This window comes from Triplophysa dalaica, chromosome 17, assembly GCF_015846415.1.
Source record: "Triplophysa dalaica isolate WHDGS20190420 chromosome 17, ASM1584641v1, whole genome shotgun sequence".
Lineage (NCBI taxonomy): Eukaryota > Metazoa > Chordata > Actinopteri > Cypriniformes > Nemacheilidae > Triplophysa > Triplophysa dalaica.
Window position 1 is genome coordinate 13022833 of NC_079558.1, and position 72089 is coordinate 13094921.

General features: G+C 43.2%; 1 protein-coding gene and 1 long non-coding RNA gene across 8 annotated transcripts; one reads left to right on the plus strand and one right to left on the minus strand.

Annotated features, from left to right (window-relative positions):
* Window positions 1–2784: 2784 nt before the first annotated feature.
* vstm4b (V-set and transmembrane domain containing 4b) lies at window positions 2785–40994 on the minus strand. 4 transcript variants are annotated; one of them, XM_056770874.1, is made up of 8 exons: window positions 40863–40994; window positions 38845–39240; window positions 14772–14825; window positions 9587–9694; window positions 5270–5303; window positions 5022–5143; window positions 4509–4561; window positions 2785–4385 (listed from the first exon to the last, which is right to left on the minus strand). In XM_056770874.1, exons 1-8 carry the CDS (start codon window positions 40912–40914, stop codon window positions 4260–4262), a joined length of 945 nt encoding a protein of 314 aa, XP_056626852.1. In that variant the 5' UTR covers window positions 40915–40994; the 3' UTR covers window positions 2785–4259. The 4 variants fall into 4 exon arrangements, with proteins under 4 accessions (XP_056626852.1, XP_056626851.1, XP_056626853.1 ...); XM_056770873.1 differs by having other exon boundaries at window positions 4509–4573; XM_056770875.1 differs by lacking the exon at window positions 14772–14825 and having other exon boundaries at window positions 4509–4573.
* Window positions 40995–58737: 17743 nt separating this feature from the next.
* LOC130439214 (uncharacterized) lies at window positions 58738–62455 on the plus strand. Of its 4 annotated transcripts, none has more exons than XR_008909422.1 (4): window positions 58738–58875; window positions 59580–59663; window positions 59810–59871; window positions 60442–62455. It is a non-coding gene; the product is annotated as an uncharacterized LOC130439214 (long non-coding RNA). The 4 variants fall into 4 exon arrangements; XR_008909420.1 differs by lacking the exon at window positions 58738–58875 and having other exon boundaries at window positions 59455–59663; window positions 60442–60952; window positions 61188–62455; XR_008909421.1 differs by lacking the exon at window positions 58738–58875 and having other exon boundaries at window positions 59455–59663; window positions 60442–60550; window positions 61188–62455.
* Window positions 62456–72089: the final 9634 nt, after the last annotated feature.

A 72089-nucleotide genomic window follows, 5' to 3' on the forward strand; every position in this document is an offset into this window, starting at 1 on the left:
GCCTCATTGCACAGACACTGTGCATTGTCAGGGAAGAGGAGCACCAAGTGTTATTGGTTGCGCCGCTTGGCCCAACTGCACTTGGTTCTCAGAGGTGATGCTCTTGGCAACGACTCCCCACTGACCCATTCCCCTGACGGAGGACCTGCTCTCTCAGGAGAAGGACACGTTCTGGCATCCCAGACCAGACCTCTGGAACCTCCATGTCTGGTCTCTAGACGGGACAAGGAGATCCTGAGTTGGCTACCCCCCCTCTGTGGCGGAGACCATCACGCAGGCTATGGCCCCATCTACTAGGCGGTTATACGCTTTTTAATGGCGTCCTGGTGTCTCTCTCAACAAGAAGACCCATTGAGGTGCTCGTTCGGGATTGTGTTGTCCTTCATGCAAGAGACTGGAGACTAACATCTCCCCCTCCACACTGAAGGTGTATGTAGTCGCTACCGCCACTCGTCACGACTCAGTTGATGGAAACTCTTTAGGGCAGCATGACCTGGTCACCAGGTTTCCTAAGGGGAGTGAGAAGGTGGAATCTGCCTCGTCTCCGCTCCATACCCGAAGGAAGAACCAACCCCATCCGTGTTGTGTCCAGTACGCACACTCTCTATTTGGACCGCACGCAGAGCTTCAGCTCTGACCAGCTCTTTGTCCGTTTTGGAGGAGAGCAGTAGGGGAAAGCTGTCTCCAAACAGAGACTGGCGCACTGGATTGTGGATGCCGCCACGGCGGCATACCTATCACAAGCATACCCAATGGCAGTGTGGGCTCACTCCACACGGAGTATAGCCACCTCCTGGCCACTGGTCAGAGTCGCGACACTGGCAGACATTAGTAGAGCTGCGGGTTGGGCTACCCCCTAAGCGTAAACCCGGTGTCAGCCCACGTCCTGCGTGTCAACATGGAGGACTGGCATCCGCCACAACAGGTATCGTCCTCCGCTGTAGTCGTGAGAGGCTCTCAGGCTCTTCAGAACCAAAGGTAAATGAATGCTGCACGCCGTCATCCTTTTATACCGGATATGCGGAGGCGGAGACCGGCATGCAAATTTCATAAGCCAAATTTCATTGGCCTCTTCTATAGTAGTCAGAGTTGATTGGTTCTCAAGGGCGAACTCCATCTGTCGGCTCGATACAACGTGTAACCGAGACGTTTAAGTGTAGCATTTTGGAGATATTGACCCATAAAGTCGCCATATGTCACAAAACGGTATGATGGCCAATAAACCTTTGGGACATTTCAAGGTGCCATATCTCGACTTTCTTTGAGGGTGCGCTAGAAGTTCTACATTGGGGTTGTACCCAGTATTCGTGACTACCATCTAGCCAAAAAAATGATCTTTTTACTGTAGCATTTTGAAGTTATTGACCCATGAAGTTACCATATCTCACAGTACTGTTCACTGTGTCTTCGCACTTATGGGTCATTTTGAGGTGCTACATCTCAAAAAACCTTTAAGGCTGAGTTGGAAGTTCCACATAGGGGTTATACCCATTATCCTTGACTACCATCTAGCCAAAAAACAGACATTTTAACTGTAGCATTTGGGAGTTATTGACCCATGAAGTTCCCATATCTCACAGTACTGTTCAATGATCCTTCGCACTTATGGGACATTTTGAGGTGCTACATCTCGAAAACCTTCAAGGGTGCGTTGAAAGTTCCACATAGGGGTTATACCCAGTATCCTTGACTACAGTCTAGCCAAAAAACAGACATTTTTACTGTAGCATTTTGGAGTTATGGACCCATGAAGTTGCCATATCTTACAGCACTGTTCAATGGGCCTTCGCACTTATGGGTCATTTTGAGGTCTCAAAAAACCTTTAAGGGTGCAATTGAAAGTTCCACATATGGGTTTTACCCAGTATCATTGTCAGGTGGTCAACAGGTGTAAATTGTTATCGTTTTGTTTCTATTATTATCTAATAATTAATAATAATATACATATTATTATTAGTTTAGTTTAGATTTATATAGTAATGTCCTTCAGAACATTAAAAAATACACGACATGAAATTTTACACCAAAACCCTTTTAGTATTTCATATTTCAATTTTGAACAGAAAGCTTTTTTTACAGAATGTTGATCTTCCACAGTTAACAATTGTTTACACCAAATATTACAACTCAACTTCACTATTACTTAATGAATATTTCTTTGTTTTCCAAAATAATTTTTTTTTAAATAACAAGATTTATGCATAACTTGCATTCATGTTATGCAGCCTTGGTTGAGCACCTAAGAGTACACACGTATATGTGATTTATTTTTCTAGCAGAATATATAGTTAAAGACAAAATGGAAATTATCGTTGACCCACATTTTGTCACTGAAGTACGATGACTGTAGTATAAAATTGCAATTTTGGTCTATCTATCCATCCATTTTCTTCCACTTATCCTGGGCCAGGTCATGGGGGCAGCAGTCTAAGCAAGCCCTCTCCCTAGACACTTCCTCCAGCTCTTCTGGGGGGACACCGGAACACTACTGTGAACCCACAGGTTTCCTCTATTCTGAGAAAACTTAAAGACTTTGAATGGAACTTTGTTTAGACACTTCCACCATCCACTGTAATTGGAGTAAAAGGAAGTAAGGTTCCTGCATTATTAATGATGTGCTGTTATTTGTTAATTGCAATACAAAAATACAGCTGGCATTCCTACCAACATGTTAATATAATGCGTTAATTCGTTTAGAGCACTTGATTGTTAATTGTCACAGATTGCAAGGGGTTTGACAGGAAGAACCCAATTCCAGACAGACACAGGGATTTACGGGTTAAACAGATATTTATTATAACAAGACAAGACTCTACAAAAGGTAAAACAAAACCCACGAGGGGGAAAACAGACCAGATAAATAATAATGATAATGCGGACACGGACTAACTAGACTCAGAAAATAAACACTAAGGACAACACTAGACTATACTCGAGGTAACAAGAACTTGACAAGGTAGGTCACAATATAAACAAGGTACAGTTTACAGCTTACAGCATACAGCATACAGCGAACAATGAACGAGCACAGGACAATGGACACAAGGATGTTTTTAAAGGGGAACAAACACAGGATAATTAACAAGGGGCCGGTGTGGGTAATGAAACACAAATGGGAAGGCTAATGAGACAAAAAGGGCGGGAAACACAGACGCAGACACGAGATGCTTGCAACATATAACACGTTGTAATATTGTAAAATTGAGTGGCATAATAGTATAATACAGTAGTACAATAGTACATTTATAAGGATTACATACAGTACCAGGTGCCGTTCATAGTGAGCGCAAGGCCGATTTTTTGTGTTATTATAGTATAATGTTTTTTAATGACAAAGACAGCAGTTTTAAATGGAAACATACAGGCTATTCTAGTTATTATTAAATCCGGAACAACAGGTGTAAATACAACGAAGTGTTTCCTTTATGAAAAATAAACTGAAAAAAACACCTAGCCATCTTAAGTTAAATATACATTGTCATATACATACAAAGCGACTTCAGGGAGCATTTGGGCGATGTGTCATTCAAGACCAATAATAAAATAGGTGCTAATACCAAGTTAGTTTCCAAAAAAGCCAGACCATTACTTATTGAGAGAAAGAGACAATGACAACCTCATAAGGGAATGTTGGAAAAAGACATTCCCTTAAAGGAAAAAAAAAAAAAAAAGTTTACGTTTAACTCTGGCTAACCTTAATCCTTATAGCCAAACAGGAAGGATTTCTGCCGTTGGAAATATAGCCAATAAAATATTTCAACTTTTTTGCTTTACACATAAGCAATTAACTTAACTAATTTAAAATATCAGCACGTTTCAGAGAGGCAGAGCAAAGAGGAGATACAAACATGCATGGTATGTTGCTACTAATTTACCCGTGCTACTTGTGACTGCGGTCCAGGGTCACAAATGTTAGTTTACTAAGAGACATGAATGTGATTTCTTGTAAATATGAATGAGAAATATTTGTTGATGTTTTCCCATCTCTATGCACTAACCAAAGTTGAAGACATTTTGAGTAGGAGGCTCATATTTGTACTAGAGATGGGTTTCTGATTGTAGTTGTTTCCGATTGTAGTTCTATTCCCCATTTGTTGCCTATGTAAATATCGACATAGATAGAAAGAAATTCACATACAATGTTAACAATTTATGATAGGTAGTGTCTGAAAGTAAAAATGTTTATTAAAAAAAAAGAACAACATCAAAGCAGTATTGTATTATAAATAATAATTTTCTAACAAGTAAATGGTTTAATGCTACACTGGCTTATCCTCAAAGAGTATCTGAGCGTACACAGTTCCTGTCTTTGCAGTTTTAGCATCAGGTAGTGGCTTCATTAGTTCAAGTTCAGCATATGTCAGAATCTCCTCTGCAATTTGGGGCTATTGAGTCAGAAGGTGAAACAGTGGAGGATGAATACATTTCACATGCATATCTTTTTTAAATAGCAATCTCTGTAACATAATGAAAGTTTGTATTTAAAAAAAGGATTTATTATTTCTTACCAAAACCACTTTTCTGCATTGAGGTTTTAAAAGCTTTGGCACCCACATTGCATCTGAAATAGGGACTGAGATTGAGAATGAGATTTATTATGATTTTAAAGCAACAATACAATAATGTCATGTTTTCCTGACTTGAAGTCTTTATTTTAAGAGTAGGTAGCATGAGATCATGAAAATGACATTTTCTACTACACCATCTGACCAATCACATGACACAAGGTTAGCGGGTAGGCGGGGCCTAGACGGATGAATTGCGGAACGAATCATTTGAGAGTCAGTCAAGAAATAAGGTACGATTAACTGCCTATTATTACGACATTATAGTGTTTAAACACATTGTATGTACATAAACTTGTTGTCGGACACTCCATAAACCAAAGTAGGGCCTAAAAAACCATATGCTAGGTACTCTTCAACCTTTTATTATAGAGTTACTGTGGTGTAAACCATTTTAATTAACTGGTTAAAAGTTTGGCAGGAAGCTAAACTGGAGATTATTTTTGGGATTGTTACCTTTAGCCGGTATCTCTGGAGGCACATCTGGCTGCTCCACGCATTTCTTTTTCTTGTACTTTCTTTCTTTTTTGGGAAGAGCCGGAGACAGACCAACAACAATCGTGACTGTCTCACCTGAGCTGCACACACACACAAAACACTTTAATTTGTGAAGACAGCTGTTCCTCTCAATATATATTGTCAAAACCAAGGACCTTTCATGTGCTACCATGAACATGATAACCATATATAGAATGTGTTCTCACCTGTTTTGTGAACTCTTGACCAAATGATAATTTTCTAATAAAAAGAGCATATGGAAAAGTAATCATGTCAAATGTACTATGCTCAAAAAAATTAAGGGAACACTTAATCATCATAGCTTAACACCAAGTCAGTTAACCTTCAGGAATATCAATCAACCCGGTAAGGAAGCATAAGGGATTGTGAACCATTTTTACATGTTTTTGTGCAAATAAATGTGACAACAGGTACACTGGAGGTCCAACAGCGAGGGTGGTCTGGAGAGGACCATCCTCTGAGGGTCTCACAGACCTCCAAGTGCTATGACCTATCGAGATGAAATCCTCAGATCTATTGTCAGATCTTATGCGGGTGCAGTGCAGAGCCTCCTGGTGCCCTCATGTGACAAGAGTATGTATGCAGTTTCTGGATGATGAAGGCATTGATGACAATGACTGGCCCTCATGTTCCCCAGACCTAAATCTAGTTGAGAACCTCTGGAAACACATGTATCCGAAGCCATGAAATAGCACCATAGACTGTCAAGACTAGATTACTGTAACGCACTATTAGATGGCTGCCCTGCAGGCTTATTACAAAAACTCCAACTGGTCTAAAATTCTTTTTTTATATTTTAAAAAATAATTAGCTCATTAGCTGTAGAGCTTTAGCCTGGCCACATGTTGGATCAAAGGGGTCATGTAAAGTTCCTCTCTCTCTAAGAGCCACACTCCAGAGGCAGCAGGGGACACATTTTCCTAAACCCTAAAACCCTAAAAAAAGGGGAAAGGAAAGATTAACCATCGCTCCCAAATGGTTATCTCACCTCAACCCCAGCTGGACAGTTTATAATTCTCAACCCTGACTTTAAAGGGACTGCATGTGGAGAACTAAGCCCTTTCCCATGTTGAGAGACAGCAGATGGCTTGGATAACACAAACACACCTTAGAAGGGTATCCTCTAAAAGTGGCCACGATAAACTGTCCAAACTAATATAGATATATATATATATATGTATTCCTCTTGCATGCTATTCACCCCCCCCATTAACTAGTCTACCTGTAACCTAATACATGTTCAGGTTGTGACTGAGGACGATTAGACACCCAATAACTAGTTATATTTCTTAAATATAAGAAAAACACCCTTTACCCAACCAGCAAGCTAGTCGCCAGGGCATCTACCCCTAATCTGCAACTAACAGACGGATCATTTGCCGTAGCCACTGTGACGGTGTGGGAAGCTCGAGCCAAGCGCCCAGGGACCGTGACAGGGGAACTAGGGGTATGATCAGCTTCATCTCCCCTGCGGGAGGTGGTTTGAAAGCTAGCAGTGCGGAGCACTTGGCATGGGGAGGCCCCCGGGGAGGAGATAGCCTCTGCTGACTTACCTGCCTTGCGATGCAGCTCACAAACTGTCGATTTGAGAGTGCTGAGGGCTGCTGAGTATACTCAACGTTGCCTTTCGCCATGACATGCTTTGGACGGGAGTCTAGATTGAGGTGGCAGCCATCTGCGGTGCACCGAGACAGCACATTCCACCTGGGGGACATTGACGTATCCTCTAGCTGCCCCACCATCAAGGAAAAGAAAGGGTGGCAGAACTAGTTTGATGTGTACGCGCCGAAAAAAGGGGGCGTTTGCAGGTCTTACTGAATTTGTCATGCATTTCCGGGAAACACAGCACCAGGGGCGGGCGTGGTTTGGAGCCGCGCTCAACCCCGAGGCACCATGTATCTGGCCGCGAGCACTGGGAGAGGCAGTGCGGTGCACTGCAACCCAATGCTCGCGGCGGCCCTGGAAAACATGGCTGACATTTCGACATCCTCTTCTTCCTGAGCTCGTTCCCGGAGGAGGGAGCTGCAAGGAATCATGAGAGTCAAATGCCAGTAAGTCACCCCCCGATGCTGCAAGGGACATCTCATCATCATGCACCGTTTCCGATACGTGGTTGAGGAACGAGATGGTCAGACAAGACGAGGTGCGAACGGTCTACGAGCCAGTGGCTGATGGATTAGCGCTCACAGTAATCCTCACATCACCCTGGCTGCTCGCCGTAGCGGAAGGCAGGGTCTAGCCACTGCTGTCACGGAACGGGAAGCAGACAAGGTGGCGGCTGAGTCCCGTGGAATACAGCCGCCCGTGATGCAACGTCTGAATCGAGAACCGCCCGCAGTGCGGGCAGAACTGATCGACAACGGCTCCCCGAGCAGCCGGACATGCCACGCTGAAGAAATTTGCTCTTTACAGTCCGATGCATCACGTCGTAGAATACAGCAGTATTTTGCTTGAATATCTGTAGATCTGCTGTTCAGTCATAAGCGAAGGCTCCGAAGAACAAAAGGTGAATGAATGCAGCACGCCGTCTCCCTTTTATACCCGGATATCCGGGGGCGGAGTCCGACATGCAAATTTCCTTCGCCAATTTCATTGGCCTGTTTCAAAACCAGTCGAAGTGATAGGTTCTCAAGGGCGAACCCCATCTGTCGGTTCGACACAACGTCAAGAGACCGACAGAAAGGGAACTGATTTTTTGTTCAGGCTATTGTTCTTCTGAATATCAAATAGTGCCATAAATCCATGCTCTGTTCTTCTCTCTGTGTATGTTGTATTAGTATTTGTCCAGTCTAGGTAATAAAGTGCTGTTTTTTTTCACAAGTGATGTTTTTTGTAGTTCATGCTCATAATCCGGAGTCCCTTAACGTGCAGATTATTGCTACCTGCTCGTAATGCTAAGTGATTTCCCCAAATCATGAATTTGATCCAGATAAGTATAATTTATCATAATTAATTAAATTCATCCCAATTTAGGTTGATATTTTTATCCCTTTCAAAGGGTGGTGGAGAATATATTACTCATAATTATGATCAAAGGTCATGTTAATCCTTACACATTTGGTGAAGAATAGTGCTTAAATAACACTCTTCCTTATAGAATCCCCTACAACTAATTTTCTAGATTTAATGGCTGACTGATGAATTCTTGATGAATTCTTCCCCCTTGTGTGTTGACTTTCCGGCAATTTATTTAGGCAAAGTATATGTACTATATGTTATTAATTAAGTGCACCGTAGTTTTTAGATAATACATGTTCACCTGTATTCACATGTGTTTGATTCTGTGTAACTGCTCACGAACACGTCACTTCTACTGCTCATCTCGTTACCTGCTCTCAAGCATTACCGTGCATCGAGGGTTACTATCTGAGGACTGGATATTGTCCCTCTTAAGAGTTAGAATACGACTCCACTGATCATTTGATGGACGGATGTATTAGGGGGGCCATTATGGCTGATTCTGCTGCATTGGGTAAACCTTCTCGTTTGGCTCTTTGCGGAGGCGGTCACATTTTTTTTCACTCCCCGTCCTTGCCCTTATTTTTCCCTGCTTTTGTCTCTTGTCTCATCTCGTCTCATCTATTGAGAGACTCTCTCTGAACTGCCCTCCAAACTTGGAAAATTATGGATCTGATCAACTGGTCTCTCAACGCAATTGACACCATTTTCTTGACGAGAAAAACTGGGTTCAGGGAGACTACACGATGGACGCGTGGGAGAGATGGCGGATCGTGTGTCTGGCGGCTCTTTCCGTGGAGGACGTCGAAGATATCTACCTATTTGGAACCATGATAACAGGTCTTGTGGTGATTGGATTAGGCTTTGCCCTGGGTTATCGAAGAATTCATAAAACGGGAAAAGCTGTCCAAAGCCTCATAAGGCTGCCCGTATCGATTGAAGCTGTGGGAAGAGCAGTCAGCATTGAGACTAAGACTATTAATCGAGATATGGTTGTTATCAGGGAGATCTTAACAGCTATGGAAAGGAAAATTAATGGTATAGGAGATAGAATTGACAATTGACAATGAGGGTTGCCGTGACATCTTGGAATACGGTTTCCCGACTAAACAAATCGCAATCTTATCTTTTCGGCTCCCTGGATCCAGCAACGGCCTTGGTCAAGGCAGCTGGAAAATTAACCCTGTGAGAGCACTGCAGTGAGACGCTCTTGCGTCCCTCCCCCACTCTAAATTAAAACATAATTACGGAAATTAAAACATAATTAATTAGCCAGTCTTATCATATTTTAAAGTGATGATACTGTAATTTTAGCCCTGAATGTGTTTATGGTTTTGGCTTTCTTTAACCATTGTCGCATTATTTTGTTCTCGCAACGTTATGCAAAGTATAGAAGTATATTGGATATTCTGCTCATTGAGATCTAATAAAGTGTGATTTAGCTGTTCCCTTATATTTTTGAGCAGTGTAAAAACAAACCAGCATGCACTCCGTAACTTATGGGAAAATACATTTTATGAAATCAGGAAATTAAAGGTTCATACCTTTTAAATGTTCCTTCCTCTGCAGATACTGACAACTCACAGCTACTGTGAACATCCACATGCACAACAGTCCAACACAACAGACTAGCACGGTACACAAATACACATCTGAAATACACACACAAGGAAAACAACACGAGTTTGATATATTTTATTTTTCTGTGTTTTGTACATTTACCAATATCCAGGCAATAAGGGACTTAATGATTTTGGCCTACTGTGAAAACAACAGACTGATTTAAAGGAATACTTAACCCAATATTAAATGTAAACACTTTTATGTTTTTCCCAGTTTGAATGATTTGCTTTCTTCTTTTACATACAATTAAAGTGAATTAACCGTTCAATTAGATAATGTTTATTAATATAGTTTTTGTCCTTTTGTTCAGCCCCCGGTTCTCATTCACTTTAATAATAAAAAAGTAGTAGTATAGTAAATTAACTTTTTGTGTTCCATTAGCCTCCAGTACAAGTTAAAACCACAATATGGAATATTTGTACCGCTAGATGGTGCACTTTTGAAACAACAACAAAAGGGGAAGCTAAATAACGTTATGTAGGAGATTGGAATTATAGGACATGCCGTTTTCACCATCCATAGGCGCATGCAGATCGCCCATCATGTTCACGGACGAGGTCATTTTATTTTATGTCATCGTGACGAATTAGCTTGCAAGAAACGTGGAATGTAATACGTGTGCCCGCGAATGATATTAGACTTTGTCAATTGATTTGGTAGTGTAATGCTACACAGATTTACATGTTTAAAACAGTCATACAGTCGTCGTTTAAAAAGTAAACTTGAACGAACCGACAGTATTTACAAGTAAAGTTACATTTTTTTTTAACATATTTTTGTGCTACATATACTGTATTTCATAGGGTAAATACATTCATAACTATACAAATACTCTGTGCATGAGTATTTTGTGTACCATAACAAAATGTGCATTAATAACCTGTCAATTATGCTCCCCAGAAGTTGCATAACCACTTCCGCATTTGCGTGTTGCTTTAGTTTCTACAACCGGAAGCTGAGGGTAGTGGGGAGCGGCAGATTTAAGTCACTGATATGCGACAAATACAAGGGAGACAAGGGATGGCACATTATTTTCTATAGGAATTTCTCTGGATTTGCACATTCTTGGGAACATTTGAGATAATGTAAGTTCGCTTTCTGTCGGTCTCTCTACGTTGTGTCGAGCCAACAGATGGGGTTCTCCCTTGAGAACCTGTCAACTTTGACTACTATAGAAGAGGCCAATGAAATTTGACTAATGAAATTTGCATGCAGGTCTCCAACCTCGGGTATCCGGAATTAAAGGAAGACGGCGTGCAGCATTTATTTAACTTTTGTTCTTCAAAGCCATCCCTCATGACTACGGACAAATCAAAGAATTCTTCAACTACATTGCCGGATCTAGGACGTAGGAGCAGCGGATCATCCCAACCTGCAGCGACCTTCCCCTGGGCGTCTCGCCGGTTCCAGAGGTGTTAGAGAGATTTTCCAAAAGTCCTTTTCAGGACTGAGCATACTCCAGCGCGGCATGTCCCGCTGCTCTCTTGGGCGGCACCCTCATCGAGGTGGGGGACGGACACGATAGCTGCATCAGGTGTCTGGGCGTCCAGCACACTGAAGCAGCTTTCGTTGACACATCTTGCCCGCCCAGATGGTCATCCAGAAGTTGCGGTCATGGGGTGGCTTCCGGGAACCAGCCACCATTTCGTCTGCTACCTGGGCTGTGACTTCGGTGGCTAAGGCCAGCGTTAGTGATATGGGGACCTCTGCAAGCGTAAACCCGCCAGCCAAGTGGTCACGGGCCGCTCGCACCCCGCCTCGCTCTTCTGACCGTACCCCTACCGACGGTGGCAAACCATCCAAATCCTCAGGCATGCATTCGGAAACGATGCGTAACGACGATGAGATGTCGCTCGCAGCATCGGAGGGAGACTTGCTGGCATCCGACTCTGAAGACTCCGACCTCTCCCCCAAGGGGGGTCGAGTTCACGAGGAAGCAAACATGGATATGTCAGCCATGCTCACCTGGGCAGCCGCGAGTATTGGGTTGCAGTGCACACCACTGACTCCTCCCAAAAGCTCGCGGCTGGATACATGGTTCCTGGGGGCGGAGTGCGGTGCAAAGCCGCGCCCAACCCCAGCGCTATTATTCCCGGAGGTGCATTTGGAGCTGTGTAAGACTTGCAGTGCTCCACTCACGGCTCGCTCCAGTCAAACCAGCTCCGGCTCCCTTACTTCCCTCGATGGTGGGGCAGCCAAAGGCTACGTCAATATCCCCCAGGTGGAACGTGCGGTTGCGGTGCACCTGTGCCCGCAGACGGCTGGCACCTGGAGGAATCGTCCACACCTACCGTCCAAAGCGTGTAAAACTACGGCATCACCGTTGTTGAAGGCTTACACTGCTGGGGGCCAGGCTGCCTCCTCTCTTCACGCCATGGCCATCCTGCAGGTCCACCAGGCCAAGGCATTAAGAGAGCTCCACGAGGGTAAGGCCGACCCGGGTATAATGCAGGATCTCCGTGTCACAACTGACCTCGCACTATGGGCTACCAAGGTGATGGCACGGGCCCTGGGTCAGACGATGTCCAAACTAGTGGTTCATGAGAGACACCTCTGGCTGAACCTTGCGCAGATGAGTGACACCGAGAATGTCCCTTTCTCGATGCACCCATCTCGCAGGGTTGGCTGTTTGGTGACACCGTTGAGTGCTCAGCCTTTCAAGACGGTGAAGAAGCAGACAGAGGCGATTAGCCACATCCTACCGCGTCACGACTCGGCCGTCCAGAGGCCTCAGAGATCTCGCCTTCTCTGCTTCCCAACAGCCCAGGACCCCTTCAACATCAGCTCTGGTTCCTGTGCCCCCAGCACAGGCTGCACCCCGGAAGAGGAAATCGAGGGGGAAACCTCCACCCTGTCAGCAACCTTCTCGCAAGATGCGACCCTGACATGAAGACCTTCCTCCCTTTCGGTCTGCCCCTGTCTCCACGGGTCTTCACGAAGATCTCCCATCAGGCAGAAAGGTGTGCGGGTACTGAACTATCTTGACGACTGGCTTATCTTAGCACACTCGCGAGATCTGTTGTGTGCACAAAGGGACCTGGTGCTCCGGCACCTAGATCGATTGGGACTACAGGTTAACCGAGAAAAGAGCAAGCTCTCCCCGGTGCAGAACATCCTCTTTCTCGGCATGGAACTCTGTCACCATGCCGGCGCAACTGCAGCCAGAGGTCCCCCAGAAACAACATGGTGTCCTCGGTGGGGGTAATACCCCTTGGGTTGATGCACATGAGACAGCTCCAACACTGGCTTCAGAGTCGAGTTCCGTGTAGAGCGTGGCAAACCGGCAGCAGGAGCATGGTGATAATGTCCCTCTGCCGACGCACCCTAAACCCCTGGTCTTCCATGACCTTTCTCCAGACTGGGTTTCCACTTGGGCAGGTTACGAGGCACGTTGTGGTGACGACAGACGCCTCCCTGCAGGGGTGGGGTGCAGTGTGCAATGGGCACGCAGTAGCATGGCGCTGGACAGCCCCCACCTGCCCTGGCATATCAATTGCCTAGAGTTGTGGGCTGTGAAACCATCACTCAGGCTAGGGCCCCATCTACTAGGCGGTTATACGCCTATAAATGGCGCGCCTCTTCTCGTCCTAGTGTATCTCTCAACAAAAAGACCCACGGAGGTGCTCCATCGGGATTGTGTTGTCCTTCTTACATTAGAGTCTGGAGACAAACATCTCCCCCTCCACACTGAAGGTGTATGTAGCCGCTATCGCCACTCGTCACGGCTCAGTTGATGGAAAGTCTCTAGGGCAGCAAGACCTGTTCACCAGGTTCCTAAGGGGTGCGATAAGGCGGAATCCGCCTCGCCTCCGCTCCATACCCTCTTGGGACCTTAATGTGGCCCTGGTGGGCCTCTCCTGGCCCCCCTTTGAGCCCCTTGGAGGTTCCCATCTTTCTCACCTCGGCCCACCTGATGGCGCTCGCTTCCTTCAAGAGGGTAGGGGACCTTCAAGCATTCTCCGTGTCCCTAGATTGCCTTGAACTCAGCCATGGCAACTCTCCGAGTATCTTGAGACCCAGGCCCGGATACATGCCCAAAGTTCCAACGACTCCCTTTCCGGGACCAAGTGGTGAACTTCCAGGCGCTCCCCATCAGGATGGGGAAGACCCAACCCCATCTGTGTTGTGTTCAGTTCACATACTGCGCCTCTACTTGGACCGCATGCAGAGCTTCAGGGGCTCTGACCAGTTCTCTGTCTGTTTTGGAGGACAGCAGAAGGAGAAAGCTGTCACCAAACAGAGACTGGTTAAGAACAGGCATTCCATTCATCACTAAGCAAGCATCCCCGGGGGTCGGCTGGGCAGGGCAGCCTTCCCCTTAGGCCGGGAAAACATATGAATTATCACGGATAGCTCTAACCGGACCTAGTGCTACCGGACATCTGTAACACCCCCTCCGTGGGCTGTTCCGTCTGATGTATCCTCAGCAGATGGTTCCCACTCCTGGTAACCCATGATCTCCCCCAGGTGGACCTCCACTTCGCGGTTAGCTACTCAGGTTACAGTTTTGCGAAAGCCTCATGCTGACACGCCCAGGCCTGCAACCGTCGCTTCGCTAGAGATTCTGACACGATACAGCGTTGTGGCATTTTCCATAGGAACCCCATCTGTCACTTATGCCACAACACGTATCGTCCTCTGCTGTAGTCATGAGAGGCTCTCAGGCTCTTCAGAACAAAAGGTAAATGAATGCTGCACGCCGTCTTCCTTTTATACCGGATATCCCGGCGCGGAGACCTGCATGCAAATTTTGTTAGCCAAATTTCATTGGCCTCTTCTATAGTAGTCAGAGTTGATAGATTATCAAGGGCAAACCCCATCTGTCGGCTCGACACAACGTCTCGTTCCCTCCATCAGGTAACTGAGGTTACAGACATAACCAAGACATTCACAACTGCATGAAATATATCACACTGTGCTAATGATTTTTGGATATTTCATAACAAAATGATTCAATATTGTGGCTTTAAGGACATCTTTCATTTTTGCATGGACTATTCCTTAAAGAAAATCTTTCCCCTGCCTTTTCATCAGAGTATTCATTGCATCGGGAACATCATGTCCAGTGTACAATACAACAAGGGTCCACACAGTTTTGTAGTTTACCTTCAAGCTGACTCCACATTTCCTCCTTTGGCCTGTCAGCAGGGAAAACATGGACTGTGAGAGGAAGAGAGAATTGCTAATTCATCACTATGCCTCCAGACCCTCATAATGACACAGCACATGTATTTTAATCACGTTAATTGCAGGGGAGATCGTTTGTGGGATGACAGCAGGCTTTCCCTCTATCTGAATTCGTTCCTTCTTTGTTCCTTCCATGTTTGTGGTGTCTAACACCCACTGTGAAGCCCTGAAATAACCAGAACTACGGGCAGCAGCTGACAACAGTAAGGCTGGTTCTATAAACATAGTTGGCTGTGTGCCGAGGAAGCTTAACTTCCGTATGGGGTGTGCAACAGACCACTAAAGAGTAAAAAAAAAAATGCTAGCTGAAGACATAACTGAATATGACAAAAAATATTGGTAACACTTTATGATAACTGCACGCTATGAATCATTAGTTAAGCATCAGTACATAGTTAATTAATCATTTATGAAGCATTGGCCCCACATTAATTGACATTAGTAAGCAGTTTATAAATACAGCTATTAATGCGTTGTTCTTGATTCATAAGGATGTATATAATATGCTTAATAATCAACTTTTCATACTTTATTAAGGATGAATTCATCATTTCTAAATTAAGGATTACATTACTTACAAACCAGTTAGTTAGGAGTTGTCAGTGGTTCATGAGATCATTTAGAAAGTGTAAGTAAATGATTAATAAACTCTTTGAATGCACATTTATACATCTTATTATTCTGACATAAAGTAACAGTTACTTAATTTGTCAATAAATGCTTTTTTAACACACATTCCTGCTGTAATTCATGATTAATTAAGGTAGTTATAAAACATTTACTAGTTGTCAGTTAACTATTTTTGTGAGCTCATCTAAATTGAGGACTATGTATGCCTTGTAAAGTATTTTACATTTTACTCTTCTGTTCCTTTAGCAAACAAATAGAACTTCTATAACTCTTAAAATTATAAATTTTTATTATGAAAATAAATTGCTATTAATATCTTCTTAAAAGATGGTGTTCTTTAATAACTGCAAGTCCACAATAGAAGCATTTTACGACAAAAATTCAAATGGTCGACACCCACAATTGCAGACCGAGGAAAATATTTTGGACATGAAAACAATTTTTAAAAACACAGGGAAAAGCTGTTAGAACAAAAGATACTTGCTTATAACTTTTCACCACTAGGTGGTGTTGACACCAAATCTTTATGAGGCAGACAGGATGTGCCCGTCATGATACAAGTTTCATATCGATACACAAAAGTGTCACAATGTGTCACTTGGCCTTTAGAATTCGTTGATGCTGTATATAAGAACCATTCGATAGAATATTTTAATACATTTCTGTCATTACTGTCTCCAGATGCTACATACCAAATTTTGTGCAAATCTGACAAATTTGTAGGGCGGGGTCCGAAAAGTAGGTTTTTGAAAAATAAAAAAATGGCGGAACAGTTTCATGGCGGAAAATGGCGTCATATTGCGCATTTATATTGGCATGAGTTATGAATTTTATGGAATATTTTTTTCATATTTTTGATATGGAATGGGGTTAGAGACTCAATATTTGCCACGGTAACAGTTTAGACTGTCCTCTATATGTGTTCCAAATTTCACAATTTTCCCATGTATGGTTCTATGGGCTGCCATAGACTTCCATGGCAGAAGAAGAAGCAGAATAATAAGAACAGAAGCAAAAGGTGTCTACACCACTTTGTGGCTTGACCCCCACTAACGGAAGCAGTAGGTGTCTACGCCACTTCGTTGCTTGACCCCTACTAATAAGAACACAAAGGGAAGCAATAGGTGTCTACCCCACTTTGTACTATTTTACTACTATATTATTATGCATGTTGTTATCAGCCTTTCTGAATAACGTATTTGTATTTGGCACATCGCTAATGGCCACTATATTTAAGACTTGAAAACCCATCCGAATGTCATGTTTACAAATACAGACGGACACAAAAAGTTGTCTATCAAAAAAGATCTGACACACAGGGATTGCATACTGACTACTATTTAAACCATTTTTTTTGTATTGTATTTGGCTAATGTATATAGTCCAAAACCGCTGACACAGATATAGAATTCGGTACATGAATACTTTTGCATGCAGCTTTTTCCGTTAAACATTCACATTAACTATTTATTTCTCTATTTGTGGCTCCTTCATCAATGTACTTACTTTTAGAGCTCTTGATCATGCATGACAGAAGTGTGTTCCTGACTTGGGTTTCGTAAAACCCGGACATCACCTTATCATGCTTGGTCAGATGGTATGGTGGAACGGGCCAATAGATCTGTAAAAGATCAGCTTGCGAGACACGTCCCTTCCTCACCTCGGTCTCAAGATGGTCCATGAGGTGCAGGGTCCAGCGTGATCTTTGGCTGGGGTCCCTGGCACTGCAGGGTGGGGGAAGCGTCTCCCAGAGCGAGAGCGTTGACGCGTCTCAGCTCCTGTTGCCTCCTGAGCAGCGGGGGGCATGGCCTTCACCCGCTGCTGAGTTGGCGCTGGGTAGGGTAAGCCGACACATGTCTGGATCCGGGTCTCTTGGGCAGGAAGTGCTTTATGGCCTGCGAAGACTTCTGCACTGCCGTGAAACGTTCCGTGAAACCCTCAACCGCCGGTCCGAAGAGGCCGGCAGCTGAAATCGGAGCGTTGAGGGAGGGGACCTGTCAGCCTCCTTGATCTCCGTGAGCATCAGCCACAGATGGCGCTCGAGCACCATGAGACTGGCCATCGATCTGCTTATCGCCTGGGCGGTGGCCTTGGTGGCGCGTAGAGCAACATCCGTCATGCCCCACAGCTCTTTGAAGGGCGCGATGTCGGTACTCGTCCATGCCCTGCAGGTGTTTGGCCTGGTATACCTGTAGCACTGCCATGGAATGCAGTGCTGAAGCTGCTTGGCCGGCGGACGAGAATGCACGTCCAGCGAGGGTGGAGGAAGACGAGGGTTGTAAACGGGCCGAGTAGGGGGCGCGCCATAACCTGGTGAGTTCATTGTGAAACTCCGGGAAGCAGGAACCATTCATCCACGCATGCCGGTGGACGCTGGTCCGCCTCGGAGAAACAAACCCGTGAATTTTCTCTCTGTGAAGAAGACGAGGCACGCCTCACTTCCCCGAGCGCTTAGTTCCTCTACCCTGCTGCTTCGTCCCCACAGAGCCCCGCAGGGGGTGAAGCGGGAGGGATCGAGGAGCGGATTCACTCATTTTAAAGAAAGCTGTCCGCAAGCCGATGAGGAGAGACTCATGCACTCGCAGATTGGGAGATACATAGAGTGGTATATTAGTTTATATACAATATATTTTTTCAGGTTTTTCCTGACTGTTTTTAATGTGCAAAAAAATGTCCAAATACAATACAAAAGAAGTTTTGAGTTAGGCACGACTCATCAGGCATGTGATGTGAGGAAATTTCCCCATCATTTATTTGACCAAAAAGTATTTTTCATATGGCAATACGAGGTCGGGAAGCACTAATTAAATGAATAAAATCTCTTTCCGACTATGGCACCTTAGAAAACTCATGCAAGGAATTAAGGAAAAATGCCTTTAGGGAAAAGAAAGGCACGCACATGTCCAAATCACCATAAGAGTCAAAGACATCGGCCAAAAGGTACAAAAATGAAGTTTGACAATTAAAAACACTTTAAAATGGAAACACCAAACTGAAGATCTCAACCATTTTGCCAGATTGCGGGGTTTACCAACAGGGGTAGTCTCTCTTGGAACAAGTTCCCCAAAGTGGACAATCTCTACAATCAAATCGTACGCCCAAATATACACACAAAATTTGGTGTTAGTTAAGAGCGCAGCACTCATTGAAGACAAGGCACACTCCTGTCACCATCAGTAGGGCCTCTCTCTGCCCCCTGATACTCAGATCCTAACAAAACAAGAGTACGAAAAATTCAATCTGCTCCTTAGGGCGACCGATGTTTACGGGTACAATAAATTACATAAATCTTACAGAAGAAAATTAACAAAACAAAAATAAATCAAAAATTGAGAAAAAGGAGAAACTAAAGGATCACTGGTTTTACAGCCAAGCAACACTGATTTAAACTCAGCATGCAAATTCTCAAACATAATCTTACAAAATATATAAAGAGACAAAAGTAAAAAATAAATTAAACAAAAGTTTAACTGAAATAACAAGCTAAAGATCCATCCTTGGAGAAAATACAAAATAAATAGAACTGTCCCTTTATCGGCCAAGACGAGACCAAGAATCATTAGAACCGTGGGAAAATGCCCACTCAGGAAACAGAACAGCAACGCTGTGACAAGAGTACGAAGCAACCACCCTTCGGTTAGCATGCGGCCGTGGAACTCGCATAAACACCTAAAACACAAAGCAAGATGTTACGCTGCCATATTATTCTCCCTTGGCTTATGCTCACACCAACATACAACATACATACGTAATTAGACACGGTACAGCTCAAAGCATGAACACCGGAGTTCTTTAACTGAACGTGAGACAGATTTCCAATTGTAATGTCATCAATGAACAAAGATCAACGTCTACAAAGTGCATATGTTAGGACCGATTTAATTGAAGCTAACCATGCTACACATTACATGAAATGTAACAACCAACGTTCTGACTGTCTACAAAGTCCACATCTGGTTCCCCAAATTACTATAGATGGTGGTCTAGTGGGTTAAACCACTGAACTGGTAAATCAAAGGTTGCTGGTTCGATCCCAGCATCCACCACCAGTGTGTCCTTGAGCAAGGCACTTTACTCCATGTTGCTCCAGGGGGATTGTCCCTGTAATAAGTGCACTGTAAGTCGCTTTGGATAAAAGCGTCTGCCAAATGACTAAATGTAAATGTAAATGCAATATCGTGATGAGCAACAGGGACAATGATTCAGTTTACGGCAGCGTTTTATGGCTTAGACACATGTCTATTAGCCAATGTTTCAAAAGCCCAAAGAGAAAAACAAGGGAAGAACACATTCTCACCATTGGGAAACAACTACCCACTCTGACAATGGTAACCACCGATGAAGTCAGCTGCCAGGAATAATGAGGCCCACACCCTTCTTCTTCTTCTTGGTTTTTAATGGCGGCTGGCATGCAACGTATGCTGCCACCTATTACTCCGTGGTGTGGAGCAGATTTCTAATCTATATCCTATATTTAAACCCAGTTTCCTTTATAAAATCAAAGAAAATTCCAATATTTTTCTCACTTGTCCATATTATCAGATTCTCAAAATCTATTTCTTGAACTCCATCCTTCTTCATTTCTTCTATCATATCAAACCCTTCTTGTTCATACTTCCTACACTCTAGAATCACATGTAATATTGTTTCCTCTACTTGACATTGAACACAGAGTCCATTTGGATGCATATTATTTTAAGTGTACTATTGAAATTAGAATGTCTTACCATTACTCTATTAAATGTCACATCTTCTTTCCTTGATTCGCCTATACTTCTTGTTTTTGACTTACTTTCTTAACTATGCTGTACAGAAATTGCCCTTTTAATTATTATTCTATTTAATTTGCCATTCTACCATTGCTTTTTCCATACTAATACCTTTATTTCTGACTTGCTTAAAGGGATTTCCATATCTATTTCTATTATGTAACTATGTAGTGGACTTGCAGGCACTCCCCATCGGGGAGGAAGACCCAACCCCATCCGTGTTGTGTCCTGGACCACACGCAGAGCTTCAGTAGCTCTGACCAGCTCCTTGTCTGTGTTGGAGGACAGCAGAAGGGGAAGGCTGTCTCCAAGCAAAGGCTGGTGCACTGGGTCGTGGACACAGAGAATGCTTTGAGGTCCCTTACCCTCTTGAAGGAAGCGACCGCCATCAGTAGGGCTGTTTTACTCGTCAGGTGAGGAAGATCGGAACCTCCGAGGGTCTCTTGAGGGGCCCAGAGAGGCCACCCCAGGACGCACGTTAGGGTCCCAAGAGGGTACAGACCGGAGATAAGGCGGATTCCGCCCTCATGCGCCCCTTAGGAACCTGGTGACCAGGTCGTGCTGTCGTGATGAGTGGCGATAGCGACATTTAGTGTGGAGGGGAGACGTTAGTCTTCCCTGACTTTGCACAGTGTCTGTGCAAGGAGGCTCCTGGGGGGTAGGTGTGTTTCCGCCCGTCCCGCGGTCAGCTGTGCACAAGGGCATCCATGCCGAGGGGGGCCTCGGACAGGGAGTACCAAAGCGGGTAATGGTGGTGTTGCGGGAGGCGAACAGGTTTACCTGGTCCTGTCCTAACAGCATCCAAATAAGCTGGACTGCGGGGGTGGAGACGCCACTTTCCAGGAGGCGAATACGGACGAGAAAGTGCGTTGCCTGTCTGGTTCAGTTTGCCCGGGATGTGTGTGGCCCGCAGGGAGCGGATCACCTGTTGACTCCACAGCAGAAGGTGTCGAGCAAGTCGTGTTAGCTGCCGTGAGCGTAAGCCACCCTGATGATTAATGTACGCCACAGCTGTAGTGCTGTCCTTGGACCAGCACGTGCTTGTCCCGCACGAGAGGCCGCAGCCTTCTCAGTGCAAGTAGCACAGCCCACATCTCTTGGCAATTGATATGCCGGCGCAGGCAGGGGTTCATCCAACGCCCCGCTACTGCGTGCCGTTACACACTGCACCGTACCCCTTCAGGGAGGCGTCCATCATCACCACGACGTGCCTTGTAACCTGCCCGAGGGGGTACCCCGCTCGGAGAAAATTCATGGAAGACCAAGGGGTTAGGGTGCCTCGGCAGAAGGGCATCGTCACCACGATGTGGTATAGTCAAAATAGTCTCTCTCCAACATAAAACAAGGGATACTGTCTTATTCCGCCTCAAAACCAAGAAATACCTGACATGGTCAGGCGGAATCATGACAGTTAACAGCACCAGGGTCGGCGCAAATGCCATGCCCCACCCACAGAGTTGGTGTCTCACCTTGGTGCCGACCCTGGTGCTGGTACCCATATAAAGCTGATTTCATTACCATTTTGGATAATTTCTGAACTTATTTGTAGTATACTTAAAAAGGATATCCTGACGACATGATTTATACGATCTCATAAGAACTGACACTGAATCAGAACAAATTGAAATGTTCCCAGGTTTATTTTCCTCTACCCACTGCAAGGCCAACAGTATTGCTGTCACTTCTACAGTGTAAACTGACAGATAGCAGCCTCAGTCGTCGGGCACTCATGATCTTTTGATCCATCTGTATATCTGTATAAACTGGGGATATTGTGTTTTAACTAGTGGTGGGCATAGATTAATTTTTTTAATCTAGATTAATCTAGATTAATTCCAAAATTAATCTAGATTAATCTAGATTAAAATGGCTCATTTGAATTCTGCCGAAGGCATTCAGAATATGTGTGCTACCCAATTAATGACTAAAAGTAAGTCTTTGAGAACGGGTTTCTCAAGCCAGGTGGCGCATTAGACCAGGGGCTCATCTCCTGTTTCCAAAATGCATCACAAACTGCTTGAGAAAGCTGTTCTACTATGATAATTGGTGATGAAAATTAAATTATGTTCAATAAAATGAACTTGCGTTTACTTCCGCATTAGCTAACGGATGATTTCCGTTTAGGTGGTACTTGAGACTGGAAGAGCTCCTACAGTACATTTACATTTAGTCATTTAGCAGACGCTTTTATCCAAAGCGATTTACAAAGAGTGAGGGAGCAACAAGCGATATGTCATACAGGAGCCATAATACATTAGATCTCAATACAAAGTTACTGGTTTCAACTAAAGCTAGACCACTACCTGTTGAGAGAAAGTGTTTTTTTTAAACCAATTCCGCATTGCACAAGGTGCAAACAACGTTAGTCTTGTCGATGTTCCTATTGGGAAGCTTCTTAAAAATGAATATTCCCTGAAGCAAACCCGGCGGCTTCATAGCTGCATCCATGTTAGCACGTCACGTTTGATGCGGTAATTTCACAGTAACGTTATGTTGTGTTCAGACTAAACGCGAATGGCGCCTCAAGCGCGAGTGATTTATATGTTAATGCAAAGAGCCAATAGACCTACTTGCTGCGCGAATCGCGCGAATGAAGCCCTGGTTATGAGATGATGAGGCTGCTTCTGCTTCCGCGAATGACGCGAATCACGCGAGTTGAAAAATCTCGTTCTCGCTCCGTACAGTGCAGTTAAGCTGGTATACATCCGCGCTAAAATATCAAGGTGAAAGTCATCATAGCTTGCGTAGTATAGACCCAGCTCCCAACCCAACTTTGAGAATAGATTAACGGCGACATTTTTTTTTAACGCGCGATAATAGTCTCTCTGCGTTAACGGCGTTAACGCCGTTAACGGCCCACCACTAGTTTTAACATATAAGACTGATGACAGATTTGGTTCTCTATTTTCTTCCTTAACTTCCAATATATGCATATCAACTTGAGGTGTTACATATGTCCATGATCCATATTCTGGTATAACTACTGTGGGGCTCATCTTTACACTGCTAATTTGAATTTCTTCAGCGTATACATTGCTACTCCAACCAAAACTTATTAAGTTCCTTTTATTTTGTTCCCAGCACTTCTCTAATACTATTTTTGTCGGGTGCTCTTCTTTGTGTCCCTTAAGGTTAGCCCAGTAATTAACCATCAATTGTTTCCTTCTAACGTCTAGTGGCATCTCTCCTACTAATATTTGTTATGCTGAAATGGGTGTAATCTTTACTGCTCCACAGCACTGCCTCATAGCTTGTGCTTGTACTATATTAAGTTTTCCAATATACTCTTTGACGTTAAACCATATACCACACACCCATAGTCCAATACCGATCAAATCATTGCCAACTACAGTGGTATGCAAAAGTTTACACACCCCTTGTAGAATCTGGAAGAAGCTGAAACTTTTCGGAAAAATAAGAGGATTTTTGAAAATGAAGGTTTATTTTTAATTCAGTCCTGCCCTTCACAAAAGAAATGTTAACATAAAGTTCACACTAAAGAATAATAAAAGAATTTCTAAAAATAGCTTAGTGCAAAAGTTAGGACGCCCCTGATTCTTAATACTGTATGATGTTACCTAAACAATCAAGGACAGTTTTTATGTTTAGTAGTAGTTGTTTAAGGGTTTCTTGTTTGTCATGAGTCATTAGACTGTCCACTGATGTTAAGAAAAATATCCAGGTCCTCCACAATCTTTGCTTTTTCAGCATTTCAGGATATTTTTTTCTCATGTCCAGCAGTAACTGTAAGATGTTGAGATTCCTCTTTTTACATTTAGGACAATCAAGAGACTTATACACAACTATTACAATAGATAGAAACATTCCGTGCTGCTCACAAAGTCAACACCATTTATTAAAATCAGGTGGGTGTAAACCTCTGAAAATGGCCACCACTGTATATGGTCTTTAACAAAGAAAAAACTTGCACCCCAATCCACTTCACTTACACATCTCAGGATGTTTAATACCATGTCTTCTCCAATATTTTGCACATATTTGATGTAAGAACTATTGTTCTACAATAAGCAGGCTTTGTGGGGTCCTTTCCCTTTCCAATAATTTGTTGATCATCCATCTCCCCGCTCCTATACAGTACCTCCAAATGCCTTCCCTTTGATATTTCTCTCCTTCTACTTCCCTCCTCAATTCCAGTTCCATGAACCTGTAAAATTACCAGCATCTCTACTTTGTCCTTATCTGTTACTGCCATGTCTCTATCGGATTCTAGTACTGGATACTCCCACTCCTTCTTAATGCCCTTCATTTTCCTAATCATACTCCACACATCAACTACTGGCGTTGTTCTTCCGATCTTACTGGAGAACCCTTGCCAACTCTCTCTTGTAGCTTGCCTTATAGTTATGTGTTCTCTTAAGTAATTTAAACGCTTTATTTCTATCTCTCACAGTTTTAGTACATTTTTCTGTCCCTCATAGGACCACCTTCCTTTTCATTTTCCTTTACTTCTCTGTATTGTTTCTGCCACTGCTGCAAATATTGCCTCACAAATCTTTCCATTCAATTTATACATTTCTTGATTTTAGCCAATTTCTCTCATTCCGACCTCACACATTTCTTCAAATTTCTCCCAGTTTGCTTTTTCAAACACCCATCTCTCTCTTCCTTCAATTACTGTTCTATCTGTATCAAAATCAAGTGTTGTTATTATCGGGTAGTGATCACTTCCTTTACTAGATGCTTCCCATACCTCCCAATTACACTTAATAGCTATATTGTTCGAAACCATTGTCAAATCTAGTACAAAAATCCTTTTGCTAGATGACCTTGTAACAATGCGACACATACCTGGGTCTGATCAGCCTGCAGTGGGCCTCCCTTGACTGAGGGTGTCTTGTGATCAGTGTTGCCACAGTTACTTATGAATAAATAATCTGATTACTGATTACTGATTATACCTCTAAAGTAATTTAGTTACTGTTCAGATTACTGGATTTTATAAGTAACTAAATTAGATTACACGTTACTTTATCAGTTACATTCAGCAGCTGCCGCCAACACCTCCGCTGCCTCAACATAAAAATGACAATTGGTTTTGCCAACACTCACTTTATTGGAAGTGTATTTTTAACAGTAATGTCAATAATGTATCTCCTGACATTTTAAGTTGAATTTAAAGACTATTTCCTGAAAAAAAACATGTTTTTATTGATTTGACTTAACGGTCAAATCAGTCTTTCTTGACCTGACATATTTAACTGTTAACACTTTAATAATGGCAAAACATGCTATTTATAATCTACTTTATTTATAAATGTAACTATTAATTTCTTTTTAACATGTTTTATGAAAATTTAACCTGTTGTTCACAGCATTAGAGCAGCAAGGAGTGGTTTTACAAAACAAGTGTAAAACGCACGAAACGAGAGCGAGACAAACGTGTTTAAGGACATCATTTCCTCTACAACATACTGCCCAATAGAGATGCGCGGATAAGCTAAAATGTCACCCGCATCCGCTGTTTCAAATAAATTATTCACCCGCCACCCGCCCGCACGTATAATTTTCTCTGATATAGATATCCGCACCGGACCCGATCGTCATTTAAATTACTCAGTAAATTTTATAGCACTGTCTTTGTCTATAAATACTTAAATCCAATATTTCGATTTAGCACACACATGATGTACCATTTTAGAGGTACCAGTCTTATGGCTTTCATATACATACAGTGCCTCACAGTCGTTGTATATTACATACCCAGTACTTGATTCATCCTTGTTAAACCACTTCGCTAAAACGCTCCCAAACGGTACAATTCTTTTCTACCTTTTTTTCATTTTATTTCTCCCATTTTACATTTCTCTCGGATCTGTTTTGCTTCCATTTCTGCTTTAAGAAATAGAGACCGTCCTACACCGCCGCCACCCTCGGATTTCTTTTAAATAACTGCAAATTAGCGCCTGATGGAAAATGCATTTAAAACACATTCGTATTTTTAGAGAAATGTTGTTAATATTATAGGATACCATCCACCCGCGACCCACTAGCAATTAATCTGAATGTATTTTTTTATTACACGACCAACCCGACCCACGGATCATCCGCAGCGCCCGCGAATTTGACCGCCATCCGCGCATCACTACTGCCCAACCAACTTCTTCAACTCTCCCCCACTTACTGGTTTTGCACCAAAGTCCAGCATTTGTTGTTTGGGTGGCGGAGGACCTGCTGCTCTCTGCTTCGCACCACCTGGTGGGACTAAGTCCTGGTGGGACTAAGATAACGCCTTACTAAGTAAGGCGTTATCGGCATCACTGCTTGTGATAAAGGGCCGAAACAAACAATGAGGCTGAGGTGCACAACTGACGATGTGTCGCATTGATGGGAACCATACAAAGGGCATTATCAGCAGCACCTCACCAAAATGCATCTTTCACTAAGGAAAATATGATGAAATTGGGACACATAACTCACGTGACGTCTATCTGATAATGGCAAGGAAAGGTAAGTATTGTAACACTCCAGCCTGCCCCCTGCCTGTGTTTCCCACGTGTTTTGCTTTGTCAACTGTTTTCACCTGTCATTCGTTATTGTTAATTAGTCCGCACCTCATTCTGTTTTCCCTGAGTGTTTCCCCATGTATTTAAGCCCTGTGTGTTCCTCAGTTCCTGGTCGGTTGTTATAGTGTCAACCTGGTTTTGTCTTTCCTGTTTTCCTGCTTCCGTGTTTGTTTTGGACTCATCTTCATTGAACCTTTTTGGATTATACCTTTTTGCATCTCCATTCATCCTGCGTGTCAACCCATGACAAGTATGCTATATATTTCAATAATCATTTATCCCCCAAACACAGAGGATGCCTACCCGATGAATCAGTGGAACCTCAGATCTCCTTTCCACTATTCATATTCTTGACTGCTCCCCTACTTCATAAGGTGTGGAAAATATCCTATTGGGGAATTCAACTGCGCTGAAATAGTGGGATTATAACAACTAGTCCTATTAAGCAAATCTGAAGCGATACTGCAGCTAGATAAAAACTAAAAGTAATGTTTTTTTTTTTAATCTTAACGAAATGAAAACTAGTTATACTCCAGATTAGACAAATTACAAAACTAAATACTAATAAATACTAGTATTCTTTTAAACTATAATAACCCTGCTGCAGATAAAGAATGATGTGCTCTTATAAAAGATGAAAAAGCACCTAGTGTTGAATATGTAAGACAAGTCAAGCATAAGTAAAACAGTACAAATGTCACCAAATTCAATGAAATACTGAAAAATTTAAGTAGCAGTCCTTCAGAAAAACCGTGGATAAGGGGGAGCAGACGCTGATGTACTTAGATGCCCACAGCTAAGTTGTTAAGAGTAAAGTTAGCAAAACACCAGCTAGTAGCCACAAAGACACTGAGCTGGACCCAAGAGCTAGACCCATGGATGTGTCCGCTGAGCATGGCCACCTTGATTGCTGAAGAAATCAGGAAAGGATCACATCTCCTGTCAACGGAATCTGAAAGGACAATTGAGGATCATGGCCAGGGGAAAAAAAACAAGTTGTGTATAAGTGAAGATGGTGTTCTGTACTGCAAGAAAATGACTTTGTGTCAATTAGTTCTACCAAAAAAGTTTAGTTCATTGATATGTAAAGAGCTAAACGAGGAGATGGAACACCTGGGTGTTGAATGAACAAAGGCCCTTATCCGTGACAGATTATTTTTGACCAAGGTGTGTAGCTGCCTGAAAAGGAAGAGGCCAAATAAATCCTACCTGAGCTCCCCCGTCCAATGTAGTAACCGCATACCCTTGTGAGTCGGTCTCCAATGTTTTTGTACACCAGAAGAGTTGTAAAGGAGGATATGAACATATATTAGTGGTTATGGACCACTGTATGCGGTTTGCTCAAGCTTAGGCCAACAAGGCCACCAGGACAGCTGTTGAGAAGATATTCAGGGACTTTGTTCTGAATTTTGGCTTTCCGAGTAAGCTGCATTGTATTATCCTGGATAAGAACAGTGAATGTGTTCAGAAAAAGATAAACTGACTCCAATACTGAACTGTAATGGTGTATTTGTTGAGACCTGAGGGACTCAAGAAAGAGCATAATAGTCGCCTTAGAATTAAAAGGTTCTATCTGACAGTTTAATCAAAATTATTCTGTGAGAACTTTGCATAATGCCATGTTTTTTTTTTAAATGTGTAAATCTTGGGATTTAAAAGAAAGGTTTAAATGCTACAATTGTGTCCCCGGTGCATGAAAGGTGCAAGTAAGTTTGTTTTGATGACCCTTTCCTTGCAAGCATGAGAGTGTGGAAAGGGGGGCGTGGTCTAGCACGGTCTGCGGCAGAGGGGCGTGTCGGGAGTATGACGGTGAGTAAGCAGATCAACGCTAGAGTGAAATCACCTGCTTCTTGTTCTAGTAATTGGCGAGGAGACGCATTTAAGGCACGACAAAGGAGAAGAGAAGGGAGAGAGAAACCAGGCTGGGAAAGCGCGCATCGACGGACGGAGAGAGACAAGGTGTCTAGGAGTGTCCGATCCAAAGGAAAGATTCGTCACAACCAAAGCGATTGTGTTATTGAGTGAGCGGGTCTACAACCCGGAAGTATTGTAGTAAATAAAGAGATTATTACGCTTTCCCAGCCACGCCGACTCCGCCTCCTTTCTTCCTCAAGCCTGAACCTTTTTACAGTGGTCCCGAAACCCGGGAAGAAAGGAAGCGCCGCCACCAACATGCAGAGCCCCCCTTCAGGATCGCCGTTCGCTGCTGGCTGTAGTAGAGTAGGCGGGGCGAGACCGTGGTTCGAGTCCGGTGAGTAATTGTGAATTAGCGCCAGCTGTGCGCACACCGGCCTCGAATCACGTAGGAGATGGGAGAATATAAAAGAAACGAGCGACCGGACCGTCGAAGAGAGAGGACCGGGCCCGAACTTATGTTATGTTTGAATTTATATTATGTTTTGTTCGCCGGCGGTCGTCCGTGAGGGGCCGCCGGCTGTTATATTACTTTATTAAATGTTTAAATGTTTGCCGGTTCCCGCCTCCTTCCTTGCATTTTATTGAGATGTGTTACATTGGTGCCGAAACCCGGGAGGAAGGAGAGACATGCTGTCGGAGAGTCCTCGCCGTCGAGTGGCCTCGCGGTGCCGGAGAGTTCGGGCAGCGCGGACGAAGGGCATCCGCCAGTGGCTGCCCGAAGCGGTGGCTCTGGGGAAACGGAAGTGCACAGTGCGGCCACCGTCAAAACTTCGGTGGAACGGCGACCTTTTCTGCTGCGCCCCTGGGTCGAGGTGGGGTGGCTTTCGTCCAAGTGGGAGCGGGGGGGTTGCCGCCGTCCGCCAGAGGCCGGAGCCTGTGTCCGTCCCCCGAGGGGGTGGAGCAGGGGGCGGAAGTGCCGGGTGAGCCACCGCCTGCCAGAGGCCGGAGCCTGCGTCCGTCCGCCCAAGGGGGAGGAACAGGGGACGGGGAACCCGCCCCGACTCCCGGATTAAGGAGGAGCCACCGCCGGCCGCCAGGGGGCGGACGGTCGAGCCGTCCACCGAAGCCCCAGGGCCACCGCAAGGCACCGCGAAGGAGAGTACTCCGGCTGGTTGAGGAACGAGCGGCAGCATGTCGGGGAACCGGATTTATTTATTTTTTTCCTCTCTCCCCTCTCTCTTTCCGGTCGCTCCGAGGGCTCCCGTCTCCGTTGTCTCGTCTCGTCGCTGCATACCCCCCACCCCCCCCCCGAGGGAGGGGGAGGGAGCTTGCACAGTCGCGGGGGTACCCCCCGGCCTGTGAGGGGTGATGGGGGTATGTAGTAGAGTAGGCGGGGCGAGACCGTGGTTCGAATCACGTAGGAGATGGGAGAATATAAAAGGAACGAGCGACCGGACCGTCGAAGAGAGAGGACCGGGCCCGAACTTATGTTATGTTTGTATTTATATTATGTTTTGTTCGCCGGCGGTCGTCCGTGAGGGGCCGCCGGCTGTTATATTACTTTATTAAATGTTTAAATGTTTGCCGGTTCCCGCCTCCTTCCTTCCATTTTATTGAGATGTGTTACACTGGCCTCCATCAGGAACATCATCAGGCCCTGTTGGCACTTCGAGAAGACCAAGAGAGACGGTTCCAGTCTCTCATACAAACCCAACAGGAGGACCGTGATGCGTTCCGGAGCTGGTTGGGCCAGGAGCAAGGCATTCCACTACCAACTGGATCCCCGACGATACCGCTGCACAAGATGGGAGCCCAGGAAGAGCCGGAAGCCTTCCTCGAGTTGTTCGAGAGGTCCGCAGAACTGTCAGGTTGGCAGCAGGACGCATGGGCTGCCCATCTCATCCCGCTCCTGTCCGGAGAAGCCCAGATGGCCGCCCAGCAACTCCCCATCGAGAACCTGCTGAAGTATGCGGACCTCAAAATGGCTATTCTCGAGCGAGTGGGTCGGAGTCCTGAGCAGCATCGGCAGCGGTTCCGGTCTCTGGAGTTCGGGGATCGGTCACAGCCTTTTTCCTTTGCTCACCAGCTCCGGGATGCCTGCCGCAGATGGCTGATGACCGACGCCAGCACCGTCGAGACCATCATCGACCAGGTGACGTTGGAGCAGTTTGTGGCGAAGTTACCCAGGAAAACCTCCCAATGGGTCCAATGTCACCGCCCGACGATGCTGGCCCAGGTGATCCAATTGGCGGAGGACCAGCTGGTGGCGTGCCCCGGGGCCGGCTTAGCCCTACCATCGCTCTCTCCCTCTCTCCCTACTGTCTCTTCTCTCTCTACGAGACCTGTTCCCTTTCCTAGGTCTCGGGGGAATTTCTACCCGCGGCCCGCGCCGCGAACACGGTTCTCGCAGGAGGCGGGACCTAACGGCGCTGCGAGGTCCCCTGAGGGATCCTATCACCGTCCGGGCAACAATGCCCATGCCTTTTCCCTTCCTTCAGCCTCTCCTCGCCAATTCGGGGGTCTGCTTCCTGCCGCTGGGGCGGCGGGGACTCCTGGGCCGGCCTGTTGCCGTTGTGGGGACCCCGGACATGTTGTTGACCGCTGTCCTATGATGGAGGTCGGTATGATGATCCGGGTGCCCGACAACCCTCAGGCTGCCCTCGGTCAGGACGGGTTGTACCAGATACCTGTGAGTATAAGGGGGGGTACATATCAGGCTTTGGTTGATTCAGGATGTAACCAAACCTCAATCCACCAAAGCCTGATGCAATGCGGGGCAATGGATACGAGCCGCGGGGTTAAGGTAAGGTGTGTACATGGGGATATCGTGAACTATCCTTTGGTGCCGCTGACCATAAAATTTCGGGGACAAAAACATAGGATAGAGGTGGCTGTTAATGAGCACCTCCGACATCCGCTAATTTTGGGGACGAATTGGCCATTGTTTTCAATATTAATGGGACATTTATGTGCGGATGTTTCTGGGCGTAACCAAGTGCGGCGGGGAGGAGCGGTCGCTCAGGTCGGAGAAGTTGAACCGGGACCTCTGATGACAGTTTCAGAGGAACGGAGCCCGGTGGACAGGAGAAATCTCTCTCAGGGCGATGATTTTCCTCTGGAACAGTCTCAGGATGAGACTCTCAAACATGCGTTTGAACAGGTCCGTACAATCGACGGACAGCTTCTCCAACCTGCGCAGAGCCTATCCTACCCGTATTTCGCTATTTTGAAGGACAGGTTGTATCGAGTGACCCAGGACGCTCAGTCAAAGCAATATACAACCCAATTAGTCATACCCAAAAGCCGTCGTGAAATGCTTTTCCAGGCGGCTCATTGTAATCCGATGGCAGGGCACCTAGGTCAAGCTGCAACTGTAAATCGCCTAACGACCCGTTTTTTTGGGCCGGGCATTCATGAGAACGTGCGTAGGTGGTGCGCGTCTTGTCCTGAATGCCAGCTGGTAAACCCACCGGCCACTCCCAGGGCGCCATTATGCCCACTTTCACTTATTCAGGTCCCCTTCGAAAGAATTGGTATGGACCTGATCGGGCCGTTAGAGCGATCCGCACGAGGGCATCGATTTGCACTGGTCATCGTTGATTACGGACGATGACGGACCTTCCGCGAGCAAAAATCAAATTCAGTATGTCTTGGACCTGCGAACAAAACTCCATACACTGGGGCGGCTCTCTATGGAGAATTTGTTACAGGCACAGGAAAGACAAAGCCGGCATTATAACAGGGGAGCCAGACTACGTAAATTTTCACCGGGAGAGAAAGTGCTTGTATTACTCCCCACGTCCACGTCTAAACTACTCGCCAAGTGGCAAGGGCCGTTTGAGGTCACACGACGAATAGGAGATCTCAATTATGAGGTAGTACGGTCGGACAGGAGCGGGGCACATCAAATTTATCACCTCAACCTCCTCAAAAAATGGAGTGAGGCGAACACCCTGATGCTGGCGACGACAGTAACTAGACTAGATGATCTCGGGCCAGAGACGAACACCAAGGTGCAATCCCTCGCTCTGGCACCAGGCGGAGATCATCTCTCGTCCTCCCAGCTCACGGATGTTGCGAAGTTGCAAACAGAGTTTTCAGATGTTTTTTCACCCCTGCCCGGCCGCACGAATCTCATAGAGCACCATATTGAGACAACACCGGGTGCCGTAGTACGCAGTCGCCCATATAGGTTACCTGAACACAAAAAAATTGTGGTTCAGAAGGAATTAGAGGCTATGCTGGACATGGGGGTAATAGAAGAGTCCAATAGTGTCTGGGCGAGCCCGATAGTTTTAGTACCAAAGACCGACGGCTCGGTCCATTTCTGTGTGGACTATCGCAAGGTGAATGCAGTGTCGAAGTTCGACGCCTATCCAATGCCTCGAATTGACGAATTACTTGACCGGCTAGGGACGGCTCGTTTTTATTCGACATTGGATCTGACGAAAGGATATTGGCAGATCCCCCTATCTCCATTATCCAAAGAGAAAACAGCCTTTACTACGCCGTTCGGTTTACACCAATTCGTCACGCTTCCGTTCGGCTTATTCGGAGCCCCGGCAATGTTTCAGCGTCTCATGGATCGTATCCTCAGACCTCACGCGGCAAATGCCGCAGCCTATCTCGATGACATCATCATATACAGTAATGATTGGCAGCGGCATATGCAGCACTTGAGAGTGGTCCTGAGTTCGCTGAGGAGGGCGGGGCTGACGGCTAACCCAAAGAAGTGTGCGGTTGGGCGAGTAGAGGTAAGGTATCTGGGCTTCCACTTGGGTCACGGGGAGGTGCGTCCCCAAATTGATAAGACAGCAGCTATTGCCACCGCCCCGAGACCCAAGACCAAAAAGGAGGTGAGGCAGTTCCTGGGGCTGGCGGGATATTATAGACGGTTTGTGCCCAATTATTCGGACCTCACCAGCCCGCTGACTGACCTCACTAAAAAGGGGGAACCAGATACCGTCCAATGGACGGAGCAGTGTCAGCAGGGGTTTACCCAAGTGAAGGCTGCTCTGTGTGGCGGGCCGTTATTGCACGCTCCCGATTTTTCACTCCCTTTTCTTTTGCAGACTGATGCTTTGGACAGGGGAGTGGGCGCTGTCCTGTCCCAGGAGATAGAGGGGGAGGATCGTCCGGTGCTGTACATCAGTCGCAAACTGTCACGGACGGAGATGAGGTACAGCACCATAGAGAAGGAGTGTTTGGCGATCCGCTGGGCGGTCCTCACCCTCCGGTATTATCTCCTGGGAAGGGAGTTCACGCTCTGTTCGGACCACGTGCCCCTCCAATGGGTCCACCGTATGAAGGACACCAACGCACGGATCACTCGTTGGTACCTTGCTTTGCAACCATTCAAGTTCCAGGTGATCCACAGGCCGGGGACTCAGATGGCGGTGGCCGACTTTCTCTCCCGGAGGGGGGGGACGAGGCTACAGGCCGGATGGGGCCTCGGCCTGAGTCGGGCGGTGGGGGTATGTGGAAAGGGGGGCGTGGTCTAGAACGGTCTGCGGCAGAGGAGCGTGTCGGGAGTATGACGGTGAGTAAGCAGCTCCTGCTTCTTGTTCTAGTAATTGGCGAGGAGACGCATTTAAGGCACGACAAAGGAGAAGAGAAGGGAGAGAGAAACCAGGCTGGGAAAGCGCGCATCGACGGACGGAGAGAGAAAAGGTGTCTAGGAGTGTCCGATCCAAAGGAAAGATTCGTCACAACCAAAGAGATTGTGTTATTGAGTGAGCGGGTCTACAACCCGGAAGTATTGTAGTAAATAAAGAGATTATTACGCTTTCCCAGCCACGCCGACTCCGCCTCCTTTCTTCCTCAAGCCTGAACCTTTTTACAGAGAGAAATCGAGTCGTTCAGATTTCGCTCCTGTTGTGACTTTATAGCAGTATTTTACAGTCTAATCTACACAATTCCACTCACGGTGCTGACGCCATGGCTAATGTTTGTGGGCAACTTGCAACAAAGTCGCTGCACAGAGTCCTAACCTCGAGACACGAGTGTATTTTTTTTATTTTTTGGTGGAAATCCCTCAGAAACCATAAGTAAAAACCTGCTTATTTTCGCGAATCACTTCAAGCCAGAGTGCTTTATCAAACTGGGACAGTACAAGCAGGATTAGCGTCAAAAAATTTCCACAAGTGGGATCGTGACCAACTGAATGAGAGCGAGTTGTGCTCGAAGAGTGTTGACCAGATCGGTGAAGGTGTCCGGGTTGGATGGTGGAGTGGACATCGCTTTGTACGGTCAGTTCTTCTGTAACAGTTTCCCAATGAACAAAGATGCCACAAATGATGAGGTGTAAGCCAGTAGATGTAATTTAATGAACAAAGGTCAAGGCAAAAACTAGGGGTCGGAACTAGACACACAAAGTAACAACTAGACCTGACAAAGAGTACAAGATGGGTGTGCATATACATACTATCCGTGTAATTGGTTAAAGGTGAGGTTTCAAATCAAAGATGGCTGCCGGGGTGTGATGCATGATTAGAAATTAAGTCCAAGTTGTCAATAGTCCGGTGAGAGTGAACAGGTAACCTTGGGGAAGAGCGCTGGTGCGGTTGAGACGGTTGAGTCTTTGTTACAATTGTGTTTGGAATTATTTTTTGTTTTTACTTTGGGTAACCAATCAAGTAAACAACATTTAGATTTTTATTTTAAAAAGTGAGATTCATAACAAAATATAACACACTTTAACATTAAAACAGGCCAATTAAGCCCTTTTTCTGGACATTGAAAACAGAGTAACTGTCCATAAAACTAACAGTTCTTACTGCAGTTCTCTATGTGCTAATTGGCTTTGTAACTCTTTTTCCTCTCCACCAATTAGCTGGTGTGGGGTAGGCGTTCAGGCGCAAATGGCTGCCGTCACATCATCCAGGTGGATGCTGCACATTGGTGGTGGTTGAGGAGATTCCCCCTTCCATGTAAAGTGCTTTGAGTGTCCAGAAAATTGCTATATAAATGTAATGAATTATAATGATTAAAACTCATTTTTTGATTGCCAGCTTTTTCTGCAAAAAAAGTAGCTGATCATATGATCTGACCTAAGGCAGCTTCTTTGTGCGCTTACGATAGCCGGTTCTTTCTCCGCAATGTTGCATTCAATTATGGCCTCCTTCAACAATGCAAATGTTACTTGCTGTGTGGCTGGTGTGGACAGCCCCGGGATTGCAAAACATGCGACGCGAGTGTTCAGTCGCTTGCGATATAGTGACATGTTATGGTGACATACGAGTCAGTCGCCCTGTTGGTCCAGCTGTCACAGGTAAGGCCAACTATTTCTGCTGACTGGAAAGATGCTGCGAGATTGATCTTTACCTCGCCATACTTTTTCAGTATTTACTTTTAACTGAGGAGTTGCCGTGTCACCATTACATATCTCTGCTCCAAAACATTGATAAGATTGTAAAAGCCCTCATTCTCAACTATTGCATATGGGTGTGAATCCTTGAAAATCAGCATTACTATAGCGTCCGTTATTTTCTTAGCGCGAAGTGAGTCTGACTGTAATTTGCAGGCAAAAGCAAATTCTAGCCGTTGCTTTCCAGAATCCTATGAACCAGATATCGCGTTTGGGTGATGTCTTGACAGGTGGTTTCGTAGGTTTGTTGTGTTGTAAATTGTAGCTCTTGGGGGCACAACTTGCAAACAACGGTTGTTTTTTCGACCTCACCTTTGCCGTCATTGCCTTTAAACATAAAGTGCTTCTACACATCAGACTTTAATTTAGCCGGCGCTGGGGTCCATTGGCTACTATGAACTCCCACCATGATCCTGACCCCCTCTCCCACTTTTTCTTTGAATTTGTTTGTTTTTTGTTTTGTTTTGTTTTGTTTTGTTTTGTTTTGTTTTGTTTTGTTTTACGTTTTACGTTTACATTTACATTTAATAATTTAGCAGACGCTTTTATCCAAATCGACTTACAGGTGGGGTAGGCAATGGAATCAATTGGGACAGCATAAGTACAACAAAAGCATAAGTGCAATCATAAAAAAAGGACTGGTCTCATATAACCTAACACAGTATACAGAACCATTCGTTCATTCATATTTTTTTTTTAAGAGTAGAGAAGAAAATAGAGTTAGAACAGATCAGTAAGATGTTGACGGAAGAGCTGTGTTTTCAGACGATTCTTAAAGTTGGCTACAGAATCTGCAGATCTTGTAGCAGCAGGCAGATCATTCCACATAGGTGGAACAGATCCGGAGAAGGTGCGCGAGAGAGATTTTTTAACTTTTTGGGATGGCACCACAAGACGCTGTTCGTTTGCAGAGCGTAGGGATCTGGCGGGTACATATGTCTGCAGTAGCGAGTGACGATAAGGTGGTGCTGAACCAGTGGTGGTCTTCTAGGCGAGGAGCAGAGTCTTGAATTTGATGCGAGCGACTTTAGGGAGCCAATGTAGCTTAATGAATAGAGGAGTGACGTGTGCAGCTTTACGATTGTTTTGTTTTAAATGTATCAGCACGAGTAATTCCGATATCTTCAGGAACATAGACGAAATGCAGATATCCTTGAACTGCATAACACTCAGGGTTTCTGCCAATCTTATATTTATCTTGAATACCTATAGAGTAGTATTGAATACTTTGTATCTTCGAAGACTATTTAGTTTGATCACATTTATAAAAGATAGACAGAGCTTTACGATTGTTTCCGAAAACATACGGCGCATGTGGGGGGGATGGGTAGGCTGAACCAAAGCACGTGCGAACCCATTATCAAGAAAACACAGACATCAGTTTCACTCACCACATGCGGTTCATGTCCGGCATCTTTTAGCGCTGGGACGGCTCCATATATCAGTTTCAAACGATCTCCAAATCCAGCGTTATATCCACAGTTTATATAACATTCATCACACAAGTGAAAGTGACGTCTGCACATGCTCCTTCTGCTCTGCTGTGGCCGTGACGCGTGTAATTGTCCAATAAGGGACTAAGAAAAGTTGTTACGAAACAGTTTTATATCTTCGAAAAAAAACTTTCCGAAACCTATATGATCGCTGTTGGAGTGTATTGAGCACAGAAATACTACGTAATAGGCCCAATTCATTTTTTGACATGTTGACCACAGTTATTCGCTTTAGCGCCCCCAGTGGACTGTATTGTCTCAAAACTGTAACAATATGTACCTGATGTTACATATTTTGTGGCGCTGCAAAAGTGTACAGAGGTACGTATTTCCTATGAGACCAGAATGTATTAAACTGTGATTTTTGTCAGATTTATTTTTGGTAAATGTATGTTTTTTTCCGAAATTATTATATAGATAGGACTTTGGTCTTGCTATAACTGAAATAGATAGACTTAGATGGTAGATGGTACCACAACATTTCTGTTATTGTAACGACTGCTAGATAGAGCTCAACTTTAAAATGTAACTATACTGTAAGTCAATGGGTGATAAATCTATGAGTAGACCGAGTGCTGAAAGATGTTTTCTAAGGATGCAAGGTCAGTTAACAACACTTTTGGTTTGATTTCCTTAATGAAAGGACTGAAAAGTTAATTAAATTAATCTAATTTTGCTGTTATTTGCTAAAAGCTAATATTGTCAACGTTTAAGTGCACTTGCTTAAACAGGAAATGTCATTACAACTCAAACACATGGACTAAATGCTACTGAAGTCTACTGTTGATTTCATGTGGCTTAAAGTATGCCAGGCGACGCCAGCCCACAGCGATACCTGGACCCACTTTTGGCGCCAAGGCCAAGTAGTAGAGTCTTTGCATTCTTTGACTCGATGTACCTCACACTCTGTTGCGCCAACAATCCCTTCGTACACACACACACCTTCAAAATCTCTGCGCAGGCTTATTTTGTCTTGGATCCAGAGAGTCACAGTCTCTTAGGCATCTGTGCTGTTCGTTTGACTGTCTGTATGGTAACTAGGTGAAGGAAAACTCCATTCTGTAGCCAGTGTCAATAACTTTTAGCTGTCACTAAGCCAGAGTTCACTTTGTTGTGTCCCTGCGGCATACTCAAACTCAGCTCTGACTGCCAAAAGACATATATATACAGAGCATAAATATTAGCTTACATTTCCATATGTTTTTAATGGAAAATCTAACACATTCAATTTTGAAGAAGTTTCTGGTAAATATTTTTTCAGATGTCTCAAGACTGTATACATTTTAAGAGTCTAGATGAAAGAAACGTCACACAAAAGAGCATATGGAATAGTAAGCTAGATCATTGTCTCACCTCTGAGCTTTGTGGAGGCTGAGCTGTTGTTTGAGGCTTTCCAACGCTCCTGATGCCTCTTGAACTCCTGGACTCTGCAGCTGTAAAGACCACTATCTTGTTCTGTGATGTTCATTATCAGGAGGTTATATATCTTCCCCTGCTTCACCACTGTCAGTTTCATTTGAGGCTTTTGGAAGCTCTTGGGGTAGTTTCCATAGAACTTTTCTTTCCTCATGTTCACCCTCGCCAAGAGCAGCTCTCCTCCCCACTCGGGCTGGAACATCCAACGGACCACGGGCAGGCTCACTGACCTGCGACGCTGACTGACCTGACAGGACAAGGTGATGTTGTCTCCCTCGGCCACCACAGTGAATGAAGATGGAATGACTGTCACATTGATAGCTGAACAAATATCTGGAATAAAAAGTATGTGTTGGCAAAATAATTGTTTTAAAATAGAAATATTCTACATAATATTTTATTGAAAAAGTTATTGTTAAAAGTCTATCTGTGTTAATAGTTAGCTATTCAGCTAACTATTAAATCGCATTCGCATTACGATTAGATATTAAAAACCCACTGTCTCAAATAAATAAAATAAAATTAGAAAAAAATGTCAAAGCAAACACTTGTCTTAGCTATCATTGGTCGGACAACAGAAAGACCTGTCCCAAACTCACACTGAACTTATGGTGCAGGGTTGGGTTAGTAGGTTAATACTTTAAAATGTAACTATACTGTAACTCAATGAGTGATAAATCTATGAGTAGACCGAGTGCTTTAAGATGTTTTCTAAGGATGCAAGGTCAGTTAACAACACTTTTGGTTTGATTTCCTGAAAGAAAGGACTGAAAAGTTAATTAAATTCATCTAATTCATCTAAGGTTAATAGCGCCACAGGGTTATACTTTTCAGGGTAATCGGTCTATGCATGTCCTTCTAATAGACAGTTTCATCAGAAGCTTGTGCGGTCCCAAAGATAACTTATGGTCTGTGTTTGGTTATAGCAACTTATTTTAGATTAAAGGAGGTTATGTATCTTCCCCCGCTTCACCTCTGTCATTATAAATTAATATTAATATTTGATCGTATATTATTGTATTAAATTAAATTAAATTACAACTACTCCGTTTTTAATACAGTTCTATGTGGAGGTTAACCGGAATTCATTTTTGTCAACATAACATATTTTTATGTTGTCGCCGATGAAACGGTCTATAGTTATCTGAGCACATTAAGTTGTGATAAGTTAAAGATATTATTATATTATATTATATTAGTATTGTAGCCTTTAAAAAAGTGGCAATCTATTTGTGCTGGGAAATAAAAAGTGAGATTCTTTTCATGTAATGCAGCCTTTGCTCAATGAGCCATTTGGAAAACCCATCCGGGGTGCATTAGTTGGGTGGATCGCAAACATTACACGAGTCTCGATAAATAGAGAGAGGGAGTTAATGAAACAAATGTTTAAATTCTCTGATTCATTCTTTGTTTTTGATGTGAATTACTCAGAAACTATTATGTTTATGTCTACTATGTCATGAAGTAATCACAACTTTCCACAAAATAAGCATTTATTTAAGGAAACAAAATCTTATGGGCCAGTTCTTCCTGTTAAGGATGCTATTTATAAACAAAGTCACTATGTGTATATATACTAACAAATTACCTTCCAAGACAGGAAGCAGAAACCACAAAGCTACAAAAGTACAAAAGTGATACAAACCAAAATTAGGAAAGTCAAATGCTTCTGTCTTGTAATAAAAATTTATTTAGTGTTATACTCCATAGTGTATATAAAATGAGTTGACTGATTTGAATAATAGATGGTCACATCTAGTCTATCTCTTATAAGAGTTCATGTTAAACTATACTATTTATACTACATTGAAACTACTAAAATGTTCAATCTGTTGCATGAAACCACAAGAACATCCACAGGTGACAATGTAAAAGAAAAGTATGCATTAAACATAGTCTTGCTATTCTGAATATCATTACATTATAGAATTTTAATTCAAACAGATTGCACTTACTTCCAAAAAAGAGGCTAGTCAGGAAAGGTATTACCACAGGAGAGATCTTCATTGTCCAGTCTGATGGGCTCCATGCAACGGCAGTTACATTTCACCATAAAAAGCGCTTGTGGACTATTTTTCCATTTTTTCCAACCCTTTCCTCTGTGTAACCCGAGACAGGGAACACTATGTTTTTACTTGGTGCACACCCTTCTCTCCCCCCCCCATACAGATCAACCCACTATACTCAGTGAAGTAAATGTAATTTCCGTTTTAAAAAGGGCCAGAAATAAGTCATCCAGTCCGGTTAGATCTGTGTACCTAAAAATTTAAGAACAGGACAGAACGAAACGCAGACTTAACATAAAAAACATACCACACGCTTTAAATAAGATTTGAACAAACAACTTTAAGGTAACAAAGTATTTGGTTCAATAAGTTGCACCACTCAGCCACACTATTAGTCACTGTCTGGAACTATGTCAGCACGAAGCCACACGGGTGCAGCACAACTAGCTAAAACCACAGAAATCGAATATACATGGAAAAAAGGACAGGTTGAGCAGAAAAAGTGGGAACGAAAGTTGATTTAACATACAAACTTAACACATGCTCCACACGGGATTCAAACACCCAACCTCAGTGCCACAGGGCACGTGACTCAGAAATCACACCACACAGCTGGTATGTAGCACAGAGGCCCCTTGAGGCGACATATCAGAGCTACGTAGCTTTCTGCAACTGAGGTCACTTTTATGTCCCAGCAACAAAAATTTTGATTTATTTAAATATTTGTCATATGACGCTTTATAAATATATTTACAGTGTCATCACACATGTTGAAAAAATATTTAATTAATAATAAATGTGATTAAAAATAAATTATATAGCATTAATAGGTCCAAACTCCGTTTTTGTTAATGTCCCACAAATCTGATCACAGTATTAAGAAATTTAAAATAAGATAATGTAATTACAATTTGACATTATTTCAAATGGAATTGTTTAATATAAATATTAATTTACAGCATCGTAAATGTTTTACTATATTTTACTAAACATTTTTACAGTTTTATGAAGAAAATGTGCCTGTCCCACACTTTTGAGTAAAAAGGCTTTCATAATGAAGATAAATCAATAGATTAGCCCACCTCACTACCTCGGTAACAAGATCCCAAAAATATAAAATAAGGTAAATATAATATTTTCTCTGTCAGTATTTATTGTGTGTCCTTACCATACAGCTTAGTAATTCTCTACTTTGCACTACATTTACAAATTGAATGTATATTACTGTTTAATTCATGTATATTAGGATGCTAAAAGTCAAAACTAATGTAGTTGTGCAAGACTGAAGTGAATTAGACTTTGAGGATTTATTATTTTGTAATCTCTGAGGATTTTAATTTTTAAAAGCAGCCACATAAAACCTGTTGGTTCAGGAAGCAGAAAGTAATGTTCTTAACGGCCATAGCAACAATGTGGTAACTGCTAAATCTTTAAACATCGTCTTTCATGCATCTTTTAGATGCAATGTCCTTAAGTACACAGTGTTAAATATAGTTTGTGATACATTTGAGAAGATTATTTTGACATTATATCATGATGTATATTTTCTTTTTGTCTTCATTGTCAACCAGCAGTGTTGTTATGTCATATTTAGTGATTATCTTTTTTCACAGTTGAGTCATAAACTTCAGAAACAACTTGATGAGTTTTGGGGTCAATTTTTAAACTTTAACTTGGATAGTTAGATCGAGAAAAGTCTGAGTAAGGCCAGTACAGTAGTAGACCTTCCTAGCTGCCAATTAGCTGCAATATTTGACACGGTTCATGGGTTCACTGACTCATATTCGCTCTCTCTGTGTTTGTCCGTGCGTGTGTGCGTGTGTGATCATGCTGATGAGTCAATCAGGGTAAATTGTGACTCATCAGCATGACTATTGTTCCTGACTTTTGTGGATTACTATGAGCTGCTTCAACTGCGAACGCAAATAAAGGGTAAGGGACAATCTTAAATGGTAGTGTTAGATGATTAGGTCCATGTGTAGTAAGTGACGTGTAACAAGATCATGGATTTAGTCTTCCCGGCAGAACTTGCGCTGAAGTGGACATTTCAACCAGAAAGACTCAAGAGATTAGAATACTTGACAATCAACATTTATTAGACAACTGATCAGCTACAAGGTGCGGATATGTTCAAATTATATAGTTCCTTGCCGTAGGCCCTGTCCATAGCTCGCATCCGGAGGGTCAAGAATTTCTGCACTTTCTGCCTGATGATGAAGGCAGGGGCGTAGCCAACCCCTAAGATTGTAGAGGCCTTTGCCTCTGGTGCAGGGCCTACCCCCAAAGATTTGAATGAAGATGGATCTTGACTTAGTGACAGCCTCAATGTGCCTGTACATGATGATGAAGGCCTCTATAGACCATAAGTGAAGGGGGCCTCTGTAGACCATAACGGTAACATGGCCTCGATAGTCCATCACATTAACGAAGCCTTGATAGTCCATGATCTGGTTATGAAAGCCTCGATAGGCCATAACATTGAAACAAGCCTCGAACGGCTACAACATGGAGACGGGGGCCTCGATAGACCACAACAGTACCGTGGCCTCGATAGGCCATGTAGAGACAGTCCTTCTGAAGAGCCTCAACAGGCCACAGCATTGAGACAAGGGGTTCGACAGGCCGCAACATTGAAACAAGCCTCGATAGGCTACAACATGGAGACAGGGGCCTCAATTGACCGTAACTAACGAAGCCTTGATAGTCCACGATGTGATGATGAAGGCCTCTATAGACCATGAGTGAAGAGGGCCTCTGTAGACCATAACGGTAACGTGGCCTCGATAGGCCATAACGTTATGATGGAGGCCTCGATAGGCCACAACATTGAGACGGAGGCCTCGACAGGCCACAACATTGAGACGGAGGCCTCGACAGGCCACAACATTGAGACGGAGGCCACAACAGGCCACAACATTGAGACAGAGGCCTTGACAGGCCACAACATTGAGACGGAGGCCTCGACAGGCCACAACATTGAGACGGAGGCCTCGACAGGCCACAACATTGAGACGGAGGCCTCGACAGGCCACAACATTGAGACGGAGGCCTCGACAGGCCACAACATTGAGACGGAGGCCTCGACAGGCCACAACATTGAGACGGAGGCCTCGACAGGCCACAACATTGAGACGGAGGCCTCGACTGGCCGGCACATTTACACGGGCCTCGACACGCCACAACAGTCGAATGAGGCCTCGATAGGCTGCAGCATTTACACGGGGCCTCAATAGGCCAAAACATTGAGATGAAGGCCTCGATAGGCCACAACATTTACACGGGGCCTCGATAGGCCATGAAATGGAGACATCGGCCTTGATAGGCCCTATTTGAGAACATGATCCAATGGTCATGGATAAGAAGCAATACACTACCACCAGTATATGCATGTATATAGTATATACACTGCCCTCCATAATTATTTTCACACCTGGTTAAGATGTGTTAAAAGCCTTAAAATAATTTTTTATTGCAGAAGCATACTCTCACACTGAATTTTAAGGGGGGGGGGAAATCCCTGACTAAGAAAAAAATATTTTTCATAGAAACACCTGTTCCACAATTATTGGCACCCCTAACAATTCCTGGGAAATAAATGTAATTGAAGTATTTCTGTCATTTCTACAGTAGTTTACAAAGTTGATCAGAGTATCTAGGAACATTTAATTAGGAATTCATCACTTCCTGTTTCCCTGGGATATAAATATGACGTGACACAGAGGCCATTTCTCGTATCCACTCTTCAACATGGGAAAGACAAAGGAACACACCATTCGAGTAAGGCAGATGTGTGTCGACCTTCACAAGTCAGGCAATGGCGACAAGAAAATAGCCACTCTCCTGCACCTGCCCATATCTACAGTCAGAGGGATTATTAAGAAGTTTAAAACACCTGGAACCGTGGTAAACAAGCCTGGAAAAGGACGCAAGTTTATTTTGCCTCCACGCACAGTGAGGAGGATGGTAAGAGAAATAAAAAGTTTGCAGCAAGAATTGCAACAAATGGTAGCATCTTGGGGTCACAAAGTCTCCAAAACAACCATCAGGCACTATCTACATGCCAACAAGCTGTTTGGGAGGCATGCACGGAAAAAAACTTTTCTCACTCACAATCATAAACGCAAACGTCTGGAGTTCGCTAAGCGGTACTGGGGCTTCAACTGGGACCGTGTGCTTTGGTCAGATGAGACCAAGATATAGGTTTTTGGCCGCAAACACTCTAAGTGAGTCTGGCGGAACACAAAAGATGAGCATGCAGAAAAGCACCTCATGCCCACTGTGAAGTATGGGGGAGGATCGGTGATGCTGTGGGCCTGTTTCTCTTCCAGAGGCCCTGGGAACCTTGTTAGGGTGCATGGCATCATGAATGCTTTAAAATACCAGGACATTTTAAAGCAAAATCTGGTGGCCTCTGCCCGAAAGCTGAAGATGGGTCGTCACTGGGTCTTTCAGCAAGATAATGACCCTAAACATGTGGCCAAATCTACACAGAAAACGCTGCGCAAATGACGCGAATCACGCGAGATGAAAAATCTCGTTCTCGCCCCCTACAGTGCAATTAAGCTAGGTAAACATCCGCGCTAAAATATCAAGGTGAAATTCATCATAGCTTGCATAGTATAGACCCAGCTCCCAACCCAGCTTTGAGAATAGATTAACGGCGACATTTTTTTTATCGCGCGATAAGAGTCTCACTTTAACGCAGCACGTTGATTGCAAGACTGATTGAGACTGATAGAGCTTGCTACGCATCGGGATGATTTTGGATTTTGGAGGTCTTATGTAAAATTCGATTGTTGAGGAACACAATCAGCCCATCACGTGATAGCAGCCCTCGAACCCTGTAAATGACTACTGTAGCCAATAGATGACTGCTCAAATTATGCCATGCAGATTTAAACTCTGATGGGCCACTACTTAAACCACGGCCTTGGTAGGCGGTAGCAGTGATGAAGGCCTTAATAGGCCGTGGAGTTACGAAAGCCTGGATAGGCTGCAATGTGGTGATGAAGGCCCTGATAGGCCACAGATGGAGACGAAAGCTTAGATTGGCGGCAACACTTGACTAAGCCCCTGATAGGCCATGACACAGATATGGAGCCTCGATACATGCATGTGAAAGACTGCAGGGACCAGTAGGAACGTGATTGTAGAATAATGAATGAGAAAACGAGACAGCACCACCACCAGTAGATGCATGAAAATACTTGATAATCAAGAAACCCAAGTGCATGAAAACTAAGTGCATTTGAACATATGTATGAAATGATTCCATCGAGAATTACGTCGAGAAGTCTCATTAAATCCATAGCTGGAGTCCAGTCATGAAGTACTTTGCGCATTTATACACTCTGAACCTAAAGCCTTAAAATTTTAAAAACATCATAATGCTTGTATGGAATTGTAACCAGCAGCCTTTCATGTATAGATGCCCTTTCGATGGTTCGTACTGCACTCTTGAAATTCTTCTTAAGGGATCCAAGGCCTGGTTTGGAATTTGTCTTGTTTGGCAAAAGACGATTGAATCATGTCCACAAAACAGCAATGAAAATCATTAGAACAAAACAGTATGAGACCATGTAGACTTCTATGAAAGGCACTGATGGGAAAGCAAATGTCAGTACAGATTCTGAACATCCCCATTTACAAGAGTACCAGCTGCTGCCATCAGGAAGAGACGGAGAATGATGTGTAAACAATTAGACTTCAAATAGAAAGTTTCGTTCCTGCCTCGATAAAATGTTGAGTTGATAAGGACGAAGGGGTGTACGATCAATCCATTTAAACCGGGATCGCAGTTTGACCCCTGAACAAGCTAACCAGCGTCTTTCAAATAGATGTGTTCAATTTAATGCAGTGCTCCGCAAATCTATCATCGTATGACATTTAAGTACCGCGATAGCGATTCAAGTGTAGATTGATTGGTATCTCCGTCGTTTTTTCGTTCCGCCCTTACAAAGTCACCCCGTGACATCCTCCTCCGCCAATCCGTTCTAGTCCCTAGAACCTTCTTCTGCCCACTCGCCGTAACGTGCAGGGGGGCGTCCTCGGTTCTCTCGCTGGGACCGCCGAGGTGGCGAAACAGGGTCAACTCTGGCAGGCACATCCACAGGGCCCCTTGGGACCACTCGGGCGGGCACAATCACAGGGCCCCTTGGGACCACGGCCCATCCCCCAACCCAGGGGGCTACTGGCGCCGGCTCTTTTGGAGCCTCCTCCACGGGGCTAGGATAATTTGGACAGGGGCGGATCATGTTGCGGTGGACCACTCGGTCCGGCCCGGTCTTCCCTTCTGGGCGAATCGTGTACACAGGCTGCCCAGACCGCTGCTGGCCTTGGATCACATATGGAGTGGTCTCCCACCGGTCACTCAACTTTCCTTTTCCTTGTCGCCTGTGGTCCCGTACCAGTACTCTTTCTCCAGGGAGTAGGGGGGCCTCTCGTGCCGTCCGATCATAGAGCCGCTTGTTCTTATCTCCGGACACTCGTATCCGCTTGGTGACTTGCTCATAAGCAAAATGGAGGCGTTGATGGTGACGGCCCACCCACTCTGTCAGACTCACCTCTTCCTCGGCCACTGCTGTCCCCAACATCAGATCTGTTGGCATCCGCACATGTCTGCCAAACATTAAATAAGTAGGGGCATACCCCGTAGTACTGTGTACGCTGTTATTGTATGCCTGGATTAAATTTGGCAAGGCACTCACCCACTCGTTCTGGTGAACCCGGTCCAATGTGCCCAATAGGCCCAACAGGGTCTGATTAAACCTCTCGCACCCCCCGTTACCCTGGGGATGGTAGGAAGTAGTGTGAGTCTTCGTACACCCATACAGTTGGCACAGTTCCTTTATCACTCGAGACTCAAAGTTGGGTCCTTGGTCCGAATGCAGGAACTCGGGGCATCCGAACGGCTGGAAGACAGCCCTCCACAAGGCTGTGGCGGTGGTATTAGCCGTCTGATCTGAGGTAGGAACAGCTCAAGCGTACTTCGTGAACAAATCAGTGACCACAAGAATGTTCTGGTAACGGTCCATGGGTCGGCCCAGCGTCAAGAAGTCCACAGCTACAATGTGGAGAGGGGCTTTTGCGTTTATGGGGACCATCGGTGCTCTGGCCTCTTGCCTTGATTTAAATAGAGTACATCGGGGACAGGCCTGGATAAAAGCACGCACTGATGCCTCTAATCCTGGCCAGTAGAAGTGTCGGCGCAGAAGGGACACAGTTTTCTCCTGTCCTTGATGCCCCAGTTGGTCGTGGTAAGCCGCTAACAAAGCCCGTACCTGCTTTTCTGTTACCACAATCTGGCAGATCTCCTCATCTAGCCCCGGATCTCTGATGATTCTGCATAGTACTCCATCTCTCAACTTGAGCTTCGTACACTGCCCCAGCAACTTCCGTCCTATCCCAACTTGGGCTTGCCTTTCCTCCGGTGTTTGCCTTCGGCCCTGTTCCACCCATTGACTCAGGGTCCTCACCTCTCTGTCTCCCTGTTGCCTCTCCCTCCATCGACGGGGGTCCCATCCCCAACTTACGGGCACCGCCTCTCGTTTACCTCCAGGCGCTTCCACCACGCCGACCATGTACCTCTCTTCTTCTTGGTCTGATACCGTTTCTGATGGACTCCTCAAATTCCCCACCGCCGGGAGTCAGGATAGGGCGTCGGCATTGGTGTGTTCTCGCCCAGGCCGATACTGGAGTTGCTAATCGTAGTTTGCTAGCTGGGCCACCCACCGCTGCTCCACAGCCCCCAGTTTTGCTGTCTGTAGGTGCACAAGCGGGCTGTTATCGGTGACCACTGTCACCTGAGCGCCCCAGAGGTAGTCTTTGAATTTCTCGCTGAGTGCCCACTTCAACGCCAACAACTCCAGTTTAAAGGAACTATAATTGGTATCGTTCCTCTCAGCAGAATGAAGACTCCGACTAGCATACGCAATGACCCGTTCCACTCCCTCCTGCCGTTGGGCTAGCACAGCCCCCAAGCCGAGGTTGCTGGCATCTGTATAAAGAACGAAGGGTTTAGTGAAGTCCGCGTAGGCTAAAATTGGAGCTTGCAACAGCTCTTGCTTCAGCTGTTGAAAGGCAGCCTCACACTCAGGACTCCACGTAATGGCAGGGGACCCGCGGCCTCGAGGGCGTCCCGTCCCGGACAGCAGCTGATTCAGGGGCTTTGCGATCTTAGAAAAATCTTTGATAAACCGTCGATAGTATCCTACAAAACCCAAGAATGATCTCACTTGCCTCACTGTCTTTGGGAGACTCCATCCTCGTACTGCTGATACCTTTTCCGGGTCCACCGAAACCCCCGCGGCACTCACACAGTGGCCCAAAAACTTGACCTCTCTCCGCAGCAGGTGGCATTTGTCTGGTTGGAGCTTCAACCCATACCTCTCCATTGCCTGAAAGACCTGCTCCAGATGTTGCAGATGGGATTCAAAGTCTGGGGAATAGACAATCACATCATCAAGATATACAAGTGTGGACTCCATCAACTGACCTGCCAAACACCGTTGCATGAGCCGCTGGAACGTGGCGGGGGCGTTACAAAGGTCAAAGGGCATCCGGTCCCATTCAAAAAGACCAAACGGGGTCGTAAAAGCGGTCTTCTCCCGGTCTGCCTCGTCCACCTGTACCTGCCAATATCCACTGGCCAAATCCAACGTGGAATACCAAGCTGATTCTGTCAAGCTGGCGAGTGAGTCTTCAATTCTGGGTAATGGAAAGGCATCTTTCTTAGTCACTTGGTTCAGTTTCCGGTAGTCGACACAAAACCTCCAAGCCCCTGTCTTCTTCTGCACCAGTACAATAGGAGCCGCCCACGGGCTGCTGCTTTCTCGAACGATCCCCTGGTCGAGCATACCTTGCAGCAGAGTCCGAACCTCCGTATATAAAGTAGGTGGTATCGGGCGATCTCTCTCGCGACTGGGTCCAGCTTCCCCCGTGGGGATCCGATGTTTCACGATGTTCGTGCATCCATAATCCTCATCATGGGCAGAGAAGACGTGCTGCCACTTCCTTAGAAGTTCCTGTAGTTTACGTGTCTGAGTCTGCTCCAATCCCTCTCCTCGTAGGGATTCACCCGATAGATGGCCGGGCACCTCTTCCCCATCCCTCCTGGAGGACGAGTCTATTTGAGTCAGGCCCACTTCAACCACTGTAGGGCATACCTGACGGAAGCTCACGTCCCTTTCTTCTCGCACTTGATGGGGCTCCACCATTGTTACTCTTACCAAACTTTGGTGTTTGTGTAGATGTATGGCACAGGGCTTCTCGTTTCGTACCTTGACCGGAACTCGTCCTCGTCGGATCACCGCCAGTCCTCGGGGCCACTTCCACACTTTGACAATCCAAATGGGGCTCTACCAGTACCCAGCCTTCTGGCCCGTGTTCTTGTTGGGGGACCCTTACCCATACTATGGCCTCACTCCGGGCCGGTACGGACAGTGCGTAGCGACAAGCTACTCGACCAGTCTCTTCCCGGTCCCTCCGGACCCTGGTCATCTGTATCCGGCGACAATCAGCCACAACGCGTTCCCATTCTCGTCGTTCTACAGGCGGTATTTTCCGAACGGGCTTAACCCGAAAAAATTCCTCCCAACACTCCGAGAGGACATTCATACCTAGGAGGGCTCTATGAGTTCCCAAGCAGTGGTCTTGGACGATGATCACTCCTTTCTGGGGCACAACAATTCCTTGAATTTCCAAATCCTCTAATCTGTAGCCAATATAGGGGATGTCTAACCCATTTGCTCCCTTCAGGGTAAGCCAGGGGGCCTCTGTGCCTTGCACATTCTGTTTCCCAAACAGCTCTTGTGACAGACTCTCAGAAAATAGGGTGACTTGCGATCCAGTGTCAACGAGACATTGCACCTTGTTGCCACACACTAGGACCTCCACTACAGGGCTATGCCCAATCATCTTGTCCTTCGAGCCAGCTTCTATGGATGGGTCAACTAAGGGGGTCCCGACCACACGACCTACTGTGGCCGGTCAACCTAAAAACCCCCCCTCCGAGCCTCTTCGGGGACCACACTGTCGACTGTAGTGGCCAGGTTTTCCGCAACGGTTACAAATCGGTCGCCCCTGTTCATCCCACTCAAATCGAGGGCGGTCAGGTCGGCTAGACCGCCTTCCTAGGTCTTGGCCACCCTCTGAATATACACGGCCTCGTGGGGTCAGCCCTTCCTCTTGCCTCGAAGTCGCAGTTCCTCCAAAAGGGTTTTAGACAACTCTGTTATTTGTTCACGGACATCCTTGAGGAGCTCCGTTTTCAGGGCCTGTTTCCAGTCGGCTGCTGCTGGAACAGCCGTTGCAGTACCACTTACGGCCGCACACACAGGGGGATCTTTTACTTCTGCCTGATCGATCTCCAGGGCCACCGCCTCCTTCTTCAGGTCCTCGAATGTAAGCTCCGGGTCTCTTCGGAACTGCACTCGCAGGCTCTGACGTACTGGGCCTTCTCTCAACCCCAGCAGAAATTGGTCTCTCAACAAGGTCTCTCCATCCCTGAGACCATGATCTTGGAGTCCTTGTAGCCTCGTGAACTGCTCTTGTAGTCGCAGTGCAAAAGCTCTGATAGGTTGTCGGGGGCCTTGCTTACAGTTAAAGAACTGGGATCTAAGGACAGCTACTGGGGTGGTATCACCATATTGTTCCGTCAAGAACTGGAAGACGGTTTGAGCGGTGGCTCGGACGGCCTCGGGGGCAGCCTGGACTTCCCGCCGTGCTTCCCCCTCTAGAGAATTTAGAACAAATTGCAGCTGCTGTGCCGCACTCAACCCTTGAATCCCAGCCAAGTATTCAATCTGAGCTTTCCATTCGGCTAATCGTACCTCAGACTCAGTTCCGCCATACTTCTGGATCCAGGGGTTCCCCATGAACACTGGCACGACTCGGGGGAGGGCCTCTGGCAACTCGTGGTCGGACATTGGGGGACCTTGGTCGCTAAACCCGACATGGAATCCTGCCGAATACGCCAAAAATCTGTCACAGGTCGGAGCGGACCACAGGTGTCGTGAGTCCCGCCCCTTCCTTGTTTCCACCTCGAGGAGGTCCCAAAAACACCCCAATGACCAGACACACAAGACAACCAGTAATTAAAAGATTAAAACCACTTTATTAAATTACTAAAAAAAGGTTATTGTGGAAGGGAAGCTAAAATCCAATTCTCCGGGAGTAACAGTCTCGGGTCTCTTAAGCTCCGTCACGGGAGATCTCAGGTGAGCCCTTCACTCCTTTGGGCTATACAGGCGGGTGTACAACACAATATGCTGGCTTTAGCTTTGGGCATAAGGCAAGTACATCAAAGTAACTGGGGCTTCACTTGGGCATACAGGCGGGTGTACAACACAATATGCTAGCTTTAGCTTCCAGCATAAGGTAGGTACATCAAGGTAACTGGGGCTTCACTTGGGCATACAGGCGGGTGTACAACACAATATGCTAGCTTTAGCTTCGGGCATAAGGTTAGTACATCAAGGTAACTGGGACTTCACTTGGGCATACAGGCGGGTGTACAACACAATATGCTGGCTTTAACTTCGGGCATAAGCTTACGGTGAATCGCTGCCACATAGAGAAGAAAGGTAAGGTGTCATCGACGGCATATAATTTGAGATGGTTTCTTCGCCCGCCTCAGCACTCTCTTCTTTTACAGGGTTTCGTCAGGCCTGAAAGGTGGTTGTTGACGACACAAATACAGCACCACACTGCAATTTTCCAGTGCATACACTCACAGCAACGGACAGAGACTCACCCACTGCACTCCACACACTCTTGGTGAATTTAGGGTCACAACCCCATCTGACTCAAGACTCGTCCTGGAAATCGTAGAGGACTGATGCAAGGAATATTCCTTTAAAGCGTCACTGCCACGACTCCCCAAATTTTTGTTCTCGCTCACTGGTCCCGGCTCACCCACAATCCTCCTCCACAGTGGGGCCGCACAATTACTATGCCACAAACTCACAAGAAGGCTCACAAATAGTTCACTCTAAAGGATATTGTTGCTGTACGATGGATTAGGGTACTCACACCGTTATTAACCAGAGGCCTCTTTTCCCCTCTGCTTCCCAGCTCTTGGATACTCCTCCAGCTGTTACATAACCCGTCGAAAGGGCCTCCTTCGGCAGTACTTCCAGTGAATCTTCCTGTTTCCAACCACTCAAAGTTTGTTACACATGTCCATAAAGTATTTCACAGTCAAGTAGACATCCCAATATACTCAGCCCAGTTTCTGTTTCTGCCGAATCCTTGTCTCCGTCTTCGCCCAGCCCACAATATCCTCCGCCTTCTTCCTGCTGCACTCGCCCAAACACTCCATCTCACTCGCCGAAACGGCTGGAATAAAAGACCTCCTGCTGCACTCGCCCAAACACTCCAACTCACTCGCCGAAACGGCTGGAATAAAAGACCCCCTCTCTGCAGTTTCTCAGGCCCTCTTTATCCTCCTCCTGCTCTTCATACTGCCCAATCCGCGATCGCGCCGCTCATCTAACCGCCTGCGAGCGATAAACCCCTGATTTCTTTTCCCGGATTTCCCGGAAGTATCCGGTGTTTGAGGATTACGGTCCGGGCGGAACCAATCTCCGTCGTTTTTTCGTTCCGCCCTTACAAAGTCACCCCGTGACACTTGCGCAAAATCCTTGGTTATTCAAGACGGAGTAATGACGCAAATCTAAAGCGATACAACTCGCCGCTGATCGGGTAATTCGCGTCGCCTTTTCAGAATTCGATGGAAGCTTTGCTATGCTTGCTTGAGGGTCCGAGTGAAATGGCGTAATGTGTTTCTTCTTGTTAGTTGTGTTGCCGAAATATTTCAATATGGCCCCAAAGACTTTGCACACAGTATGGCACTTATCAACGATACCTTTCTCTTTGTCTTAACAAAATCCAAAGTGTTGCTTCACGGCTGATTTCTAATTTGATGGAGCAGGTCGTAATTTGTCCATCTTGGGCTAAATGAAGCGATTTAGCCAGCACATTACGAGGCTGAATCCAGCTTCTTATTCGCAGTTTCTTTTTGACGCTAACCGTTCCACCTTAAAAACGCGAAGCATCCGCTTTTCCAGTTTCTTATTCACGCTTAGTTTAGGGACCGTCTCGCTTTTCTCTTCTTTTACGTTTTTAAAAAAAAACTTTGTGTGTGTGAGTGTCTGGGTGTGTGGGCGTGTGCGTGTGTGTGTGAGAGAGTGCACAGAGGAGGGGCTGCTTGCTGTCTAAGTCATGACATGCTGAATTCCCCTTGAGATGACCGTGAACTTCACGTGGAACCACCATCACCCACTCCGCTTACCATCCTCAATATTCCTTTGATAGAACAGTTTTTTAGGCAGCCTATCTCCACCATGAATATTAATCACATCCAAAAGTACCTACATGTTTGAATATGCAATATTCTAGTGCACAGCATGCAATACGGTTTATGCATAATTAAGTCAATTACGTGTATATTTGTAAAAAGCATAGTACACACAGTTTTGTTATACTTTCCAAATATATAATTAACTGTCCCTCTTACCTCTTATGTAAATTAATTATTTTCTTCATTGATGTATTTTATTTTTATTCTATATATTTTTTTTTTCCATTTCCTGTGTTTGTCTATGTACTGTATTTTTTCATTCTGAGCTCCTGAAACCACAACACGTTGCTTGTCTTTGTGTGCACAATTGGAAAATAAAGCTTATTCGAATTTTTTTTGATCAATTGCTCTTATACAATTGATAAGACTCATTTTTGGTCTTAGCCAGTGCGTTATACACACATTATATTACTATATCTATTACATGTATATATATTTATGTAAACTTTGTCACTTGATTTATGTACAGAAAATGTCTAATGTCAGAACTGTGTTTCTGTACAGGTATGTCTTTGATGGTGCGTTAAAAGTTCCACAGCTAGGTTTTTTCCTTGTCTTGATGTCATGCACGAAAACAGACATTTTTACTGTAGCATTTTTAAGTTATTGACCCCTGAAGTTGGGATATCTCACAGTACTGTTCAATGAACCAATGGTACATTTTGAGGTGCTACATCTTGAAAACTTTTAAGGGTCCGTTTAAAGTTCCACATAGGGGTTATTCCCAGTATGCTTGACTATCACCTAGCCAAAAAAGAATACTTTTTTACTGTAGCATTTTTAAGTTATGGACCCCTGAAGTTGGTATATCTCACAATACTGTTCAAAGGGGAAATGGGACGTTTTGAGGTGCAACATCTCAAAAACCTTTAAGGGTGCGTTTAAAGTTTCACATAGGGGTTATACCCAGTATGCTTGACTACCACCTAGACAAAAAGAATACATTTTTACTGTGGCTTTTTTAAGTTATGGACCCCTGAAGTTGGCATATCTCATAGTACTGTTCAAAGGGGCAATGGAACATCTTGAGGTGCTACACAAAAGGGATATACCCAGTATCACTGACTACCATCTAGCCAAAAATTTTTAAATGTTCCACAGCTGGGTTATACCATGTCTCTTTGTCTACCAACTTGCAAGAAAGCAGACTTTTAGTTTTAGTGTTGATTGTGCAGGAGATAAGGTGATTTATGTCAATGCCCAAAGTGCTGAAATGGCTATTAAGAATTAGAATGCCTCAAAAAAATGCAATATCAATAAAATTTATTCTGGTATTATCATTATTCACAAAAAAAGTTGTTCTGCCAGATATTATCCTATCCCAACAACCATACATTAATTCAAGGCGTAATTTGTAAAATAAAAAATTTACCCATGAGACTGATTTTGTTGTCTAGGGTCACAATTAAGTTCTTAAACACTTTACAGTCTTTATTTCTAAATATATGAAATGCAGTAGAATCCTCTTTAAGCATCTAAATCACATTGATTTTTTTATATTAACATTAGTGACTTTACAGTAGGTTTAACAACGCGGCCCCTTTAAGAACTGCCGCCCTAAGCAGGTCTAATGCGCTTCCTATTTTTATAACTCTTTATATTCATTTAATACTTCAGAATACAAAATGTGCTTTCTGGCATAATCTTGCCTGTTTTTGTTCATTCAAGGACGAAAGAGAAGTTAATACTGGTGCGCTGTCTGAAAGATTCTGACGCAGCCTTTAGTTTACCAGACGGAACTGCTAATTCACAGCCAGAAACTGTCAATATACTGGACGTGTCAATACAACTATTTCAAAGCTTGACTTAATAGTTTAAAAACCTTTAAATGAATAAAAGTGTGATAACATTTAAATTTATGCATTTGGCAGACTCTTTTTTCCAAAGTGACTTAAATTGCTTTATTCTATACATTTATACATAGGTATGTGCAATCCCCTGGGATCGAACCCACAACCTTTCGTTGTTAACAATGATCTTACCACTGAGCTACATGAAACCTTGTGAAATTTAGCGCTTGACAATGTTTACAGAAAAAACGGATGTTGTGTTAGTGGCGTTAAATCTTTGTAATGCGTGAGAAAAGTAAGCCGCGTACATACATATATATACATATACAGTATAGATATATACACATAGCACCTTCTTAAACATACTACTCGTGCAAGAGACCCCTTGTGCGCCCCTTTCTGGACACTGATGGTCCAGGGCAAAAGGAAGTTAGTGCAGGCATTGTCAAAAGAAATACATAATTTCCTCCCTGCCTAAAAAATGGTTTACTTTTTAAATGAGCCCAAAAAATCTATGAAACAATTGGTGGTTCGTCCATTTGGAGGCGACATTTACTTTTACTACAAAATTACATTTCAACAGACTATTATGACCCCGAAGATCATCATTTCACAAAAGGTCATGCGTGTTTTCGAACTCACTCTTTTTCGTCTAGAACTATAGTGTGACTGTAATTGCGTTGGTAAATTAGTACATTTAAACTAACTAAATAAACATAAACGTATGCCAACTTCAGGGGTCCATAACTTAAAAATGCTACAGTAAAAATGTCTGCATTTTGGCTAGATGGTAGTTAAGCATACTGGGAATAACCCCTATGTGTAAATTTTAACGCACCCTTAAAGGTTTTTGAGATGTTGCACCTCAAATTGTCCCATAAGTGCAACGGTCCATTGAAGAGTATTGTGAGATATGCCAACTTCAGGGGTCCATAACTTAAAAATGCTTCAGTAAAAATGTCTTCTTTTTGGCTAGATGGTAGTCAAGGATACTGGAAATAACCCGTATGCGTAAATTTCAACGCACCCTTAAAAGTTTTCGAGATGTAGCACCTCAAAATGTCACATAAGTGCAACGGTCCATTGAAGAGTATTGTGAGATATGCCAACTTCAGGGGTCCATAACTTAAAAATTCTACAGTAAAAATGTCTTCTTTTTGGCTAGGTGGTAGTCAAGCATACTGGGAATAACCCCTATGTGTAAATTTTAACGCCCCCTTAAAGGTTTTTGAGATGTTGCACCTCAAAATGTCCCATTGCCCCTTTGAACAGTATTGTGAGATATGCCAACTTCAGGGGTCCATAACTTAAAAATGCCACAGTAAAAAAGTATTCTTTTTGGCTAGGTGATAGTCAAGCATACTGGGAATAACCCCTATGTGGAACTTTAAACGCACCCTTAAAAGTTTTCGAGATATGGCACCCCAAAATGTCCCAAAAGTTTATTGGCCATCGTACTGTTTTGTGACATATGCCGATTCCCAAAATGCTACAGTAAAACTGTCTGTTTTCGTGCATGACGGTAGACATCAAGACAAGGTATAACCTAGCTGTGGAACTTTTAATGCACCATCAAAGATATACTTGTAAAAAAACACAGTTCTGACATTAGACATTTTCTGTACATAAAACAAGTGACAAAGTTTACATAAATATATATACATGTAATAGATATAGTAATATGTGTATAACGCACTGGATAACACCAAAAAGAGTATAATCAATTGTATAAGAGCAATTGATCAGAAGAAAATTCGAATAAGCTTTTTTTCCAATTGTGCACACAAAGACAAGCAACGTTTTGTGGTTTCACAAGCTCAGAATGAAAAACTACAGTATAGACAAACACAGGAATTGGAAAAAAATAAATATATAGAATAAAAATAAAATACATCAATGAAGAGAATAATTAAATTACATTAGAGGTAAAAGGGACAGTTAATTATAGATATGCAAAGTATAACAAAACTGTGTGTACTATGCTTTTTACAAATATACACGTAATTGACTTAATTATGCATAAACCGTATTGCATGCTGTGCACTAGAATATTGCACATTCAAACATGTAGGTACTTTTGGATGTGATTAATATTCATGGTGGAGATAGGCTGCCTAAAAAACGGTTCTATCAAAGTAATATTGAGGATGGTAAGCGGAGTGGGTGATGGAGGTTCCACGTGAAGTTCACGGTCATCTCAAGGGGAATTCAGCATGTCATGACTTAGACAGCAAGCAGCCCATCCTCTGTGCACTCTCACACTCACACACACACACACACACACACACACACACACACACACGCACGTGCACGCACAAACAGACAAACACACACGCGTGCACGCACGCACGCACAAACAGAAACACACACACACGCGTGCACACACACACACACACAAACACACACGCCCACACACACAGACACTCACACACAAAAAGTTTTTTTTTTAAACGTAAAAGAAGAGAAACGCGAGATGGTCCCTAAGCTAAGCGTGAATAAGAAACTGGAAAAGCGGATGCTTCGCGTTTTTAAGGTGGAACGGATAGCGTCAATAAGAAACTGCGAATAAGAAGCTGGATTCAGCCTCGTCTGCACATACATGTTCATCTGTCAACGGATATATTTCTATTCTGCTCACAGTGGCATTTTGAATTGAATACAGAATCGATTCTGAATTATTGAGAATCGATTCTGGATCGGTAGATAATGAATCGCGATGCATCTACGCATCAAGTTTTTCCCACACCCCTAGTTGCTATGGTCACCAGAGATCTGGTCCTACCTACACTGTAAAAAAAGGGTTATTTTACAGGTAATATTCTGTATTTTTTCACAGAATTTCACCTTTTTTTCATTAAAATGCTGTTGTTTTACAGATATTTGCTGTAATTTAACGTTTTACCATTAAAATGACAGTATTTCATTGTAATTAGCAATTAGATCAAAATTATGTTTTTTTAAAGGCAATTCATACTATTTTTACAGATTAAAAAATTTATTTTTACATAAAATTACTGTAAATGTTTTATGTTTTTTAAAAGCAATTCATACTATTTTTACATAAAAGACATAAAAGACATATTGCTATAACATATTGCTACTACATATGTATGTGCATAAATGTGTGTGATTGTAACTTTTGTTGCCTATTCAGATTTCTGTATTTTGACGAAGAACAAAATATTTGCACTGAATTCACTAATTTCAAATCCATTAAACTATTTAACATTCACACTTTTATTCAACAGCACACTTTATTCAGATGCATCTTCTTGTTTGTATGTGTGTGTGTGTGTGTGTGCGACACAAATTCAAATTTGCCGCCAATTCCCGCCCACAACGGCGAATGTGTCTGATTGGCCACATGTTTTAGAAGTTTGAAAAAGGACAAACGGTTACAACGGTTATAATTAAAATGGTTTAATGAAGCTCACACAATTTTGTTCATATTATTGTTCACAAGTAAGAGAATATAACGTTAAAATAGAGGAACTTTTCTTCGGGTCTTCGTTTAAGGTTGGAGCGTCATCGGTGGAACGTTCTCTGGGGTTTCTCCGGCGATTGCACCTGCACGTTGCTTCTCTCGTGGACGTTTCTCTGGTATGCTGTGTATCGTCTAAATGCATATTTTTTTTTGTTCAATAAGTGTGATTTAAGGGATCGCAGCCTTTGATCGTGTTGGTTGTGATGAAGTGTGTTTAATTGTAATAAGATTGTTATGAAATTCATAATGTGCTTACTCATAGTGTCTACACGAGAGAGTGAGAGAAGCCATTGCCCCGTTGATCCACTGCTGATCTGTTTACAAGTATGTTGTTTGATTAGTTATGTTTTATAAAAGAAAATATCGGTTTGGCTGTTATTAAATGTATTGTAGGCTACATAGTGTTTTAAGAATACATTTGAATAATTCGCCATGTGCGTGACGTGGTGAGGCCTGCACGTGGTGTGGTGCTAAATGTGTAGTGAATGTTTCATTTGGATGCTACTAATGGCATTGTAATTGTTTGTTTCATTAGTATTTTACATCATTTGAATTTGAATAAACATACTTGAATGTAATATAGTATATACAATATTGTAATATAACGTTACTTCTAATGTATTATAGACTATTGGAGTGCATTGAAGAACAATCGTTGCCTACACAGTGTTATCCTCCTTTAAAAATTTGCACCCAGTTGACTAAAACGAGGCCTGATGTAAACGTGCTTTTAGCCTCTTAACACCCTCGAAATGTTATTAGGCTACAAGTGCCCAGCAATGTGAAGTGATTTTTTTGAGTGAACACTGTGAATCTGACTGCAGTAGATGTGAAAGATATGCATACTGAATGTAAATGTAAAGAATATTTTAAAATATTTAATTTTCATTTCAGGTTATGTGGAAAAGCCTGTGCTTGATGGAGATGTAAAGCAGATGACCACAGCATCCCAGGTCCCAAGAGGGGACTGTTTTAGTAATTTTCTAATTAGTAATTACTCAAGGTCAGATTATTACATTATTTCCTATGATAAGAGTACAGAAAACAATTATTTAAGAAAAAAAAATCATCCAATCAATTCACCAATGTTTTATTTTTATATTCCATTTGAAAACGAGATCACAAATCTGTTCTCGTATTACATGTTCAAGCCTTAAAGGGGTAGTTTGGCCAAAAAGGATATTAAACCCATGATTTACTCACCCTCACCCCCACGGATTACCCTCAGAAGGCCTTCGTTTATCCCCCTGGAGCCGGATGGATTACTTTTGTGAAGGATGCATGCACATTTTTCGGACTTAGGAGGTGGACTCCATAACTTGACATTATAACCACTGAAAGATCTAAGACATTTTCTAAAATAACTGAAAATGTGTAATCGATTTGCATCTCGAACGGCTTGAGGGTGAGTAAATCACAGGATAAATTTCATTTTTAGGTAAACTAACCCTTTGATATCAATCATAATAACAGGTCGTTTCAATGTTTCCTCCATAATGAGTTTGGAAATTTAAAAGAATGCTTAAACTAATCCATTGCACTTTGAAGGTACACTATGCAATAGTTATTCATGGTTAGGGGTAGTCCTAACCCTAAATTTAAATAGTATTTTAAAACATTTCTTTCTTTTGTGATTTCAGATTAGAAAAACCTGTGCTTGTGGATCTACATCAGATGACCATGGCAACCCAGGTGTGGAAATAGGATACTGTTTATACTTTTAAATTTGTGTAGTCTAAGATGGACGATTCTTCTGACACCATATGAATGCATACGGTCGTCTGGCAGAAGCTAGGTAATTTAGATTATAAAGTTATAAGTATGGATATTTTTCTTACACAAACGCATCTCTTCGCTTCAGAAGGCCTTTATTAAAGGATTAGTTCATCTCAAAATGAAAATTACCTGATAATTTACTCACCCATGCTATCCAAGATGTTCATGTCTTTCTTCAGTGGAAAAGTTTTTTGAGAAACATTTATAACAGATTGTTTCGCTAGATAAGGCCCTATTCCTCAGCTGGGATCTAGGAGAGACATTTGAAGCACTTTAAAGTCCTTTTAAACCGCATTGATTTGGACTTTTAACATTTGGGTTGCAGTTGAAGTCCATTGTGTGGAGAAAAATCCTGAAATGTTTTCCTAAACCTTAATTTTCACTGAAGAAAGAAAGACATGAACATCTTGGATAGCATGGGGTGAGTAAATTATCAGGATTTTTTTTCATTTTGAGATGAACTAATCCTTTAACCCCCCAGAGCCATGTGATTGTTTTTATGATGGATAAATGCACCTGTTCACTTTAGCTAACCCTTTAAAATTTATTTTGAACTCTGGACAAAGAAAATGTTTCTGTAATTGCTTTAAAAACATACTCCTTGCTCCATCTGTCTGGTAATGCAGGAAGCCCTTTCCTACTTTATGGGTATGCACATCTTTGAGAACCATGGTAAAAGTAGCTTTGTAAGGTGATGCTCACAGTTAAATCATACCAGTGTCAGTAAATGTGTAAAATAAATTTAGCAGATATGTCTTAAAAAAAGTTACCATTAAATAGCACACAACTATTGATTTTTCTCTCTCTTGCTCGTTGTGATTATGATTATAGCATGAAAAGCATTCATCATCGTTTAACAGCTAGTGCAGGTGTGGGGCTTCCCTGTGTTACCATACAAAGTAGGGAGCTAGGAACTTAGTTTCTAATAATACGGATAATGAAAACACATTATTTAGACCCATGCAGAGTTCAAAATATTGTTAATTCCTTTAAATGTCCTTGTTTTTATTTTTCCAGTAAAACACTTTATTTGACAAATGTATAGATTATTATATTGCCTCTTAATGTAGCTATTTGTCCATGCTCTGCTTGTATTACTGTCCAATTAACATTAAACATTGTTTGCAATTCACTAATGACTTCTGTTTTATTGGAGGTACCCATTACATTTTGTTGTTGATTTTATGTACTAATTGGGATTTTATAAATTTTTCTTAGTTATTTTGCAAAGGTAAACTATTTTAAAAGTAAATAAAAGCCATACATTTACAGAGATTAACCTGAAATGTAGTTGTTTTTAATGTGTTCACATACTAAATACGTTTTTATACATTTTTTCTTAGTTATTTTACAAAGATAAACTATATTTTAAAAGAATATTACTGTATAAATACAGAGCAACTTAATAAAGTAACTAATAAAAGCCATACATTTACAGAGATTAACCTGAAATGTACTTGTTTTTAATGTATTTTCACATACTCATTACGTTTTTATACAGTTAAAGAACAATTATTAACAGTAATATACTGTAATTTAATGAATTGTGACTGTAAAATATTCTCTGTATTTTTACGGTTTTTGCATGTAATTTTGAGAAACTGTTTTTTTCTGTAATTTGACGGAATCCGTCTGGAAACTTTGCTGCCAGAGATTTGCCGTTTTTTTACGGTTTTTTTTTTACAGTGTAGGTGTTAGTTGCAGATTGGGGGTAGACCCCCTGGCGACTTGCTTGCTGGTTGGGTGAAGGGTGTCATATTTAAGAAATATTAGGGATGGGCGATATTAAATCGTTTGCGACATACCGGTAGAAATTCCCCACACGATAGGAATTAGTCTTCCCGCGACATAAACGATAAATTCTAGTTGACGACATATTTCTTTGTGAGACCGTTCACAGCTCATACGTGAAGCGAAAACGGGTATAGCGGAGGGCGGACGTGAAGCTGAGAAAGAGTTTGCACTAAAAGACGATCTCTAAATCTCGTTTAAGATAGGACTGTAGATGCATCCGAGTTAATGTTTAGTTTCACTTTCGTTTTATTTAATTATTTTGTTAAGTATTCGTTGATAGTCATAATGCGTTACACCACAAAATTTAGTCTGCCTAAAAGTATTTATTTAAACATTCGTTAGATGTTATGCGCGCGTGCGCAAAATGTTTAATTTGATTTCTTGACTGTTGTATACAGGATGAACGGAGCATCCCGTGCGCAGATGACGCCCACATGTGCTTTCATAGCCACACACACAGTGTGGAAAGCTCTGCTGCCTCTTTGCATACATTTTCCAGGCTGCTGCGTACTATCTCTGGATTTACTTTTGAGAAACACGGCTGCTTTTTGTGTCTCTAGAGTGATTATCCATATCCATCTGACTCCTGCACTCTGCCTGACTTGGACTGTTCTCCAATAAATATTGTTATTTCACATTCGTTTCTAAATTCTCCTTTGTGTTTGTGACAATATTTCCAAAATGTCATTTTCAAGGTTTCCTGAATATCAAATAACAAATATAATAATAAACATGTTCCAGATTATAATCTTAATGACTCCATGCAATCTTATTGACTTTATAATGTGTATTTCAAAAAAAAGTACCCTTAGTTGCAGAAACACCCAAAGACAACAGAAACGGAACTACATAAAACAGAAGACGAGGTTAGGAAGAAGAGGTTAGGAAGAACAGGTGAAAACGAAACTTAGACTAAACATCCCTCACCCTCCACACAGGATTCAAACCTGAGATGCCAGGCACATGTTTTAGCAAATGACACCACTCAGCTGCCATGTTGCATCCCAGGCTCCTGAGGGCATGTGTTAGAGCGGCAAGTAGCAATATGGCCCAATCGCTGCTCCTATTACAGTGCACAGCCACAAGAACAAAATGTACATGAAAAACATACATCTTGATGGGAACAGTTGAGAAGAACTCAAAATGAAGGCTATCTTTATAAACATAATATGCCTTACTCACAAGATTTGAAGCCACAACATCAAAGTGTCAAGGCATGGGGTTTAACGAGTTGCACAACTCAACTGAAAAATTTAGCACCATCTGGACCTACAACAGCAAAGAGCAACAAGAGCAAAAACCACGAAACGAAACGTGCAGGAAAACAGACAGGTTGATAAGCAGAGGGGAGAACGATACATAGACTTAAAATACATGATACTCCACGTATGATTCGCACCCACGACCCCAAAGACTCAAGGCACATGATTAAGCAAATCACACTAAGCAGCAAGCATGTTGCATTCAGTTTCCCGTGGAGACATATCAGAGCAAAGAAAGTAGCAATATGGATACATTACGGAAGTGCAGCACAGTTACCGCAGAGCCATGAGAGAAAAACTGTAACAAAAATGTAAGTGAAACAGACTGGTTGAGAAGAACTCAGAATGAAGATACGAGCACAACACTCTCACCACACTGGATTCGAACCCACAACTGACAACAGACTTGTTGTTTAGCAAAACACAGCCAGAGCCACGCTGAGGCAGAGCACAGAAGTGTAAACAGCAGAAACGGAACATACATGAAAAAAGGAGGTTGAGATAAACAGGTGAGAACAAAACATAGACTTTACAAACATTCAACCTCAAGGTATGGGGTTTAACAAATTACACCACCAAGCTGGACACTTAAGTGCAGTGTGGAGCTATAGCAGCACAAGAGCAATAATCGTGATGAGTGTATATTATGTGCTCTGAAATTCTGTAGATCAATGGTTTTAAAGGTTACAGCTGTTTGAAAAGTGAATTTATGAACTGCTGGTGGCACTATAGAGTGAGAGCTAGGGCCCCCATAATAGATCACATGACTGTTGAGGGCCTGTTCTATTGCAATTATTGCAAGTAACAATAAACATTATGCATTAATATAAACAGAGAAAAAACATAAAGACAAAGTAATTGAAGGGACAATATTACAATACAAAAAAAAAGAAAAAAAAGAAGAGAAGAGAGGGGCACATAATCATAACCAAACTATGTTATAAAGTCACAGCTTTGAAACGATATTTCCAAGAATCACGTTTAAAAGTTAGAATAAGTGTAAGATAGATTCCTCATCAATTTGACAAAAGGAAAATAAATGAAAAATACTTTCAGAGATTTTTTTTAAAGATTTGTTACAGGGGTAATACTTATGAATAATTTTGAAATCAAGTTCTTTAATTTTGTTTGAGGTCGAAAATTTATAAGGATAAATCCACATTTTTTTAAATTTGGGATTACAAAGGAGTGTACCCCATTTTGAGGTTGCTGTAGATAAAAAAAGGGCATTTCTTATGAAGAAGTTATAGATTTGTTTTCAAGAATATATACACCATTTGCCAGCCCTAAATAAATTAAGTCTGAGAGGGATACTTTTCATCACTTTTATAAATTATTTTAAGGGGTCTACAACGCCCTTTGTTCAACTGGATTCGTCAAAAGAAAGAAGATCTAATTGTTCATTAAAGAAATCAGAAACAAAGAAAATATTTTGTGTCACCCAATGCTCAATTAAAAGAGATTTGTTTCCAGAAAAAAAAATTATGTTTAAAGGCAATCTTCCAAGAATCAAGGGCTTGTTTGTGAAAGTTGGATAGTTTAACTGGTAATTTGCTGCATTTAAAATTACAGGATAGTAAAAACTTGAGGTCACCATACTTCTTAATAATTATGGGATTTTAATAATTTTGGAATCCAAAACCAGGGCAAATCATCCTCAAACACACATTTTTAATCCAATTAATCGTAAAGGTTTGATTAGTCACTTGAAAATCTAAAGCATTAAGGCCGCCCTCCCTAAATGTTTTTGTCAATATTTTTCTTTTAACACGTTCAACTTTACAGATTGAATTATTTTCTTGTCAACAAAAAAGAGAGAGATGGGTAGACTTATTGGGAAATGCCCTCCACTTTCGATAGTAGAATTCTACAATACATTGTTATGTCTCTTTGAAGCCAGCAATTTAAAATCTGATTTGTTTTATCAAATTTTGAAAGGATTTTTTTGAAGGCGAGCAATGGTAGATCTGCAAATGTCAACCCAAGGTATTTAACACATTTCTTTACACTGATTCCACAAACTAAAGTTTTCTCTGTGTCATGTACAAATAGAATTTTACTTTTTCTTGGGATTCACCACAAGCCCAGAGGCCTTGGAGAATTAATCAAGAATACAACTGATAGCTGTGACTCATCTCTTAAAAGACATGTATCATCAGCTAGCTGGCTGATTATTAAAGTTTTTCCATCAATTTCTATACCTTCAATAGCAGAGTTTTGATATGCTAACTAAGCAGTTCTGCAGCTAGAAGAAAACGAAAAGGGGAAATAGGGCATCCTTGACGAATACCACGACCAACGGCAAAACGGGAAGAAGTGCCAGAAGTTAGGGAAACATAGCTATTAATACCATTTTATAGAGTTCGCATAATTTTTATAAATGAGTTGCCAAAACTAAATTCATACTTTTATTTATCCAAGTGCTCAAATGTGTCGAAGGCCATATAAAAAGTCAATAAACAGAATAGGAGCTTGTTTATTAATTAGATCAGAATAGTCTAGTATATCTAAAATGTATCTTACGTTGTTGGAGATACGTCCAGGGGTGTCGCCAGAAATTCTGGGCCCTTTGGAAACCAAAATTTCTGGGCCCCCCACATCATTACAGATAAAATTTAATCCAATAAACATGCCCTGTATACTTAAAAAAAATATACTTAGCACATTGCATAGTTCAAATGTCTAAAGATGAGTACAAAGCCTACAAAAACAAGAAAAAATATAGAAATATGTACTTGTTTACATAAAAGGGAGAAAAACTGTGTGACATACTGTCGACTTTGGCGTTCTCTGTCTTCTCTTTCCTTCTTTTCTTTCCGTTTTTGATGCCCTGACTTTTGATGTGACATGTCTGCATGTGTCACTGTCTGCGCTGCATCATAACAAGTCCAATAAGCAAGAGACGCTACACTAGCGATCATAGCTCGGACAGCACAGGTGGAATGAACCATTGTGAGAGGGAGCAGGGAGGGGTGTGACTGAAAAAGTAAATACATTATTTGTTTTTTAAATATTAAATCTATGGTCAAAACAGAGAAAAAAAAACATTTAGTGCACGAGGGACCCTAGCACATTTAATGTATGTATAAAAAAGATAAAAGAAATAGGAAAATAAAAAGGGGGTCTGCTCTTCTGGGCCCTAAATCAGCCTGGGCCCTTAGAATCGACCTAACATTCCACCCCTTTACGGCGCCCATGGATACGTCTATCCTTTAAGAACCCAGATTGGGTATTGGAAATAATATCCCTTGAGCAACTTTTAAATATTTCAGCATAAACCGAAGCCAATAATTTATAATCCGAATTAAGGATGGTGATAGGACGCCAAATATCTAAATACTGAGAGTCTTTTTTCGGTTTAGGAATCAATGTTATTAGACCCTGCTTCATTGATTCAGTCAGTTCCCCATTGTTAGCTCATTCTATAAGGGCATTGAAAAGAATTATTGAAAAGAAGGACTACAAAAGAGTCCCAAAATACTTTAAAAAAATTAAAAAGGTAAACCATCGGGTCCTGGAGATTTGTTATTAGGCATTCTTTTGACTGCTTTATAAAGATCTGATTTAGAAAAAAAAGAGTATCACAGAGATTTACAGTCTCAATTTTGAAAAAAAAAGTGTTGAAGCAAAAGGGTATAAGTGGGAATATGACTTATGGTCAAATTGAAAGACTAAATTCGGATCATAAATCAGGATGTTATTGATATAAACGGAAGAGATCTTTTTATTATTTCATGTTTCTTTTCTTGCTTGAAAAAATAAGCAGAGTTCTTCTCACCTAACTCGATCCATTTAGCCCTTGAGCGTATAAATGCACCCTTTGCCTTTTCAAGATAAAAGTCATCTAATCTTTTTTGTAAAATGTAAAGAGAATTTCTATCGTTATCATTAAGGCAATTTTTCATAAGAGTCTTATTCATTGTTTGTAATATATTAGAAAGTTTTACATATTTTTCAGATATCTTGTTTTTTTTATTTAATAGAAAATTTCCGACACTCATAGTTAAACAACTCCCATCTAGAGATAGCCGATATGTCCTCCAAAGATTTTATATTCTCAGCATTTTTTTTAATCTGCTGACAATATACATCTGAAAAAATATACGAGCAATTTAACCTCAATAGCCAGGATTTAAATTAGACCTTTTTCTCTGATCGTTTACCAGAAATGACAATATCAATAACGGCATGATCTGTTGAAGGGGAAGGAGAAATATCCGCAGAGGTTAAGTGGGGCATTAAGTAGTCTGATATCAACCATAAATCTATCCGTGATTTTAACCCAGAGCTTGCGGTTTAGACTTCCTTTATGGGTCTACCAAATTTAAATGATCACAGATATTTTTTAAAATATGATTTGTACTCTTAGAGACTCTTTTTTTGAGGGTGTCTATCACGAAGAAGATCTGGAATCTTTGTTAAAATCACCAGCGAGTAATATAAAGGCAGTTGGATACTTAATTCTCAAATTAGCTATAATAGGAAATATTTCCCCTGAGAGATTTACATTCAATGAAGATTTGTTATATCCATATAATGTGAGCCAATATAAAGATGCTATATCTATATCAGTTACTAGAACAATCCATCTCCTTGTTCCAGAGGAGTAAGTCTCTGATACTTGACCGTTAAACCATTTATCAAGGAAAACAGCGACCTCTGCTGATGAATTAGATGAACTATATGTCTCTTTTCTTGGATTATAAAACAAAAACACAGCTTTTTGCTTATTTAGATCACGTAGCCCCCGAACATTTAATGAAAAACAAGAAACCTTAAAGGAAGACGTTAGAATAGAACAAAAAACACTCACCTTAAGGAGTATTAGGAACTCCAAAGGTCAAAACTGCCTTAATTCTACGTGGCATTGATTCAACAAGGTGCTGAAAGCATTCTTAAGAAATGTTGGCCCATATTGATAGGATAGCATCTTGCAGCTGATGGAGATTTGTGGGATGCAAGAAGCTCCCGTTCCACCACATCCCAAAGATGCTCTATTGGGTTGAGATCTGGTGACTGTGGGGGCCATTTTAGTACAGTAAACTCATTGTCATGTTCAAGAAACCAATTTGAAATGATTCGAGCTTTGTGACATGGTGCATTATCCTGCTGGAAGTAGCCATCAGAGGATGAGTACATGGTGGTCATAAAGTGATAGACATGGTCAAAAAACAATGCTCAGGTAGGCCGTGGCATTTAAACGATGCCCAATTGGCACTAAGGGGCCTAAAGTGTGCCAAGAAAACATCCCCCACACCATTACACCACCACCATAATTGCCATAATGAGAAATTGAACAGGTGTTCCTAATAATCCTTTAGGTGAGTGTATGTTCAACAAGATTCAATAACAATCGTAAGATAATAACAAAAACCTTGTAAAGGATATTTATAACCTTATATTTAACCTCCCATCCCGAAGCAGTGCATATCAATACATGAAGTTCCGTACCTTTTAAAGTTTGCATCAAATTTCATTAGCAGAGATTTTCTTTCCGTTAATGAAGGCAACAGAACCGCTAAAGCCAGCCGTCTTTCCCTCATTTCTAGCCTTTTCGACCAGTGGCCAAAGTTTATTTCTCGCTTCTTTGTCATCCTGTGTTAAGTCTTCCATAATCCGGATTCTCTTTTGTTTCAGGAGCTCAGATCGCTAGGTCACTACCCATATAGATTCTCGGATGGGCGGGTATGAGATTCTGATGGTGTGATAACCTTGAGCAAAACAACCACCTTGAGCAAAACAACCTTTGTTTTTATTTTTTAATAAAAACAAAGTTTTTCCACTGAACACCTGAAAATCATTCAAATAAATATTTGAGTTCTTCTTAATTTAATAAAAAAATATACTCACTCAACTGAGCCTCAACCTGCATCTCTACAATTAAAAACAATTCTGTTAAAAAGCATTCATCGAACCTGCAGCTGAACAATATTTTGGAGACAAGTTTTCTTTCTACACATTTATTTTTCAGTCCAAGTTATAATGCAGGAATGTTAACATGTTCACCTAGTTCAAACTAGTTCATGTTGGGCTAGTTGATTAGCCAATGTTATTTGCCTCGGTAGAAAGCCAAGTAGTGTTTATTCTGAGTTGACTTCTTTTTTGAAGCTGCTAGCATCTGTTTAACATTATAATCCTATGGAATAAACATCCTGAGCGCTTTTTTAAACTTCAGCGTCGGCATCTTTTTCTGCAGCTCAGAGAGCGTCTGTTGAGGTTGAAAAATGTTCAACTTCTCTGGAAAAAACGCCCTTTCCCTTTCTGTCGGTCTCTCGACGTTGTGTCGAGAACGACAGATGGGGTTCGCCCTTGAGAACCAATCAACTCTGACTACTATAGAAAAGGCCAATGAAATTTGGCGAATGAAATTTGCATGCCGGGCTCTGCCCCCGGATATCCGGTATAAATGGAAGCCGGCGTGCAGCATTCATTTACCTTTTGTTCTTCAGAGCCTTCGCTCATGACTACGAACAGAACGAATTCTGTGAATTCTTCTTCTTCTACATTGCCGGATCAACGACGTGTAGCAGCGGATCGTCCCTACCTGCAGCAACCTTCCCCTGGGCGTCTCGGCAGTTCCGAGGTGTGTGAGATTTGATCTAAAAGTCCTTTTCAGGACTGACTGAGCATTCTCCAGCGCAGCTGTTCACTTTGGTGCGGCAGGGAATGGACACGATTGTTGCATTAGGTGTGTGGGCGTCCAGCACACTGAAGCAGCGTTCGTTGACACATCTTCCCGCACCACTCTCAAACCGACAGTGCGTGCCGTTGTCCCGCCAGGCAGGTAAAAAGGCAGAGCCAACCTTCCCTCCGAGGACCCCCGTGACAGATGGTTAGCTCCGCCAGCCGACGAACCCCCCCGTGGGAATGATTAAGCAGACCGTCCCCTTGGTCACCCTGTCACAGTCCCTGGGAGCTCGATAGCTGCCCACACTGTCTCGCTGACCAATGTGGGCGGTCCGTCTTGGTTACTCGATCCAGTTCGCCAGAGACTCGCCCAAGTTTCAAGGCATCATCTCTCCCGCTGTCAGAGGCAGGGACGCCTCCGTACTTCGGGTAGAGGTCACCACCCTTCTGGCGAAACAGGTATTGAGTTCGTCCCTAAAACCAAGATGTTCAGTGGGTCACTAACGGCACTTCATCATTCCCAAGAAAGACGGCGGGTTGCGCCCCACCAGTCTGCGTACCCTGAACAAGCACCTTCACAAGCTGCCATTCAGATGTTCAAGCAGAGGCGCATCCTGACATCTATCAGGTGTCAGGATTGGTTCGTGGCAATCGACCTGTAGGATGCTTACTCTTATGTCTCGATCCTCTCGACACCGCCCCGTTCCACGGTTCGCGTTCGAGGGGCGGGCATATCAGGACAGAGTCCTCCCTTTCGGTCTGTCCCTGCGGGTACTAAACTATCTCGGAATCCGCCTTATCTCTGCTCCATACCCTCTTGGACCCTATGTGGGTCCAAGAGCCCGTGGGAGGTTCCGATCTTCCTCACCTGAGTAAGACGGCTCCCCTGTTGGCGCTCAAGAGGGTAGGGGATCTCGGAGCATTCTCTGTGTCCCCGGATCGCCTTAAATTCGGCCCTGGTAACTCACGTTTTCCTGAGACCCAGGCCCGGATACGTGCCCAAAGTTCCCACTACTCCCTTTCGGGACCAAGTGGTGAACTTGCAGGCGCTCCCCGTCGGGGAGGAAGACCCAGCCCCATCCG

Bases quoted from the DNA above. Each gene is read 5' to 3' on its own strand.
- vstm4b (XM_056770873.1), bottom strand. From the start codon at position 40,914: ATGAAGATCTCTCCTGTGGTAATACCTTTCCTGACTAGCCTCTTTTTT. The intron at 4,574-5,021 runs GTAACAATCCCA...TCTCAATCTCAG, and splicing joins TCCAGAGATACCGGCTAAAG to TCCCTATTTCAGATGCAATG. The intron at 4,386-4,508 runs GTAAGAAATAAT...CTGACTCAATAG, and splicing joins AATGCAGAAAAGTGGTTTTG to CCCCAAATTGCAGAGGAGAT.